Source organism: Elaeis guineensis, chromosome 6, assembly GCF_000442705.2.
Source record: "Elaeis guineensis isolate ETL-2024a chromosome 6, EG11, whole genome shotgun sequence".
In the NCBI taxonomy this organism is placed as follows: Eukaryota; Viridiplantae; Streptophyta; class Magnoliopsida; order Arecales; family Arecaceae; genus Elaeis; species Elaeis guineensis.
The window spans coordinates 34,118,738-34,190,826 of record NC_025998.2 but is presented as its reverse complement, the minus strand read 5'-3'; the positions used below and the strand labels follow the sequence as shown (position 1 = coordinate 34,190,826).

General features: G+C 41.2%; 3 protein-coding genes across 3 annotated transcripts; 2 read left to right on the top strand and 1 right to left on the bottom strand.

Moving 5' to 3' along the window:
• Nucleotides 1-4,980: 4,980 nt before the first annotated feature.
• LOC105046859 (reactive Intermediate Deaminase A, chloroplastic) lies at nt 4,981-10,038 on the top strand. Its single transcript, XM_010925598.2, has 6 exons — nt 4,981-5,239; nt 6,619-6,734; nt 6,859-6,903; nt 8,745-8,818; nt 8,901-8,950; nt 9,625-10,038. Exons 1-6 carry the CDS (start codon nt 5,047-5,049, stop codon nt 9,717-9,719), a joined length of 573 nt encoding a protein of 190 aa, XP_010923900.1. The 5' UTR covers nt 4,981-5,046; the 3' UTR covers nt 9,720-10,038.
• A 23,799-nt stretch (nt 10,039-33,837) lies between these two features.
• Nucleotides 33,838-42,842, top strand: LOC105046858 (uncharacterized). Its single transcript, XM_010925594.2, has 8 exons — nt 33,838-33,989; nt 34,115-34,202; nt 35,149-35,328; nt 35,418-35,606; nt 36,439-36,612; nt 36,700-36,854; nt 38,473-38,599; nt 42,558-42,842. Exons 1-8 carry the CDS (start codon nt 33,940-33,942, stop codon nt 42,567-42,569), a joined length of 975 nt encoding a protein of 324 aa, XP_010923896.1. The 5' UTR covers nt 33,838-33,939; the 3' UTR covers nt 42,570-42,842.
• Nucleotides 42,843-54,302: 11,460 nt separating this feature from the next.
• LOC105046857 (protein S40-6) lies at nt 54,303-55,323 on the bottom strand. The gene has a single exon (XM_010925593.4). It carries the CDS (start codon nt 55,181-55,183, stop codon nt 54,560-54,562), a length of 624 nt encoding a protein of 207 aa, XP_010923895.1. The 5' UTR covers nt 55,184-55,323; the 3' UTR covers nt 54,303-54,559.
• Nucleotides 55,324-72,089: the final 16,766 nt, after the last annotated feature.

The following is a 72,089-nucleotide window of genomic DNA, read 5'->3' as shown; positions in this document are numbered from 1 at the left end:
TTCCTGATGGGAAGACTGTCTTGCTAAACCTGTTGAATGCTGGGCTCTGATTTTTGGCATGGTTGATTGTATTCTCTCCCCTATTTGGTGCATTAATCTGTTACAGCCAATCCCCTGTTACGCCCATCGTCGGAGAAGAGCACCTGTAAAAGAAGTCCTCACTGACCAAAATTGTGTCTGACGGAGACCCTTTGATGCTTAAGTAGTGGGGAGTAGTGAATAGCAGATAAAAGTATTTGAAATGATAGTGTTAGTCTAGAATTGTCTTACCAATACTGTTCAATTACCTTCCTTTTATAGATGATTTTAATGTAACTGTTGAGCACGTGGTCCCACTTTTTATGACGCTAAATTATCGGACCATAATCATGGAGTTAATGGATTGTTTATCATCACTAATGATTGTGACACGTAGTCGATAACCGTTTATTACGGTTAGATGTATAGGTTCCGCACCTTCGGACCTTATGTGATCGTGTAAAAATAAGCTGACTATATATCGGTAATAGTAGTAGGTCGATAATCGTAGAGATCCGAATGAGCATCGGACGGTGACTCTGATATGCCGATGGTCATTAGTCAAATATTAACTGAGTCATCGTGGTTGTTCGTTGTTGGTTGATAATAGCCGACTGTCAGTCGGTTAACTAATTGATAGTCAGAGTATTGTGTTCATAAGTCGGGGGTTGGTTGAATGGTCCCAACAATATGTATGGTTTAGATCAACAAATTTTTACATGCTAGCAAAAATGCATGTAGGGAGAAAATAATCAAAATTACTTTCAATATAATTTATTAAAATTTATATTTTATTAAAAAATAGGTTCAAATAAAAAAATTTTCTTACCTTACCTAATGATCAATGCATTAATATGATATAAGAAGTATTAAAATTTTTATTATATAATTTTTATTATTTAGTATTTAATATTTTTTATATTTTTTTCAAAATTTATTAATTATAAAAATTTAATCACATAACAAAGGCTCTCAATATTTGTAGTGACGAAGCCCAAGTTGGTCTCTCCTATCGGTAAGTCTTCAGCTAACGCAAATAGCAGTCCAGATTAGAAGAAAACAAACTGTAAGGCCCACAGGAGCACATGGCCCAAAAGAAAGCAAGCGATACATACAGCACCTACATGGTCCATGCATGGCATACAGAGTCATGCACATGGCTTACAAGAGCGCACGGCGCACAGAGTCATGCATGTGGCTTACAAGAGCGCACGGCGCATAGAGTAAGGAAGCGTGGTCCATGTGCGCGGCGCACAGGTAGGGATGCGTAGTGCACACTCGTGGCTCCCAGGGACTTACGCACGGTCTACACTCACCACTCACAAGACAAGCGCGTGCTCCATGCATGCAAGCGGGTGCGAAGAAGGCAGCATGTAGGCATGGGTGCGAAGGCAGCATGCGGGCGTGGTTCGAATGCACCTGGGACCGCGACGGGCTTGAGGGTTTTAAAACAAAGCATGACCAAGACCTTGAGAAGGCAGCCAGTTTTTTTTTTTTTTTTTGTAAGACTTGGAAAGGTTTGGGGCACCAAAGTCTAAAGAGGAAAGAGAGGAGACGTGACATAAACCAAGACTTGGGTACTTAAGATTTGAGGAGATCTTGAAGGTTATAAAAAAGAGTATAGAGCGGTCCAAAAAAAGAGAGAGAGAAATATTAAAAAAAAAAAAAAAAAAAAAAAAAAAAAAAAAGAGAGAGAAGGCGTCACATGTTAGAAATTTAGGAGAGATCTTTTGGTGACACAAGGAGGTTCTATATATATATATTTTTTTTTTCTCTTCAAAATTTTCCCCAACAATCAAAGAAAATTAAATTTTTAGCGGCAAGCGAGATCCAGCCCATAAGTAATTAAACTCTTCATCCTCGAGGGAGTAGATGAACTCCTTAAGATCATATTTATATTTAATTTCTTGAATCTTATTTTGTATTTTTTTTTTATGCAATCAACTACTTGAATGTTATAAGACATCTTTCTTTTAAATCTGATTAAATATTTTGCAAACATGAATAGTTTCTGTGATTTTATTTATATGTTTAAGTAATAATATTTTTTATTTTATGATAATTATTCTCAAATAGTTTATGACCACGTAGAGACGAGTCATGATTTGAAGATACGATTCGTGCTCAGCGAGATAAACTATATTGAGAATTAAACCATGAATTTATCTTTTAATCATCACTAAAGCTTATAGTTTTTAGTGATCTTAATTGTTTTTATTAAATACTGATTTGTGATTAAGGATAGATTCAAAAATTCTGAGGTACTTTTTTCTACTTTATTTTTCTAAAATTTTATCTTTATTAACTTATTTCTTTTATTTTTTTAAACCCTAAAATTCTTATTTTTTTTATCATATTTTCTAATTTGAATACAACCCAGCTCATTGATCCTCGAGGATTTGACATCTGATCTCATACTATTCTACATAATAGTTGAATCAAATTAAATTATTATCTTTGATGCTTGCAACAATATCACCTAACAACAGCTTTAGTAGGAAGAACAATTTATCTCCATGTACTAATTACTTTGCCTAGTTGTCTTTATTTGACTCCATACATCAAAAGTTGATTTTAACATATAATACTAAAAAAAAAATGATGGTTTAGCATTACAACAATCTATCATACTAAATAAAATTATACCTCTTTAAATAAAATATTATTTAAAACTCAATATATTTTGTACCAAATTTTCTTCTAAAAGTGATTATACAGTCTAAATTACAATAATATTTTACTCAATGAAAATTGAATGAAAACATAATGCTATTATTTTCTTGTTATTGTTTGTTATTTTATGTTATAATGCAATATATCAGCCATTATAGCAATGACTATTTTGTTAGAGGTAATAATTGCGAGGGAAAAAAAGTCCACTAGGAAATTCATATGATAAACAACTTCATTAATCCTTGGAATCCTAGGTTTTAAGTAACATGTTATGCTATTATAATAGTCCCATCCAAACTTCAAATCTCATAAAGTTATTGCCTATCCAAGATGAGGGCTTTCAAAGGTCCATTTGATTTTATTTGGTGGTTAGATATTGGATTTACCGTTGCATACAATCCCTCTCACATCAACAATATAATAGCACAATCGCGTTTCTGTAAGGTACATGATCTTTTTCATCATCATCAAACCTAGATGGTACATATGCCAAAAAAAAAATATTGGATTTCTAATTCCTTTCATTTCTAAAAAATTTCCGCTGTTTCATATAAGGATGGGATTTAGTAGAATGAAATATGATTTTCTTTTCTTTCCTTATGGTCCCAAGAAGTGTTTGCGAGGGTTTTGATTGGAATTTTGGTGGACAATAGCTCAAATTGTGGTGATTGGAGTTGATAGAGACAGGATTCAGATCGGTATGCTATATTCTTTTTGTAGATCAAATTGTGGGAAATAAAAGCATATTATTTTTGCTAATAAGAGTTCCATTTGATATTAAAGTCGTATGCATATCATCATTTTCACTGAAGTTGTTTTATCTTTTCATTTCTTGTGATTTTTAAGGAGTTGATTGAGAATTCTTCCAAGTAAACTTCTAATAGGATAAAATAGTCATGCAGATAATATATTCTCATTTTTTGAAAAGAAAATGTTTTCAAGACATACTTCTATAGAGGGTTCGAAAGGATTAATAATGAATTCATGGTATATGTATCATTAACTTCGTGGTAGAAACCTTTTCTAGCATGGAGAAAGTTCCTTCAAATACTTTTGCTCATATATAACAAAGACAGCTCTCCAACTTATTTTAACTAACTTTCTGGAAGTTAAACTTAATACCAAAGAGGAATTTACTTATGTGGAAGTATGGCTGGTGAGACTCTATGATGAAATTTGGAGGCACTTAAGTGCAGGAGCAATATAATCGATTATTACTTTTTTTTTTTTTTTTAATGAAGATGATTACTTTCTAATATCTTTGGTACTCTCTGTCAGTTTCCATTAATATTAAAATGGACTAATAAGACAAATCTTTTTGCCTTTTACAAAACCTCTCTAATTCTGCCATCAAAAGCCCTCGTCAAGATGACCACTTCTCCTCTCTTCTCTTTTTCTTCCAAATTAATCCTTTTTCCCAGTCTTGTTATGTCCCACGTGCTTCTTTTCTGTTTACATAGTTTGATTTAACATAACTTATGCAAGATGTGTTAATTGTTAAGTATTAACAGGACGTTTTAGCCACATTGTGATCAGAGTGGGCAAATTAACTAGAGACTGCGACTACACCGTGCCAGCTCATTAAAATCGCCACCCCCAAGTTTGTATAAACGTTGGAGAAGGTAAAGGCAAGAACTTCTTTGTGCACCATGGACTGTATAAAAAATTCGATATGAAATACACCACTTTATTCGATTGATTCATATTGTCTCTGCTCTCCGATGTATATTTAATATTTATTGATTAATTTTTTTAAAAAAATTTATATGATGAAAATATTTTTATTTTTTATAAAAAATTATGACATCCGATCTACAAGATATCGTAATATTCACGTCGAATATCATAATTTTTTTACAGCACAAAAATATTTTCATCATTCAATTTTTTAAATAAAAAAATTGATCTACAGATATTAAATATATATTAAAAAATAATTAAATAAAAATATTCTTCTCATATTATGACGTTCAAAATGATATTACAATATACAAGATAAAATATGATCTCGAATGTTATAATTTTTATAAAAAATAAAAATATTTTTATCATAAAAAATTTTGAATGATAAAAATATTTTTATTTTTTTTAAAAAATTATGATATTCGAAATGATATTATCGTATCTGAAATCAAAATATAATATTTTAGATAAAATTATTTTTATTATATAAAATTTAAATGATAAAATATTAAATATATATTAAAAAATAATAATGATGTGAATCAATCGATGTAGTTCACGTTAGATTTTCTACACCGCCCACGGCGCACGAAGAATTACTCGCTGGAGAGAAATAGTCCGTTAAGTCCGTGGTCCAAAGTCTCTCCAGTCAGTATAGGGTTTGGAGGAGCAATGGCGTGGAGCGCTGCGAGGTCCGTGGGAGCGCCTGCCATCGACCTGCGATCGCTGCGCGCTCGGGCTCCGGTCGCAGTGGGTCTCTGCTGCGTCTCCCTCGCCGGCTCCCGCCTCTGGACGTCCCGCTCCAAGCCCTTCGCCTGCATCAACGCCGCCATCTCCACCAACCCTACCTCCGTCGCCAACGCCGGTATTAGCCCTTCTTCCTTCCCTGCCCTCTCTCTCTCTATCTCTCTCTAAAAATATTTTCTATCTGATTTCTCTTTGTTACGTTCATTTGATTTGTGGGTCACTGGTATTTTGGAATTTAAGCTTTGATTTCTTCTGCGTTCTATTCCTGGCAGTGCTTTTATTTTCATATATTTTATATTTAGAGGAGTCTGTCCTAATTTTTGTTGTTTTCAAGTGATTCTTGGCTTTGTGGTGTTCTTTTCATTAATTTCTGATGTATTGTTGACGAAATGGGTCCTCTGATCATTTGATCTTCTTTGAAAAAGGGGTTAAAGGATGCTTTGTAGAAAGGAAATGAGACATGATATATTTATGGGGTTCATGATGTAGTTGTACTTTTTTTTGGCTGGAAATTTTGCTTAAATAGAGATGTCAATTTGTGCAGAGAAATGGAACAGAAGCATCAGAGATCATCTTGTCCTGTTTTATTGGACAGTTTGATAATCTCATCTGGCATAACCGTTAACTGTTAAATGGAAAGCATAGTTTAAATAAGTATTCGTCAAATATTTGCGTTGGCATTAACCAACAATGTGGAATTAGATAAGGGTGTAATAAGATACCATCAGGGAAAACGTAAGAATGAGAAAGAAGGGAAGATGGAAAATAGATATGAATTACATGCCACCTAGAGGAGAAAGCCTGCTTATGAATAACATCTTGTGGCTAGTTTTCTCCTTTCACCAAAGTGGTCATTGTAGACCCATCTTTACCTAGTACTTCTAATCCTCAAAGTAAACCCTAAATGAACTTCACCAACTGTTTGCGATGAAGACGACCCTGCCCTCAAGGATTTATCATGAGATCCTTTCTCAACAGTAACCCTTCTTAATTCTCTTTCTCCAATGCTAAATTTGTGTTGCCATCTCCAATGGCAGGGATCGCATACAAGTGACATGAAGGGAAAAGGGATTAATATATAGTTCTGGTTTTTAAAGGTTTTGTAGACTTGCTGTCCAAGAAAAATTCAGGGCAAGTTGGACTTGAAGTTTGATGAAGAAAGAAGGGAATCCAGATGGATTTTAGGACTTGTTAACTATGGTTTATAATAACAAACTTAGCAACCTGTAATCGATAAGTCTGGACCGGTTTTGCCTGAAAAAGGCCAAAACAGGACTGGAATAAGCACATAACTGTTTTGACACTCTTGTTTTTGTTAGCCCAAAAACCAAGTTATTTCAGTTCAGATATAATTTGGAATCAAAAGTTTCTTGGACCATGAGTTAGAAAGGTATCTGATATTTCCTTTCTTAATTTTGACATGTACATACCTTTTAATAAATTTGGCAAGCTTAATTGTCAACATGTGCTAAAGGTGATTTACTCCCCTCGTTTTAGATAAAAAGGAGGTTGTGCAAACAGAAAAGGCGCCTGCAGCATTGGGGCCATATTCTCAGGCTATCAAAGCCAATAACCTTGTTTTTGTCTCTGGTGTTTTAGGTCTTGTTCCTGAGGTTTGTGATCTTATCTTCTTCCATCTAATTTCTAGATCATAGTGGACAGCTTATATGCGTGCCTGCAACATTTTTTTGTGGTACATTTCTGCATCCAACTAATTTTTTGACTATATGAATGCAGACAGGAAAATTTGTCTCTGATACCATTGAGGAACAGACAGAGCAGGTAATGAAGTTGCTAGAATCCTATCTATGAAACACTATTAATGCCACTTTTATAAATAGTGGAGAAAATTATCCTCATTATGACAATTTAATTATTCCAAGATACTTTTATGAAATACTGGACAAAAATGTCCTATGCTTCATGTTCAACTGGAGCTGGATGCATTTTGAAACTACGTTTTTGAATTTGTTAGTCATGTTTCATTCTTGCATCAAAGAATCTTATGTTGAATTACCAAGGCCCATTGTTGAGGCACTGTTTCACATGTACATGTAGCTAAATTATATTGGAATTTGTTCTCTAAACATGCAACATATTGACTTTCGATAAATTAACTTGTTTAGTTAGGACACTCCATGACACCCCTAAAAAGGAGTGTTCTGTTTCATCAGCTAGGTGTCAACACTTGATGTTTCTTCCTTGCAATGACATGTCAAAAAATATCTCATTGCTATTCATTATACTTGATTCTGGACCATATTTCCACCTAACAATATTAGTCTAAAGTATCCAGATTCTTATATTGAAGTGTCAGACCCATGTTTTCTTTTTCTTTAATGTTATTATTGCATGAATTAAGTTTGCTATATTTTTATTTTTCTAAATTGTATTATATGGAGTTGCCCACATATCAGTGCTTTTGGAGAAGAAACTGCGAACACTTGGGATCACCTAGGTTCTCGGTACCCATGCCAAATGCAGATGTAAAACTGCTCATGATCCAAGCCATGTACAATATGACATCTAGAAAAAAAAATGATCATTGTAGGATAGAAGTTAACATAGCATATGAACTTGTAATCAGTAAGACAAGTCAGATAAAACTTTGTCAAAGTTGGCTTTTCAGTGTTGTGTGTTGGATGAGGGGATAATTGGCCATATATTGATGACTAATGTCTACGCTGAACACATCTAGGTCATTGGGGAGCTATCCCTTATATGTGTTGGTATGGTGTTGTAGTTTAGTGTGTTCGAAAGTGTATATAACAGATGCAGAGATTTTGCTTTTAACATGTTCTTAACAGGATGATCAAATATCAGATTTCATCAGTTTGTCTTTAAGAAGAGCATTTTGCTCTTCCAGAAAGAGATTTCCGGCAAATTAATATGGGGTTAATCTATGTTGACATTGGCAGTTGGTATGCTAAAAACAGTGCTTCTGCTTATAGGCCTTAAAATCTTATTTTAAATTAGATTTCAGTTTCTTTTTGCATTTAATTTTGGGTTATCTTTGTTTAATGCAATCTTGGCAAGCTATCAAGAAAATTATGACTTCTACAGAAGCAGAACTCTTGAAATTATGAAACAGGAGCAGCAACAAATTTGAGTTTTCTTTTCTCTTTTTTTTTTTTTTTTTTGGGGTGATTCAGGGTCATATTGGGACATAAAGGAAATTGCATCTGTTGTTTGAGGTCCCTTAGGTTATTTAGCCAATAGCTATGACATATGAGCGTTCTAAATGACTAGTGGAGAATTTCTGGACACTGACTTAAACCTTGACTTTTCAAATTCATGCATTTGTTATGATCGAGAGTTGGAATCTGGTTGAACGACTGGATTCTTGGTTAAGTTTATTAGTCTTTTGTGGGGGGCTTTATTTTTCATTTTGCCCTCATTTTTACACTGAATTTTCTGAAGTTTTCCTTGAGATTGCTGTACAACATGGTAGATTCATATGGTTTGCTGTGAAAAAATATGGAAGGGAATAGGTTTAATATTTTGCTGTACTTATTGTCATTTTGTTTAGCAGCATTGTTTGTGCTTCACACATTTGATGTCTTTTGGCTTTGTTTGGTGACATTATTATCTCTGATTGATACTTGATATCCATAAACATGCAGGTTTTAAAGAATATGGGCGAAATATTAAAAGCGAGTGGTGCCAGCTACTCTTCAGTTGTTAAGACAACGATCATGTATCACTGGAATTGTTTTTGTCATGTCCAAATGTAAGACTGGCCTAGAATTTTTGCTGACCTTAAATTTTTCTTTTTACAGGTTAGCAGACCTGAAGGATTTTAAAACAGTCAATGAGATATACGCTAAATGTAAGTTATGGCAAAATGTTTCGCTTGTTCTGGGCCTGTCTTGTCTTTCAAGTTTAATGACTGTCAAAGGTATTATGCATGGAGATTTGGTTCTCCATGGAGGACCTGCTTATTCTGCATTTTATGGAAACTTGACTGTTTCTGCATGGTCGATGGTGAAGTTTCTGGTTTCTTCCTCGCCCATAACTGTGACCACACAATGATATTCTCTTTGGTTTCCACATTGATTCTTTAACTGCTGAAAAAGCTGATTACTTAGAAAAGCTCTTCAGTTTTGTTTGCTTTCTAATTCGCTAGTTCCATTGCCATTTTGTGTTACAAACCTGTCCTATATATTCATCATATTTTCTTTATAGGGACAGCAAAATAGTTTTGTGTCATTGGCACTTTTTAATTTTTATTCTTGCAGATAGGAATAAATATTGACTCCATTTTTTTTGGATCACTGATCTACTATCTGGTTCCCAAGGCATTGTCGGTTTTGTATTTGTGCATATTATTTTTTCCAAAAATGGATTTCACTGAAGCAAGATCCATTTGTGCGATCATGCTTGAAACTTGAAAAACACATATCCAGTTCATGTTTGAAAATGCAATGCTGTATCACCTATGTTATATTCTTTCATATAGTCAGACATTATATTTTATGATTAACTTGTGTTTTCTTCATGCAGATTTCTCATCTCCTGCCCCAGCGCGTTCCACTTACCAAGTAGCAGCGTTACCCATGAATGCTAGGATTGAGATCGAGTGCATTGCCGCTCTGTAGTGCTCCTTTCCGTGTCAAACTTGCGTAGCACCAAAGCTTCCGTGAATAATGTTGGGTTGGGATATTTTGTCCTTGTATTGGAATCCAAATTCCTGTAAACCTTTAGTTTGCTATTTTCCTTTCAGCAATTATTGGACCAAGGGAGTTACTGAGGGATGTCTTGTGGAAGAAAGTACATTTCTGCTATGAGATATTGTTGAAAGAAAAACAAGGGAAGCTAGTTAGGTCCGGATGAAACACCCTCTTTCGGTCAGTGGTCAGGACACTATTGCGAAGTTGTTTTTGATAGAATATGTCAGGGAATAAATTTTGTCTATCATCTCAATAGAACTGATTTTATTAGATAGAATGCGCTGAGGAACAAGTATCTTCAGGCTTTGAAAAAAAATCACAGTTTAAGTGGAGTGTCAAATGGATGGCAGATAAAAGTAATGCAAATGGTCCAAGGCGATGCACTGATGTATATATATTTATTTGATTGTGAATTTGTCATTTATCCGCATCCTTTTTTAAGTGTTCATTTTTAAGGATGGCAATTCAAGCGGGTATAACGTGTGCTATGCTTCTTTTCTTTCCTTTTTTTTTTTTTTTTTTTTCTTTTGAACCTCGCTAATTTCTGCAAGATTTTTGGGTTAGGGTTTCTACTTTGCTCCTTGTTGCATCCAATCCATCCTTCCTCTCTTTCAACCTTAACGAGATGAGGAGCTTCCTTGGATCGGATAATTCAATTAAAATCAAAAAGTTATTAGGCTTTGAGTGGATTTAAAACAAAACATCCAGATTAGATGATCAAGAAATTGAAAGAAAGATTCAGATCTTTGTGGAACTTCACTTGGCTAGGATTTTCTTGTCATCAAAGTTTGCAATGTTTATGACCATCCATAGCTAACAGATTTGGCATTGCCGCCCTAGTCGGTGCCCTTTTAACAACCCACATGTAAAGGTGGTAATGCACAGGTAATATTTAAGGCCTGTTCTTTTAAGGGTCCATTTGGTGCCCTTTTAAGAACCAACATGTAAAGGTGGTAATGCACAGGTAATATTTAATGCCTGTTCTTTTGAGGGTTGATTTGGTTTGAGGTAATTTGGCATGTAAAAATGAATCTTTTGTCAGATTATCATGTTTGGTATGAAAAAAGAATGAGAGATAATAAAAAAAAATGATGGACTTCATATCTATTTTTCAAAGAGAGAAGATAAAACAAAGGGAAATGGATCTTTTATGATACTTAAAAAATACCGTAAGCTATTGTACATATTTTAGAGACGTCCATCAAAAATGGACGCTGACACACGCATGTTAAAATATTAAAAAAAAAGAAATGAATAAACTCTAGGGGTATTTGAATAGTTTAGATAAACATTACACAACCACCCATCTTTTAATGGATATCTCAAAATATGCACAGTATTCTACGGTACTTTTTGAGTATCGCAGAAGATCCCGTTCCAAAATAAATACCATGGGGGGTTGGTATTTTGTGAATTTTCGAGTAGTGATAATCGATACTTGATAAAAATACTTCCAATAAAACTACATATCTAATCATTAAATTTGTTTGATATTTTTTTAAATTTATTCAATAAAAAGATTTTATAAAAAAAATTAAGATGGAGATGATATTATGTAAAGGGCTATATGATTATAATCATTATATAAAAACTAATGGAAGATGATAATATTATTCTAGTATTAAAAAATATTTTATATTGAAGGCTATATTTGTAAATTTGATTGTATTCCTATATAATTTTATCTCCAATCAAACGTAATAATTTTTTTCAGTATCATTTTTCAAAGTAATTTTTCTACCAATCAAACATAGTAAAATATATTTTTCCTCACAATCAGTTTTTCAGATAAATAATTTTTAGAAATTGTCAGATTACCCCATAATCTGACGTGCCCCAACCAACGGATCCTAAAAATAAAAAAAAATATTCAAAAATCTATATTTTTTTGGATAAATATTTTTTAAATAATATTTAGATAAAAATAATTTATCCATATTCTTTTATACATTGAAAAATGGCTCAGGAATTCATTACCTATGTTATTTTGTATTATTAATTTTCTAGATAAGTTGCTAAGATCCATCCATATTTTTTATAATATCTTTTATTATATAAATATTATTATATATAATATAATATTATATTATATTATTATACTATTATAAAATATTATATTATAACAATATAGTATATAATAATATATTATAGTATATTATATTGTTATATTATATTATAATATATTATATATTATATTATATTATAAGGTTAAAGGTATATTAGGAATGAATTAGAAATATTATTTTTTCGATTGATAGAAAATGGTTTAGACACCTCTTAGGTGGATAAGATTTTTTTCAATTTCGTTGGTAAATGTTATCCATGAAAAATAACTTACTATCTTGAAAAATGTGAGAACGTGGGTAAGTTGATCAATAAAAAAGTTGATCAATTTTTTCATGATATTTATCTATAAAAAAATAAGCCCTTAAAGAGACTTGGAGACTAGTTTGATTTGAACCATTAGATAGATTAGGTTTCGTATTTCTATATATTTTTGTTAAGTCTAACACCCCACCCCACTCCCCTACACTAGCAAAAATCCTGTACCATGCAACATGATTCAATTAATTCATAAAAAAAAAAAATCAGCTTCGAGCCTCCCACCTGATTGAGACTCCTGAATGAAAAAACAAAAGAAAATACCCAACACAAAACCCCAACCATCATCTAAGCTTCCCTTTCGGTCGCTCCAAGCCTCCCACCTGATGGAGACTCCTGAGGACGGAAAAATATAGGAATGAAAAAAATAGAAGAAAAACATAAAAAAGATCATTGAAAATAAGTGAAAGATAGAAAAATTAAAAGGCAAGATCTTTTCCCACATCATTTCTTTCTCTTTTCAGAGATCGGAGGGGAAGGCCAACGCCGTCGATGATGGGACGAAGGCGACAGTGGAGAGTGGCGCGAGGTGGTGACGAGGAGAGAGAGGAGGTCGGTGCCTTTCTTTTTTGGAGATCTGTCGAAAGGATAGCACCTAAGAGAGATTGGAGGGGGAAGGCCGATGCCAGTGATGATGGAGAGGAAGGAGACGGTGAAGATCAGTGTAAGGTAGCAGCGAGGAGAGCAAGGAGGAGGTGGACGTCCGTGAGAGTTTGAAAAGATTTGAGAGGGCTCAGGAAGGATTTGAAGGAAAAAAAAGAAAAAAAATACTGTCGAAAAGGAAAAAATTCATTATGGAGAGTTCAAAACTCAATACGTGGCGCGTTGGAAGAGCTCCGAACTTCCCTTTAATGTATAGGTAAGATGTCTATTTAAGAAATGAGTTTGGATCCAGATCTATTAAGTGGACCAGACCTACTCTCTGCTTGCATGGCAAGTGTTGCGACCTGTCTCCAATAGGGTAGTTGGCTTAGAGCCGAGTAGATGTGCCTAATTACTATGCAACAAAAAAAAGAAAAGGAGACTCATCCCCAAAGAGAAAGTACACAGAAATGGTCAAGGGTGAGAGCGAGAGCTGGAGGCATGTGCTGGCACCGATCTCCGCACGACACCAGGACAGCTGGATCTTGGTGGGATGCTAAACTATCGGGGGAGATGAGACCTGCAAGGCATGTCCTGCCGGAGGTGGCTTTAGCGAGGATCCTCCATCACTCAAGTCAAGGATGAAACTCAATGGAAGAAGAAGCAGAGTCTCAGTATGGAGTCAGTGTTGCATACCTGGAGGGGTCTTCGCTTATCTTTATTTATGGAGGGATCAAGGTTGGTAGAGAAAGGAAGAGCCCATTCTGAATTTTTTATCCGTACTGAGCGATATAGGCCGTTCCATTGGCTTTATTAGTAGGTGTGCTGCCCGTTCGACGTGCAGATGGCTGTGGCGGGGCACCATATCGCACGTGGGGTGCAATTAATAAGCTCATGGGTATAATTAATGACTTTGTGATTTTTCGTCACGATGCGTAGCTGGCAGTGCAGGATATGGCTCCTAGGTGAAGGGACTTGATGTGATCTGATGGGATAGCATGACGGCCATGCTTGATGTTTAGTTGCTTAGCTAGTGCATCAGCTCTCGGATTCGACCGTAGGCCGAATGAGTCTATTGAGTGGTGTCACCCAGTAGCTGATTAAGCCAGTCGGTAGGACACCAAGCACATATATGAATGTTTTGTTTGAATGTATGTATGTATGTATGTATGTATATGTGTGTGTGTATATATATATTATTAGTTTGTATGTTGTTTACTATTATTGTGCTTGTAACTTCATGGTGGAATTATGCACTCTCATATTAACATACGTTCTTATGTTATTATATATATAATTTTTATTTTTTCAATATTTTCTTTTGTTCCTATATATCTTATATATGGGGATAATATATCTCTATGGTCCTTGGAGTGTATGTTCTATTTTTAAATAATCACCAATCTTCAAAAATTGTATAATTAGTCCTTAAAGTATTGATAGGTATGGCTTTGGATATATTTTTTAGTTCATTTCATTATGGTGGGAAGTTCATATTAGACCTACTGTAAGATATATTGGAGGATAAGTTTTCATTTATGACAATGTGGATCCTGATATAATCTCTGGAGAGCATGTTGAGGGATATTAGTATTTCAAATTTTTCTTAATTTTATTATTTCAAACTTGAAAAAGATCTAAATATTAGATTGAAATTCATTTTGGATGATCAAGATATTTTAGATATAGTGTCAGATATTTCTCTAGATGGCATAATACATGTTTATGTAGAATATGAAAATGAAAGGGTGAGTGGTTAACAAGAAGAGGTGCTTGAACCAGTATGGTAAAAGGAATTACAACCCTGTTTAGTTACTGAGCCATTGCTCAATTTAGAGTATGTACCCATTCATATACCTAAAAAAGCTATTGGGGAAGGAACTATGGATATTTGAGTTGAAGGCAACGAGAACTAGGATTGAAGAAAGTAGAAATGAGGGTAATAGAAGTATTAATTTAAATGACATATGTGATAGTGATTATGTGAGGAGTGATGATGAGACAAAGAATGAACAGGTTGAAGAGAACAAGCAGAACCTAGGGCTGAAGAGGATGAATTTAGAGATGAAGAGGTTGAGCCCAGGGCTGAAATATGTGAACTTAGGGCTGAAAAAGGTAAAAGCCACCAGGATGTTTTCTTCAAGATGTTTTCTTAAACTATGCATAGTCTGAGGACTTGAATTCACATGCTGGTTCAGGTGAGAAGCAAGATGATAGCTTTGATACTTTTAAGAAGGAACCTGATTTGGCTAATATTTAATTTAAGTTGGGCATTAAATTTAAGAGCTTCACCCTACTAAAAGTAGCAATAAGAGAGCATGCAATAAATATGGGGCACAATGTCAACTAGGTGAAAAATGACATTATGAGGGGGAGAGTAATATACAAAGGTGATTGTCGACGAAAGTTGTATACTTCTTTAATATGGAATGAATCAACTATATAGATTAAATCTTATTATGGTGAGCATAACTATTGTAGGGAGGTTTAGAATAAGAATATAAAATCAAGTTATTTGACCAACAAGTACTTAGAAAGATTCAAGAGTCGGCATTCTTGGAAGCTACTTGAGGTAGTTGTGCAGATTATATAGGATCTGAATGCACAAATATCAAGATCTTAAGTATATGGGTTAAGAGGAAGGCTATGAAGTAATTGAGGATTTTATTGGAGAGTAATATAGCAAACTATGGATTATGCTAATGAGATTAGAAGAACAAATGAAGGTAGCATGGTGAAGATGTTTGTTGAGATAGCATGGTGAAGATGTTTGTTGAGACATAACACCCTACTGGTGAACTAGTCTTCAAAAGATTTTATATTTATTTTGCTGCAAGTAAGCAAGGTGTTCCAAATGATTGTAGATATATAATTGCCCTACATTCTTGTCACCTCAAGAGACCATGTTTGAGGCCATTAGGACTGATGGAAATGATAATATGCACCCAATTGCCTAGGCTATTGTTGAAACTGAATCCAAAGGTAATTAGTCTTGATTCTTGGAGCTTCTTTAGCTTGACATTGGATCATACAAGGAGAGGCTATACCTTCTTCAGCTTCTTGTTCGTATGTCACTGATACTTCATGATTATGGTAGTGTTTACTTCCTACATTTGATAATCTACTCCTGGAGACTGACCATAGAATACGGCAAAGGCTTCAACAAGGGCATACTTTGACTTTCACCTTAATCTGATGGAAAGGATTGATTCAGCTGCATATCAATGGTTGATGGCTGCTCCTACAAGATTACAATCTAAACATACATTTAGAATAAAACTAAGATGTGATATACTCTTAAACAATTTATTTGAGACTTTTAATGCTTACACACTACAAGTAAGAGATAAATCTATAGTATAAATACTGGAGATGATACATAAGGTTTGATGTTAAAGATAATCAAGAAGAGATGATTGATACTTAAATATAATTATCCAATTTATCCTAACATCATGAAGATGTTGGAGAAGAATAAGAATGTTTCAAGGTATTGTCTAGCAATATAGTTTTGTGGTAGCATCTATGAGGTGGAACATGATCCTAATCAATATGTTGTGGATTTGGATAAGCATGAATATAGCTATTTCAGATGATAGTTGATTGGTCTATCTTATTAATATTTGATATAGTACACACATGTCTTAAAAAAAGAAGGCGTGAGGAGTTTGTGCATATTTACCTCTATAGTGATACCTATTTTGAGAATATATTCTCATTTCCTCTGACTACTTAATGAACAAAATATATAGCCTAAGATAAACTTAATCCCTCCACTCCCTCCAATAGTAAGAAAGCCACATGATAGGCCCAAGAAGTAAAAGAGAAGAGATGCAAATGAACCACAAAATATTTTTTCAACTAGAGTAAAAAGGACAAACACATCGATAAGGTGTGGAAAATATCATAACTCAAAGACATGCAGGGACAACAGTGGGAGATAACCGAAGACAGATGTAAGGAACCATTGGTATCTTTATTTCAACATATGGAAGCCAAAGGCAAAGGAGCAATAGTCAGAGATTCATGGACTTTAAGTTTGCATCAAAGTGTTACGGCATGTAGATATGTAAATAACCATGTATTTGACATCAACAATAAAAACTTGTACTAACCAAGCCATTATGTTACTTTACAGGATTTTGTATCTATTGGGGCTCAAGCTACATAGATAGGTGGTGCTATTGCTGAGAGCAATGATGCTGGTATTGAAAGAGTTGAAATTGGGAAGGTTATGCAACATGCGAGTGCTGCGAGCAGAGGAGTTGTAGGCAGAGGTATTGCCAATATTGGGAGGGCTGCACTAAGACATGGTGCTGATGGGAGAGGTGGATCTATTTTTACTGGAAGGACTTGTCATGCCCCTAACCCAAGATCACGAGTCAGGAGTAATAACAACCATTGTACATTTATAGAAAACTCTCTTCACAAGCATGCAAGACATCTCATCAATGCTATCATAAAATAATAGCAAAAAAAATTAGTTAACAAATTAAATCTAAAATTTAACTAATTAAATTAACTTTAATCTCTCACAAAATTTTAATGATATTTAAAAGATCTTGCATCAATTTTAGTATAATTTTTAAATTAAAATAAGAGTATCGAAGTTCTACTTCTAATCACTCTTCCGTATACATTTTCGTATCATCTTAGTTCTCAAAATCTATAAAATTAATAAAATATGAGGTAATTAATGAGCTAGATAACCTAATAAACAATAATCACTTCAATTAGATATATTCAAATAATATGATAAATAATTATTTATAAAAAGTAAACATATAAAATTCATCAATTTGAAATCAATTTCTATCATGCAGTATTATCAAAATATAATTCATGATAACTTTAATTTTTTTATAATTCAATTTTTATTAAATAATTTAATTTATTTTAAACTATCAAATTTTTATTAGTCGTGAGCTATGACCATATTATCCCGGTGGCAGGGTCATAACACCACATGTCATCTTGCGATGGACCGATATCATCTTGCAACGGGCTATATGTCATCTTGCAGCAAAGTCATAATACCACATATTATCTTATGGTAAACTGCATGTCATTTTATAATATACTGTATATCATCTTGTAGCAAAATCCTTAGAAACTGCGAGTCATTTGGTGATTTGTCATGAATCTATTGGTGACATATCGTATATCTGTTTGTGATACATATCCTCAAGACTAATCAATTACCAATGTATTAGCCCCTATTGGTAGGGTCCTCCACATAGTCAAATTGAGAGTTCAAATTATCTCAAATCAAAATTATTTTTATAAATCATTTTTCATATTTCAGTTCGATAAAAATATATATAATCATATAGTAACAAAATCAATCAAGTATAATACATAACAAGATCAATACTTTTAATTATGCTTTATTATAATATTTCAAAATAATATATCTTCAATAACAAAATATCATTCATCAAATTCATATATCATGAATAGTATAATTCAAAAGTTATTGATATAACAATCTTATAATTTGCCAATAATTTATGAAGAGTGAAATATTACTTACCTTATATGCATTCCAACAAATCCAAGAATTTCAAGAATTTTTTTTCAAAATCTTCAATTAATACATTATCACAATATCCCACTATTAGACACCTTCTTGTCAAGACTTTTATATTCCTATACAGAATCAAATCCAATAATAGAAAAATATGAATAATTATAGAAAGGCAAGATTGACAGATAGCCGCATCTAACAATCCACATTGGTCTGGTCATCTAAGTTCATCCAATCAAGATCCAATTAGAACATAAATGGTTCCGTAGAAATTGAGGATGATCAAATCAATAATGTACGACAAGAGTTTGGATGAAGGTTTTGGTACATTGTCCACTAATCAAAGATTAATTTGATCAAATATTTTTATTTAATCAAGATCATTAAAGATGCAAGAATTTAATAAAGATCAATAAAGATTGGATTTTAGAATATTCGATGAAGACTTGAATGGTGCAGATATGATGTCTTACTGACAAGATAGTTCAAAGTCTATCTACTGAATCAACTCGAATTCGAAACGATAGGACTAAAAATTCTACATTGAATTCATAAATCAAGTAAAGAGAGAAGATCAAAGAAGAAAGAAATTAATGAGATGGAATATGACGGATCCAAGTCCAACAACATTGTCCGACCTTCCGATCGATCTGATCAAGATAATTTAATCAAATCATAATTATTGAATTATACACATGTAATTCAATAAAATCATAGATGATAAAATCTAATGATATCTGGTTTGGCCAAGGTGGGTGCGACATGTTGTTCAGTGATCACGGATCAAGATCCCTTTACTAGGATCATTTAAAAGCCTCATCATTCTTCTAAAAAATCTAAAAAGATCTTAGCAGAGAGAAACAATCTAGAGAGATATAATTTTAGAGAGAGAAATTCATGAAAAGAGATAAATAGTCTAAAGGGAGAAAATTTTAGAGAGAAAGTAGAAAGAGAAAGTGAAGAGAGAAACTAAGAAGAGAAAAAAAAGAGTAAGGGAAGAGAGAGAAAGTCTTTCTTTTTTTTCTTTTCTTTTATTTTCTTTTTATTTTCTTCTTTTTTTTCTTTCTTCCTCATGTTTGGGCGAATAGGAGATTCTTGAACCGCTTCTTCCCCAAGCCAAAAGTCCACTCTTTGCCAAGAGATGGTGGCCCATGGTGGCACAACCAATGGTTGCTTGTCTAATGCTCAATGGTGACAGATGGCACCATAAATCAACGGAATATGGATAACCAAAATAGGGCATTTAAGATCTGATTTATCTAGAGAAAATCAACAAGTAAATCATGAAAATCTTAGTTAAAAATTGAAGAAAAAATCGAAGAAAGGTTTTCTTAAGAGATTACCTTGCTCTTAATGGTGTATAGACCATGAATCCACTGGCATAATACCATCAAACTGAGAACAAGGAAGGAGAAAAATATGGAAGAAAAAAGTGAGAGGAAGAAGGATTCCAGCGATAGGAGGTTGTGGAAGGGAGGGGCATTTTATTTATAGACGGGGCTTAGGGTTTTTTGGCTCTGACTCGATTCTTCTTTAGGATAGAAAGAAGACTCTTATTGGAGTCTTCTTCCTCCCATTCCTCCCTTCTTTTTTTAGGTGCTTTAAAATTTATGCATGAATTTAATGGATTATTTTTCTTTGGTGGGTTGATTTGGGTATCATAGGACTACTGTAACAAGAACTGGATTTACTTATGGGAGAGCTAGTTCTACTATTGGAAGGGCTTCATTTGCTATTGAGGGAGCTGGAATTACAGGTGAGAGGGCTAGAGTTTCTATTACTGTAAGGAGATATGAAGTTTCTACTGTTGGGAGGGTTAGATTTTCTGTTGCTAGTAGGACTAGGAGGGATATATCTATTAAGAGGGTTGGACCTAGCTCATCTACTATTTTATGATTTCATTATGTTGTAAATAGTATTGCAATAGGTATAAATCATGGACATATCATCATTTAGATATAAATAGTATTGCTTTAGTACTTTATGTCTGAGGAGTATTATAATAGGTTTAAATCCTTATCTTTTACCATTTGAAATATGTTGCAATGTTGGAATGAGTATTGCCAAATGATATTATATAATAAATAGTGGTCTTGCATTATTATCAATGATATTTTTTTTTCAATTATTTCCTAATCTATTCAATATATCATATAGCAGATAGCTTTTAATTGTATAATTATATTCATGTACAGGTTAGATTTTGATAAATTATAGTTGTGAATCCATCGAGTAACTTCTACGATGTATATCTCATTAGTTTTTATAGTAAGAGTGAAAGTGGTATGGATAATATTCGTTTGGATCTATTTTTGTATCCGAATTAATCTAAATATAGACTAAAATTTGAAGATCCGACTAGTATCTATACTCGTATCCATATCTATCAAAAAAAAAAAATATGGATATGGAAAGATAACTATCCAATTCGTATCCAAATATCTAAATCTACCGATAATCTTATATAATTTTATATAACATTTATTAATCTTTAAGAAAAATATACAACCTTATAAATATGCTTTTAACTTGATTTCTCATCTATTTAATAATATGTTCGATTTTGTAGCCATAAAATTTAATTATCCAACTTATATCCATAATTATATCTATATTTTCAGTATCTGAATTATATCCATATTCATTTAAAATAAATATGGATATAAATTTTTGTATCCGAATAATATCTATATCAAAACTTGTATTCATTAGGCAAAACAAATATGGATATAGATATGCTGGTATCCGATCTATATTCGATTTGATTTTCATCCTATTTTATAGTTTATAAATTATTTCCATTTGATCCTTAATATTTTTGAAATGATTTTATTTAGTCCTACCCTATTTTTTGATATTTCCACGACATATCAAGTGTTTGTTTATAGCATTCTTTATATAAAAAAACACAGGTTAAGAAACACAAAATGATTTCATTCACATTTCTGGATGAATTCATTACAAATATCTCGTTTAACACCCATCAACCTCCATCATTACTTACATCAAAAACATACTGTACAATGCAAAATGATGCATCCCCTGCTACTATTGCTAATTCTTCAATATCAACAGATCAATAACCAATTGGGAGAGTAAAATAATTTTTATATACATTTGGTATGGCAGCATCCGACTTGATTCACCATCTTATCCATTTCCTTTTTGAATCGATTTATGGCCATCTTGCTACAGGGCAGATTTCTATTATCGTACCATTGAAAGTAATCACAGCACAAATTTTTCCTTTATATAAAAGTATTTTTTGAAATTAAAAAAAAATATCAAGTGGAGTTAGGGCTAAAAAAAACTCATACCTCAAATCGCGGGCAAGCAAAAAACCTTCGACCTAGATTTTTTCTTGTCCACTAGGTGCTTATTTGAGCTCGATGCTCACAAAAGCACTATCTTTTTCTATCATTATTTAAAATCTAGAATCAGTAGGAGCCGTTAGATCCAACTGTTGAGCTTTTATTTATGAAAATTATAACTGGAGGATGACTCGCGTAGCAGGGAAGAAGAGCCATAAATCGGGTAGAAAATAGGGGAAATAGGGTTTCAATCGGGAAGAAGGATTGTGAAAATAGGGTTTTAATCAGGATAATATGGTTACAAATAATAAAACCATTGGGGAGAAGAAATTAGAGATTTTCGATGTAGAGGGACTGCCACATCAACTGTTATTGCTATATCAATTGTATTTTCAAACATTTAACGCCATGTCGGCATTGATTTCAACCATCTGAGCAAAGTTTATTCCACATATGCATTGGTGGTTGCTATGTTCAATTTTTTATAAAAAAAAGTTACAGAAAATATGTATGTCTCCAAGAGACATAATAAGAACTATCATCAGGATCTTCAATATCTATCAAATATCCTTTCATAACAATCATACAAGCTTCAAAAAATCAAATCTCTATTTAATAGTAGATTCAATTAGGAACCTCGTTAACAAAAGCAAAGGAACTCCATATCAATTCTTAAATCCAAAATTTTTAAATTGTAAATTTACCTGGATCTCTTAATCTGAAATAAATATAAATCAGATCTTTTATCTTAATCTGAAGATATCAATTTTTCATTAACAACCTCAACAATAATATTAGAAAATCTCTTGATCAACTTAGATACGAAATTTTTAAATTAAAATTTCATATACATCATGTAGTCTCCAAAAGACATAATAAGATCTATTATCTAGATCTAAGGATGATGATTTAAAGATTCCAGTATGATGAATATTCTACAACCTCATAATTGATTTCATCAATAAGAAATAGGTTTCTTTGCAATATCCTCAAATATGCATTCATCCTAATATGTCACTTTATATATGATCCACATACCAAGTTCAATTTCGATAAATATTCAAATCAAGCATTATAAAAGATTTTTCTTAGTCCATCCTGGAATAATATTTTATTGTCAAATCTTTATCTAGTCAATAATAGTCAACTTCTCAACTAGAGTAATATCATAGTATTATTCTCACATCAAATTTGAACTTACGATTCACTTGAATAACCAATGATCAAATTAATAACCACAATTGCACAATAAAATTTTATGTCAATCCTTTTGTGATTACTTTCAATCAAGATCAACTAATCATATCATGATCTATAGATTATCCATCATATTTCAAACTCTATATGTCATAATCTCTTGTGATCCTTTCATACATAATCTCAATGTTTAATCAAAATTTATAAATATTTCTTCCACTACAATTATCAAAGATCTACACTATAATGTCCCTGGTGTCCATCCACTTACACCCATTCTATATCTGATTCTATGTTTCATATTTCATCCACTTATGCTCTGATATCATATTAATTGTCACGCCCCCGACCCGAAATTTTGAATCGAGGGTCATGGCAACCGCCGCATACTCATAGAAAATTCTTTCCATAAGCATGCAAGGCATCTTATCATACTATCCTAAAACAACAACGGAATAATTAGTCAACAATTTAAATTCAAAACATAACAATCTTAAATTTCTTCTTTAATATCTTAATAAATTCAACAATGATTCATAGGCCTTACATCAAATTCAATAAGACTTTCAACCGAAAATAAAAGTATAGAGATTCTACTTCTGATCACTCTTCCATTCATATCTTGTATCATCTTAATTCCTCAACATCTGTAAAAATAATAAAATAGGAGGTAATGAGCTAGACAGCCTAGTAAGCAATGATCACTTTTCAACAGATTTCATCAGGCATTTAAGTAAATAATCATTTATAGAAAATAAGCATATATCATTCATCAATTTGAAATCAATTTCAATTATGCAACATAATTCATGCCAAATTTATTTCTTTTTCGAAAATTTAAGTTTCTTTCGAGATTTCAATTTCTTTTATTCTTCAATTCTTTTCGTCAACCATGAGCTATGACCATATTTTTCCTGTGGTAGGGTCATAATACCGCATATCTGCTTGCGGTAGGCTGCGAATCATCTGGCAGCCATGTCCTTTGGAATCGCTGGTCTCGCTGGCGGTTTGTTGCTGGTCTCTCTGGCGACATGTCGCTGGTCTCGCTGGCGACATAAACCCTCAGGACAATCAATTGCCAACGTATATACCCCCATTGGCAGGGTCCTTTACATAGTCAGGTTGTCAATTCATAATGTTTCTTATATCATAATTCTTCATAAATCATATTCATATTCTAATTTTGATAATAAAACATATACTCATGTAGTATCGAAATCAATCAATATAATGCATCATGAAATCAATATGTTCAATCATGCTTCATCATAACATTTCAAATAAGATATTTTCATAACAAAATACCATTCATCCAATTCATGCATCGTTTCACAAATCATGTCAGAAAAATACATTATAATTTGCCGATAAATCTAGAAAAAGTGAAACATTACTTACCTCGAATGCATTCCAATAAATCCACATAATTCTATAATTTTTTTTTCAAAAATTTTATTCATAGATCATATCGCAATATCCCATGATCAAACATCCACAATCCTATACAGAATCAATTTCAATAATTAGAAAGAATACGAATACCATATTTCAACGGTTTAGATTGGGTCCGATCATCTAATTTTATCTAATCAAAATCTAATTAGGACCTAAACGATCCAAAGTTTGACTATCAGATCAAATCGGATAAGAAGTGATAGGACCGAGATTTCTTCATCGATTTCATAAAATCAAGTAGAGAGAGAAAATCAGAGGAGAGAGAATTCATGAGGTATAATTCGAATTGATCAGGTGACACAATCCAACATTACGATGGGTCCAATATCTTGACTGATGAAATCAACATGATCAAAATAAGTTATGGCTAAATTGAAATCATGGATGATCAAATCTAAAGATTCATAGTCTGATTAAGGTAGGTGCCAGTACGCTGTCTGACAACTATGGATCAGGGTTCTTCATTAGAATCAGATCAAGACTATTAAAAAAAATTCCTTCATTCACTAACCTTTTTAGAGAGTGAATCAATCAAGAGAGAGAATATTTTAGAGAGAGAAAATTCTAGAGAGAAAAAATTTTAGAGAGAGAAAACTCATCTTGAATTCTTCAGACAATATGATTCAACAAATCCTGATCAATCAGATCAAATTATGCTAAAATTATCATGTGGATAATTTAATAAAATTATAGAAATTAAAATCTAAAAATACCTGATCTGATCAAAGTGGATGTCGACGTACCGTCCGACGATCACAGATAAAAAATTCATCATTATGATTGTTGGGTATAAAATACCCACAGCTGAAGCCCTCAGCAGAATCAGCTCCAGGAGGACTCCGCCCGGACTCCTACGGGAGCCGGGCTTCGCCCTCGACTCCAACAGCTGCAAGCAGACTTCGTCCGGACTCCTACGGGAGCCGGACTCCGCCGACGACTTCAACCGCGAGTAGACTCCGCCCGGACTCCTACGGGAGCCGGGCTTCGTCCTCAACATCAACTGTCGGTAAGCCTCGTCCGAACTCCTACGGGAGTCGGACTTCGCCTTTAACTTTAATTGCAGGAAGATTCCGCCCGGACTCCTACGGGAGCTGGGCTTCGCCCTCGACTCCAACAACTGCAGACAGACTCCGTCCGGACCCCTACGGGAGTCGAACTCTGCCAACAACTTCAACCGCAAGCAGACTTCGTCCGGACTCCTACGGGAGCCGGACTCCGCCGACGACTTCAACCGCGAGTAGACTCCGCCCGGACTCCTACGGGAGCCGGGCTTCGTCCTTAACGCCAACTGCCGGTAAGCCTCGTCCGGACTCCTACGGGAGCCGGACTTCGCCTTTAACTTTAATTGCAGGAAGACTCTGCCCGGACTCCTACGGGAGCCGGGCTCCGTCCTCAACATCAGCTGTCGGTAAGCCTTGTCCGGACTCCTACGGGAGCCGGACTTCGCCTTTAACTTTTATTGCAGGAAGACTCCGCCCGGACTCCTGCGGGAGCCGGGCTTCGCCCTCAACTCCAACAGCTGCAGACAGACTCCGTCTGGACTCCTACGGGAGCCGGACTCCGCCGACAACTTTAACCGCAAGTAGACTCTGCCCGGACTCCTACGGAAGCCAGGCTCTACCCTCGACCCCAACTGCAAGGAGGACTCCGCCCGGACCCCTACGGGGGCCGGACTCCGACCGCTGCCGAACTTCAGCCGACGGATCTGCGCTCCCTGACAGGCCACAATAACGGCCACGATCCTGCTCCACTTCCTGCGGCAGATTCCGTGCAGCTCCATCACTCCCTGACAGGCCGCAGTAACGGTCGCAGCTCTGCTCCACTTCCCACGACGGATTCCGTGCAGCTCCACTACTCCCTGGCAGGCCACAATAACGGCCACGATTCTGCTCCACTTCTTACGACGGATACCGCGTGATTCTCCCATCCGCTGGCAAGTCGTGACAGCAGACGTCGCTCCACTACCCACGACAAACTCCATGTGGCACACCCCGGTGATAGCCACGGGTCCACTCCACTACTCTTCGCAGCAAACTTCGCCTGACCCTGGGCAGCCCACTGCTAGACGGTTACAGATGTCGCTGTCAGGCTACTGCCCCCCTTCGCCTATAAAAGGAGGCTCCAGATACGTTATTCCATAAGCTCTCATCTTTTATCTAAAAACTCTGCTAAATTCTCCGTTCGAGCACTCCATTCTTGTTGAGATAGAGAACTGACTTGAGCGTCGGAGAGTCTTGCCGGAGCAACCCCACCTCCGGTTTAGACTTCCTTTGCAGGTCCCGACGGCGACCGCGACTTCCCCGACTCCAGCTTCTCCGGCGCAAGCGAATTTTTGCACCAATAGGATTGGCGCTAGAGGGAGGGGCTTTGACCTTCGCAGTACCCTTGTTCTTAAAGGAGCGCTCAACGGAGCCGCCCCCAATCATCTCCTCCGACACCCACTCCTTGTTCCCCTGCGGGATCCATACTTGATGCCTCCTCGCAAGGCATCCACACGACGGTCCACGGCCTCCGTGGCCAGATCTCAGGCTCCGACCTCCCCTCCTGTTTCTCAACCTCCTCCTCCTCCTCCGGCGGCGGCGATCGGTGCGGAGCAGTTTGACCTGCTGGTGCAGCAGGTCAGAGATCTCACCGAAGCTGTGCAAGCTATGCAGCAGCAGCAGCCGCAGGCATCGGTACGCCCGAAAAGGGCATCCCCGGAACACCAGAATCCGGCGGCGGGGCGGGCCACCTGGGCCAGCCGCCCTGTCCTTCCTGGGAAAACGAACCCGAGGGTAGAGAGCCCGCAATCGGACCACGACTCCACCCCTGGAAGATCCCTGCCCCCGTTCTGCTAAAGGACCCTCGAGACTCGAAGTCGAGAGGATTTTCTGGACTGGAGGCTCCAGGAGATGAACCGGCGGATCGAAGAACTCCGCCATGCGCCTCCCGCTTATGGTGAGGATATTTGTACCGACCCTCCCTTCTCCCAAATGATCATGCAGGAACCGATCCCGCCAAACTTCAAGCTTCCCCAGTTCGAAAGCTACGACGGGACTTCGGACCCGGTTGATCATCTGGAGGCCTTCCGGATGATGATGCTGCTTCACGGTGCTCCTGATACCATCTTGTGCCAGGCCTTCCCGTCCACCTTGAAGGGAGCGGCGAGGAATTGGTACTCGGCTTTGAAATCGGGTACCATCTTTTCCTTCGATCAAATGAGCCACCAATTTGTGGCCCATTTTGTCAGTAGCCGGCACCCCCGGAAGGGTTCGGAGTCCCTCATCAACATCAGGCAGAGGGAAGGGGACTCCATTCGGGCCTACATCAACCGCTTCAACATCGCAGCGCTGGAGGTCCGGAACTTGGACCAATCAGTCACAATGGCCGCCCTGAAGGGTGGCCTTCAGAAGAATGATCTTTTGTTCTCCCTGGAGAAGAGGTATCCCAGGGATTTTGCTGATTTGCTGGCCCGGGCCGAAGGCTATGCTCGAGCGGAAGAAGCCTTCAAAATGAAGGATGAAGAGACGGCGAGGGAGCGGCAAATGAGAGACTCGAGTAAGCCCGCAGTTGAAAAAAGGCAAAAGGAAGCCCGGCTGCGTTCTCGATCCCCCCTGGGCATAAGCGCGCCCATACTCCACCTCGGGCGCGCAGGCAGAGAAGCCCGGATCGTGGGGTTCGGCGGGGTTCCCCTCCAGGGAGATTTCGCAACTACGCCCCCCTCAACGCCTCGAAGGCCCAGGTATTGATGGAGGTCAGGGAGCAGCTCCCTAGGCCGGAGAGGATGCGCACACACCCCGGGAAGTGCAACCCCAACAAGTTCTGCCTCTACCACCGCGACCACGGCCACGACACAGAGGAATGCATCCAGCTCCGGGATGAGATCGAGGAGCTCATTCGGCGAGGTCGACTCGACAGGTTCATCCGACGCAGGCCCGAGGGTAGAGGAGATCGGCCAAAAGCCCTTCCGCAGCCTGAGCCGCCAAGAAGGGAGGAGCAACCCGGGGACCGGCCTCCCATCGGGACCATCGACTCCATCACCGGAGGGCCTCAAGGAGGAGCGGACCACCCACGACCGTGAAACTCGAAAAATCTGTAAATGTATCACTTACAATTTCACCTTAAATCTAAATTTCTTTCTACTTGACGTACTTTTCCCATCTGGCGTGGGTTTATTACGACTGGATATGACCTCTCCAAATGCTTGAAACAAAGTTATGTTAGGAACGGGGGAGAACCCCGTCCAAACATACCTAAAATGAAAGTCCGACTATCTCGAAATCGGATTGGGAGAGAGGCCTTGCAATGCCCTAATGTGCCCCCACAGCCATGTCAGGAACAGGAGGAGAACCTCATCCTGACATGAGCAAAGTCAAAGGCCCGGTTCTTTTAGACCGGATGGGGGGAGAGGCCTTACAGCGTCCTGATGTGCCCCCACAGCCATGTCAGGAACAGGAGGAGAACCTCGTCCTAACATGAGCAAAGTCAAAGGCCCGGTTCTTTTAGACCGGATGGGGGGAGAGGCCTTACAGCGCCCTGATGTGCCCCCACAGCCATGTCAGGAACAGGAGGAGAACCTCGTCCTGACATGAGCAAAATCAAAGGCCCAGTTCTTTTAGACCGGATGGGGGGAGAGGCCTTACAACGCCCATATGTGCCCCCACAGCCCTGTTAGGGGCAGGAGGAGAACCTCGCCCTAACTTGAGCAAAATCGAAGGCCCAGTTCCATTTAGACCGGATGGGGGAGAGGCCTTACAGTGCCCTAATGTGCCCCCACAGCCATGTCAGGAACAGGAGGAAAACCTTGCCCTAGCTTAAGCAACTTCAACCGGTGGTAAACCCAGCCCGGACCTATACGGGAGCCAGGCTCCGTCGTCAACTTCGATAAATCCTGTCCGGACTCCCACGGGAGCCGGACTTCATACTCTGCTTTGATTGCAGGAAAACTCCACCCGGACTCCTACGGGAGCCAGGCTCCGTTCACGACGCCAAAGAAAACTCCATCCGGACTCCTACGGGAGCCGGACTCCGCCCACGACTCCAATCACAGAAGGGTTTCGTCCGGACTCCTACGGGAGCCGAGCTTCGCCTTGACTTCAGCGGAGAAAAGTTTCGAGCGAAAAGGAAAAAGGGAGGCAACGGATCATGACAGCTACGATTGGAAAACGGACAACGATCAAGGTACATAAAACTCTGTCACCGCAAGGACTGGGGATCCCATCGGGAATCCCAGCTTTTGAGGAAGTTTTCGACACAAAATGGGACAACTCACTTAGGGTGACAGAGGCTCGGATCCCCGAATTCAAACCCTGGGAGGGACCCCGGGTCCGAATGGCCCCATGCGAGCCTGCAGCCATTAACGAAAAAATGACAACTGGGTATCTCCGAACGGCGTAAAAGCTGAAAAGGAGCTCGGCGAATAACAGTCCACGAATAAAAGGGGTCGTCGATGACCTTAGGATGACGTGAAAAAGAAAGGAAGAAAAGGAGGAAGAGAGAAGAAAGAAGAATAAAGAAGTTCGACAGACTACTATTCGACGCAAGATGCAGACGAGGTAACAAAATCTCCTTTTCATTTTTAACCAGCGAGATGTACGTTACAAGACCCGGTGGGCAAAAAAAAAAAAAAAAAATACATCATTGCAAGTCTCGCGAACACGGTTTGGAAAGAATACACCGGAGGCCGCTTCAAGCTGCAAACTTCTCTTCCCATTTCCGTCCTTCCCAACCGTGTTGTCCAGTGCGTGTGACGGGCTCATCGACTTTCGCCCCGACTTGTTTCGCTCCACCTCCGAAGTCCCAACCTTAGGGGGAAAAGGACGGGATAGATTTTCGGGGGCAGTAGGGGCAATGGCAGCGGTGGCAAAGACCTGTTTCAAGAAGAACCGGAGTCACCCCGGGGGCAGCAGTGGTACCAGAGATATGCGTCATCACCGAATGCTCCGTGGCAGCCACCGTCCAAAATGCTCCGGTAAGGTCGGCATGCGCTACTTCCACCGTCCCCGCAACAAATTTTACTGCTCCACCATCGACGCCGACCGCTTCCGGTTCCTCGGCCCCGACGGCATCAAGGATCCCGCCACAGCTTGTGACTACAGCTCTGCCCTCTTGACCGGTATCACCCCGCCTTGCTACTCCAAAATTCTCGGGCAGAATACCGTTACCGACGGCCCCCGTTATTAAACCCCTGTTGTTGAAGGAATTCTTCCTTGAGCCCCCTTTGAAACGACGGGGATCCTCACCGGCCGCTGTTCTCCTCCTCGCTTTCCTCCAAGCCCTAGACATCCCTTCAAGGATGGCCTCTGGGGTAGAGGACATGGCGTGGGAACCCCTTAGAGAAGAATCGGGGGGCTGAAGACGGCAAGGACCGGTGCGGAGGAAGTAGCTGAGTAGCTAGGCTCTCAGACGAAAGAAAGGTAACTCCTCTCGGCAGAATGAAACCCCGAAGGAAGAGTAGGGGGTTTAAATAGCCAGCGGACCTTAGCGCAGTTATGGCAGCGGGTGTCCCTAGGCCAACTGATGCATGCCACGTGTCCCGCATGTCCCCCTCACCGCTATCAAGGATTGACCGTTCGCAAATTTCCGTAGCGCGACGCTTGGGATCGCATTTCGGCGGGAGTTCCGAAAAGACTCTTCAGGTCGCCTTAACCAGAAAAAGAGCTCCGACATGCACACATTTAATGCCAAAATATCTGGGAGCGGCGGTGCGCAGGATTCGTGGGGACGATTTCGGCTGTTCCCATCTCTCTATACTTCCTTCATTTGAAATTCGAACTCGGAAGTAGGGAGACTGGTGTTGGGTATAAAATACCCACAGCCGAAGCCCTCAGCAGAATCTGCTCCAGGAGGACTCCGCCCGGACTCCTACGGGAGCCGGGCTTCGCCCTCGACTCCAACAGCTGCAAGCAGACTTCGTCCGGACTCCTACGGGAGCCGGACTCCGCCGACGAATTCAACCGCGAGTAGACTCCGCCCGGACTCCTACGGGAGCCGGGCTTCGTCCTCAACATCAACTGCCGGTAAGTCTCGTCCGGACTCCTACGGGAGCCGGACTTCGCCTTTAACTTTAATTGCAGGAAGATTCCGCCCGGACTCCTACGGGAGCCGGGCTTCGCCCTCGACTCCAACAGCTGCAGACAGACTCCGTCCGGACCCCTACGGGAGCCGGACTCCGCCAACAACTTCAACCGCAAGCAGACTTCGTCCGGACTCCTACGGGAGCCGGACTCCGCCGACGACTTCAACCGCGAGTAGACTCCGCCCGGACTCCTACGGGAGTCGGGCTTCATCCTCAACACCAACTGCTGGTAAGCCTCGTCCGGACTCCTACGGGAGCCGGACTTCGCCTTTAACTTTAATTGCAGGAAGACTCTGCCCGGACTCCTACGGAAGCCGGGCTCCGTCCTCAACATCAGCTGCCGGTAAGCCTTGTCCAGACTCCTATGGGAGCCGGACTTCGCCTTTAACTTTAATTGCAGGAAGACTCCGCCCGGACTCTTGCGGGAGTCGGACTTCGCCCTCGACTCCAACAGCTGCAGACAGACTCCGTCCGGACTCCTACGGGAGCCGGACTCCGCCGACAACTTTAACCGCAAGTAGACTCTGCCCGGACTCCTACGGGAGCCGGGCTCTACCCTCGACCCCAACCGCAAAGAGGACTCCGCCCGGACCCCTACGGGGGCCGGACTCCGACCGCTGCCGAACTTCAGCCGACGGATCTGCGCTCCCTGGCAGGCCACAATAACGGCCACGATCCTGCTCCACTTCCTGCGGCAGATTCCGCGCAGCTCCATCACTCCCTGACAGGCCGCAGTAACGGTCGCAGCTCTGCTCCACTTCCCACGACGGATTCCGCATAGCTGCACTACTCCCTGGCAGGCCACAATAACGGCCACGATCCTGCTCCACTTCCTGCGACGGATACAGCGCGATTCCCCCATCCGCTGGCAAGTCGTGACAGCAGACGTCGCTCCACTACCCATGACAAACTCCACGTGGCACACCCCGGTGATAGCCACGGGTCCACTCCACTACTCTTCGCAGCAAATTCCGCCTGACCCTGGGCAGCCCACTGCCAGACGGTTACAGATGTCGCTGTCAGGCTACTGCCCCCTTCGCCTATAAAAGGGGGCTCCAGATACATTATTCCATAAGCTCTCATCTTTTATCTAAAAACTCTGCTAAATTCTCCGTTCGAGCACTCCATTCTTGTTGAGGCAGAGAACTGACTTGAGCGTCGGAGGGTCTTGCCGGAGCAACCCCACCTCCGGTTTAGACTTCCTTTGCAGGTCCCGGCAGTGACCGCGACTTCCCCGACTCCAGCTTCTCCGGCGCAAGTGGATTTTTGCACCAACAATGATCATTTAAATTCGTCATCATTCTTCTCAAAATTCTAGAAATCTTAGGAGAGAGAAATAATCTAGAGAAAAGATTTTAGAGAGAGAAAGTAGAGAGAGAAAGCACAATTCTAGAGAGAGAAAATACTAGTTCAGGCTGAAGAGAGAGAGGGAAGAGAGAGAAACTCTCTTTCTCATATTTTATTATTTATATTATTATTTATTAATTAATTTAATAATTTTTCTTTTCTTTTCTCTTCTTTTCTTTCTTTCTTTTTTTTTCTTTTTCTTCACAGAAGAGAGAGGAGACAAAATCCTATTTATTATTATTATATTATTATTATATTATTTTTTTGCTTCTTTTTCTTTTTTTTTTTCTTTTTTTTTCTTTTTCTTTTTCTTTTCCTTCTTTTTCTTTTCTTTTTTTTCTTTTTCTTTTCCTCCTTTTCTTCTTTCCGTGGGCTTGTTTTTGACCAAAACAGGGGATCTTTGATCCCCTCATTGGTTGGCCGACCGATGGTGCAGTCGGTGCGAAGATGGTCGGCGGCCGAAGGAGAGGTGATCCGGCGGCAAGAGGCGGCCAAATCGGTGGTCGGCGGTGACCACCGGCGATGGAAAAACGACAAAAAGGAAGATTCTTCCGCAACAAAATCTGGCGACTCCGGTCGCCGGCGAGCGTGCACATCGGTACGGAAAGGAAAGGGAAGGAGAGAGGAAGGGGAGGAGGCTTACCTCCGTCGCCGACGAAGCTTTTCCGGCGAGAAATTGGACGGCACAGTGACGGATCTCCGTGAGAAATTTCCGACGATTGCCGCCGTTTTGCCCCGGAATTCTTTGGTAGGAAGAAGGGAGAAAGGTCTCCCCTTTAAATAGAACCGGAGGAGAGGAGTTTGACTCTTCTCTGATGAGGTTTCCGACTCCGATTAAGAGCCGGTCGGAAGAAGAAGACTCCCGCAGGGAGTCTTCTTCATTTTTTTTTTTTTTTTTTTTTGTTTGGGCTTTGAAATCGTTGCTTGGGCCGGGCCTCACAATGTATGAGGAGCACGTTGGAATGATTTAAAAAATATAGGAACTAAACTTCAGATTTTTGTAGTGCAGAGCCCTTTTAAAAATAATACGTATTAGTTCAATTTACCAAAGGAAAACAGACTCACTGGTTCCCGCTCCGTCGCCACAAGGTGACCACGCGCGTGCGAACCACTGGACCCCGGTCCGCTTACGTTCACCCCGGTCCGAACTGGAGCTAACCCGGTTCATATCACGCCTCTCAAAGTCTCCTTCCCCGTGACCCGGTTCAGTATTGGTTAAGTATAACCCGCCTTTACCCGAGGGTTGCTCAAAGGGCGCCGACTAGAGGAGCGGCAGCGAGAGTATTAGCTATGGATGGCCAGGACGTTGCGAACCCTGGTGGCGATGAAACCCTAGTCAGGTGAAGTTCCATCGAGAGTTCTGAATCTTTCTTTCAATTTCTTGATCGTCTAATCGGAATGATTTTGTCTTAAATCCGGTCGAAACCTAATAATTTTCGGATTTTAATTGAATTAATCGATCCAGGGAAGCTCCTCAGCTTGTTAAGGTTCTTAAAGAGATGAAGGATGGATTGGATGCCGTGAGGAGCAAAGTAGAAACTCTAACCCAAAAGGTATTCCCTAAACTCATTCTCATCATCTTTATTCTTCGGTTTTTCTCAGCGTAAAGAAATTCTTGGTAAGTTTTGTGCTTTGGTGTTTTTTTTCCTTTTAATCTGGTTTATTCGAAGATTTCTTGAAACAATTTTTAAGGATTAGTGATTCAGAAATCTACATTGTTATGCTGTCTTTGTTGGGTTTTTGTTAGCAAAAGGAACTGCCGATGAATTTGGTGTTTTCATCTTTATTTACTGGGTGCGTTTGGTTACACTTTTTGATTTTTGATTTTTAAAAAAGTACTTTTTATTTTTTTTTTTATTTTTACTATTAAGTAAAAGCAAAAAAGTAAAGAGTATGTTTACGTTGCTATAAAGTTAAAAGTAGCATTTGGGTATGGCAGGTGAAGGGCTCGACGGGGGAAAAGGATTTGGAAAGAGAGGGAGAAGGGGGTGGGGAGGTGAATAGCTCGATGAGGGAGAAGAGTTCGGGCTCTTTATTTTTTGAGAAGCAAAAAAAGCAGAAAAGCAAATTTTGGAAAGCAAAATTTTTTTGCTTTGCATATAAAGCAATTATTTTGATTTTTTTTATTTTTGCTTTTTACTTTTCATGGGTTACCAAACATTGCTTGTTGATTTTTATTTTTTAAAAATTAAAAAGCAACAAAAGTATTTTTTTAATGGCTAACCAAACGCACCCTTAGGTTCTTTCCTGAGTTCTTGAAAGAACATTGTAAGGTTACTGATAGAGAAAACTATAACATTATGGTAGGATATTTAGAAAAGCATCAGATAGTATTGCTTTATCAAAACCCATGACGACATAATTTTTTTAATAATATTTTCTTATTTTCATTTAATGAATTTTTCTTGGGTTTTAGTTGATTTTTGTTTTTGAGCCTTGCTAAGTTCTGGGAGATTTTCCAATTAGCAAATAGTTTTGTCTACAATGGTTGCTCACCAGGTGAGGCAAAAGCAATTCCCAACAGCAGATGGGATGAGCTACCTAGAGGCAAAGCATCTTTTGCTTCTGAGCTACTGCCAGTCCATTGTCTACTATCTGCTTCGCAAGGCAAAAGGGTTGTCAATTGAGGGCCATCCTGTTGTTCGGAGCCTTGTGGAGATCAGATTGTTTCTTGAAAAGGTCTGCCTTTTCTCCCATTTTCTTGATTTATGCTTGCTTTGGAAGTTATTCCTGATCATCTCATATTCTTCAAAATAATTATGTAATAGATTCGTCCGATAGATAAGAAGCTGGAATACCAAGTTCAAAAGCTCACCCGGGCTGCTGGGAGTGTTGCATCTGAGAAGACAGTGAGTGTCAATGTGAATGAGAAAGATGAGAAACAGGAGGAGGAGGACCCATTGAAGTACCGCCCAAATCCTGACATGCTTGTTAGCAAGTCAACACAGGCTGCCCAGGTGAGCACAACTGTATTCATTTTGTTTTCTTCCAAATTTTGTGTTTTAATTCATTTTGTGGTGGCCTGGTTTGTTGTTTGAACTCCAATGCTCAGTTATCGTCCATCCTATTTCTTGCTGTGCCTGCTGGAGTCAATGTTTTGGCTGTCATAGCAGTTCATTGCCATGTTTACACCATCTTTTCTATCATCTGGTTAGACTAAAAATCTTGAAACATGTCTGAATGCATTACCATGCTAGATGGCACATCAGGGAATCAAGTTTTTAATTGTAAAAGTAAGCAGCACAGTTGATGTTGTTTGTTTGAAGACAGACTGGAAAGGAGGGAGATTAGAGGGATTGATAAGGTTGGAAATCTTGTAATTGCTAATGAGTCTAGATGCTTTAAATTGCCTGGCTATGATTGGATTCTCTAGTGAAACTGTTTGTTTCAATTGGTTTTACTTTTCCTTTTTTTATATATATATTTTTTCTAGTTAAAGTTTCCTCTACTTTGCCTGAATGCTGCTAACTGTGCCGTTTATTGTTATTCAAGTCAACTTTATTAATCTTTTAGATTTTTACAGATGCTTGCAGAATTATGTGTCAATATTGTGCCTTCAGCTTTTTTACCAATCAAGTATTTTCTTTTCCTTTGTTTCTTAATTATCGAACAACATAATCAAAATATGACCCACCAGACATGATAACAAAACATTTTCCAAGTCTTAAGAGTTCTTAGTTTTTCAGGTTTGGAGTTGAATCTATGTTGTATCATTGTGGTAGCTGAACCTAGATATATTTACTCTATAGAGAGTATAGATTCATGATGTTGTGTAATGCTATACTTTAGGATAATGGAGGTGTTTACCGTCCCCCAAGGTTTGCTCCTACAAGCATGGATGAGGATAAGATAACAAAACAGGAGAAGCAGGCTTTGAGACGGGAAAAAGAATTGTTGCGACAGACAAAACAAAGTTCTTATGTTAAAGAGCTCGTGGATGATTTTGAAGATAGACCTGAAGAGGTAAATTTTTGGTTTCCATTCATTTCGATAATCTGACTGAATTCTGGTCTTATTAATTATCTGATCTGTGCTGCAATTTGTCTGCAGGTGAAAGAAATCATAGGAGCTGAAAGCAGAGAGCTTACGAGGTACATAGCAAAGCGAGAGGAGCATGCCAGGCAGGAAGAAGAGCTTTTTACTCGTGCGCCAGTTACAAAACTGGACAAAAGAATAGAGAAGCACATGAGGAAGTCAAGAAATGGGTATGTAATATTGTTATCATCTCCTTGAAAGAAAATATGGGAGTTTGTTTATTTTATGAAGAAACCTCATATATTCTTGTTAGGTGCTATATTAGAAACTCTCTCTACTGTTAAAGAGGAGTCCTTTTGTGGACTTTTGCAATAGAATATATGAAGCACACATCTGGAGAGAAAGTAATGCAGCAGCTATACTTGAATGTGGGCAGTGGAAATAATAGCAGAAAGAATGTTATCATACATGTTCACAAAACGGAAATGTCTTGCATAACAGAAAAAGGAAAAAGTTAAATGAATTGAGAACTCACCAAAGGACAATGACTAGATGAACTTTTCAGTAAGTAACAAAATATATATACTACAGAATTTTAAAAAGTCAATTCCCTTTCAACCTAGCACAGGAAATCCTTAGACTATATAAAAGTGGCTCAATCTCCCAAATTTTCAATTCCAAAAGAACCTGTAATTAGATTGCGCGATTACAGATTTAAAATATTCTTATAATAACCCTAGCTAGGTTTTTGTCTTAAAAGGCATAAAATATGCTAGACTTTTATAGAAGAGATTCTGGCCTTTTTGGAGTTCGAGAATAAGGGATAGAGACAACACGTGAAAATAGGAGAGAAGAATGTTGATTTAGCAAGAAAGAAAGGATTCAAAACTTTTCGAAAAGATATCTAGGTTTTTCTAGACTCTAAGAACTTTCAAGGAAAGAAAGAATTATTTTCAGATGTTTTTAGAATCTAGACTTTAGTTAGATTATCTCAAATTTAAAATCTTGAGCATGTGCGTGCACTGTAACTAGTAGCAATAAATATGATAACAGGATAAAGAAAAGGAATAATATAATAATTATCAATATATGCATGACCCAGAAATCAGAGATGGATGAGTAGTCACAATAATAGGAGAATAAATTTATGTTACTCTTTCCAGATGCAAGATTGGAAGATGATGTGGTTTTTCATTTCTTTACCTTTTTCTGTTTGTCTATTTCTTGTTGGATGGATGACTCCTTATATAAAATGCGAAAGCCCCAAATCCAGCTCACTGGACCTTTGTGCCAATGCTAAGAGTGTTGATGGCAAGAAGATGCTTTTTAGACTATTTATGGACCAATAGGGTCCACAATTATAATACTTATCGTCTGAACAAAGCATGTGCATTGCATGTGGAGAGTCGTAATGGATTAACAATGAAAAGAGGAAGGGAAAGAATCCAAAACCTTATAATATTTTGACTGTCTCATTTCTTTTGTTGTTCTTAATTGTTGGTTCAAGAAATAATACAAAATTAGAGTGGAAGCTAGACTGGTATTGCTAATTCCACTACTTCCACAAAATGGAAACGCTTTCAAAAATAAAGTTCTTACCGCACCCTGTATCTTTCTTGTCACTGTTTTCTTATTTTTTGTTAAACTTCCTCTGCAAGGTAAGTTTTGTTTAACTACTCAGAACGTACAACCATGACATGGTCTAGACATCTACTCAATATAATGTCTAATTTTTCTCTCTTTCAGTCATCACTATGAATAGATTATGGTTCCACAATTTGACCATCTTGATTTCTGTAATGCATAACTTGAGATTTATGGAGTGTTGCATTTATGGTTCTGTGACAGATTGCTGGGCTTGACCGATGGATTCTATGATGAAATTAGAACATTACCTTTAGAAGAGAAGGAAGATGGCAGTAGTACTAGCTACATGGATGCTAGTAGGGGAAGGAAAAAAAATAATAAGCGCAAGGTATAGTTCAGGAGAAAAATTTATATGTTAAATCTCTGTTCTTTTCCCAAGCTTGCATGTTTTCTCATTTTATTATTTTGTCTCCTATGTTTCGATGTGTTGCTTTTGGTTACTGCAACAGATTGCATTATAATTTACCACAACAATTCTAAATAAGCTGATCGGTGATTCTGTTCTACCTGTCATTGTGTATATGCTCTGTTGCTTTATTCAATTCTGTGTTACAACATTTATGCTAGAAATAATTACCATCGTTTTTATTGATCATGCATTGATGAATGACCGCTACTTAATAATGATTTCTTCATTAGGTGATTGTTGAACATGTCACGTTAATTTTATACAAGTCAAGGAGGATTGAAACAAAAAATATGGTAATCTTTCAATGATATATAAACTTGGAAAAAAAGGGAAATTTCAAAATTTTAACCTGAAAAGTAACTTAGGGGATTTATATTCATAAGTTTCCTGCTTTTTTCCAAAATAAGAGAAGATCTAATAAGTTAAATGGCTGAATTGACTGCTAGCTGTTGCCTAGGCAATGTACCTGGTACAAGTGAATCAGTTTTCTATCTAACTACTTGCTTTATTTTGTCATATCTTATTAATATTTCAAAAAGTTACATTTTAATATTCCTTGAGGCATTTAAGGTGAACATGAATGATTACGAGCACTTTCAGGATTTGCTCTAACTTGCAGATTCTATATTGTCTTATGAAATATAATTTGTAGAAGCAAATAGCATAGTTACCTTAGCTCATTGCTGAGCTTCCTTACACATTTAATGCTTAAATGCAATCTAATTGTTATTTTGATACAAATCTAATTTTCCTTGGGTTGTGTGAATGACTTGTGAGGAACAAGGAATGATGGATCTCAGCTAAAAGAAGATGAACTAGCTTCTCTTTTTTTAAAACTTCTTTTAATATAGAACTCCAGAACAAGATGAAATATTGACCGTTATAATAGTTTAGGCCCCCTCATTTACATTATTTTATATAATTACAGGGAAAATGAAGACAGCTGCTATAACATGTTATTTTTCATCATAACATTCCATTATAATACAAATAATGATTATTATTTTCATTTGTATCATTTGTCCCAATCAAATACCCTTTTTCAAAATTCAAACACTTCTTTATTGATTTTCCCTCTGAAAGAGACTGTAGTGTCTGAAAAAAAAGAGTTCTTTATCTAGTGAGAAGTCGTTGGAAAGCTAATATGGTTATATTTTTTAGTTATTGCCCTTTTTTCCATCAGAATGCCATTATAAAAGGCTGTTCTAAAGATATGATTATACTACAAAAATTGAAATAGCACTTCGGAAGCGAAAAATGACTGGTTTAACCATTATATTGGATGATAACAATCTTGGTGGGACCCTGATAATAATGAAATAGCACCGCTATGGAAACCTTGCGCAAGACTTCACAATCAAACGAAGGCACTGAAAACATTGATGTCACACTTGCTCATGCCATGTTGAATTGCTAATATAACTTGACAATGAAACAAAGAGTTATTTTCTAAGAAAAGAATAAGCCAACTAGAATAAATAGTAGTTCTTTCAAGGAAGTGAAGCCACCCTGCTACTCTTGTGCCATGTTGAACTGCTGTTATTATTTAACTGTGAAACAAAAAGAGTTTATATATATATATATATATATATACATACATATATGCATACATATATATACATACATATATGCATACATATATATACATACATATATGCATACATATATATACATACATATATGCATACATATATATACATACATATATGCATACATATATATACATACATATATGCATACATATATATACATACATATATGCATATATCTACATATATATATATATATATATATACATCTATATACATACATACATATATATATATATATATATACATCTATATACATACATACATACATATATATATATATATATATATATATATATATATATATATATATATACACACATACATACATACATATATATATATATATATATATATATATACACATACATACATACATATATATATATATACATCTACACACACACACACACACACACATATATATACATATACATCTATATACATACATACATACATACATACATATATATATATATATAGAGAGAGAGAGAGAGATGCTAAAATTAGATCAACCGGATTTGGACTCAGATCTGATTAGGTCAAAAGTGTATAATAGGAGTCTTACATTAATGATCAAAGCCATTGAATATGATCTATAATCTCAAAATTGTTTGCACATAAAAAATCATATGATTTGGAGACCCTTAGCCTATGTATTAAGTAGTCAAAAATTGGACAGCTTAAATAAAATTGAATTAGATGTTTTTTTTTATCACTTGATGCATAAGTTAGGGGTCTTCAAATCATATGATTTTTTGTGTGCATGCAGTTTTGAAATAGTAGATCACATCCAACAGTTTGAATTATCGATGTAAGACCTCTATTGTTCAGTTTTAATCTGACCGGATCTGAACTCAAATCCGATCAATCTTATTCGAGTCTGCCATATATATATATATATATGTGTGTGTGCGCGCGCGCGCGCGTGAAGAGTAAGCCAGCTGCAGTAGCACTAGTTCTTACATGGAAATGAAGCGGTCTCATTTCTCTCTCTTTATCCTTTTTAATTTACTTAAAGCTTTGCCCCACCCCACACCTGTTTCTTAATCTAAGATGTTAGGCTCACTTAGCCAGCCAAGGTCTCCACCTGGTGTGCAGCCCTGTGGTATCCATCCTCTTGTTTTGAGCCTTACACTTCTCAGGAACAAGGCATTTCATCCAAGGTGTTCTAACTCACTGTTTGCGTGCATTATTGTCACAGGACTTGACATCATTTCTTCATACAAATATCCTTGTTTGTATCTCGCTTCCTTTTTAGGATAGATGCATCATATCACCAATCAATCCAAAAATAAATAGTATCAGTTGAAAATGGCCAATTATCAATTGCAACCATGTTGTAAAATATATGATAAGGCACATAAACTAGAAATCCGCTTTATAGACCTTGATCTAAACATCTCAAAACACAGGTAAATTCACTAGGTCATAATTTGTATATTTTGGTGGTTTGTAACCCATGCATCAATCAATAAAAAATGAATAGGATCAATTGCAGGAGCATTGTAAATATATGATAAGGCACATAAATTAAAAATCCACTTTATCAATTGTGATCTCATGATTTAAACATCTTAAATTATAAGTAGATTTAAATTCACTAGGTTATGATGATTAGATCATAGTAAAAATGTAGTATCGGGGTATTAAAATTATTTGTCTATTTTAATACCTATTTGATGATTATTTATTTTAGGTTATGATGAATGTTGGTTAGAGATGAAAGTCATATGGATATTATCCGTCCGGATCCATTTTCGTATTCGAATCAATCCAGATACGGATAGAAATTTGAGTATCCGACTAACATCTATATTCGTATCCATATCTGTCAAAGAAAATTGGATATGGATATGGATAAACAACTATTCGATCCGTATCCGAATATCCGAATCTATATGTAATTTTATATAATTTTATATAATATTTATTAATTTTTAAAAAATATATATTAATATATAAACATGTTATTAATTTGATTTATTATCTATTTAATAATATTTTTAATTCTATAGTTATAAAGTTTAATTATTTAAATAATATATGTAATTATATCTATATTTTCAGTATTCGAATTGTATTCGTATCCGTTTAAAACAAATATAGATATGAATTTTTACATTCGAATAATATCCATATCCGTATTTGTATTCGTCAGACGAAACAAATATGGATATGGATATTGTGATATCCGATCCGGTTTCAGCCTTAATATTGATGTGCATTGAGTTTCTATTCCTACTGACTGTTCTCGTATTGATTGTTGACATCTCTCCCTATTGCAGAGGAAACACTAAGAAGCAATCCCCAGTGGTCAAATTTTAAACAATTCCGTTACTGCATGGTGTTTGGCGTGCAAGGCCATCCATGGTGCTCAAGATTTTGCTGATTACAGTTGATTCGAAAGGCCCACAAGTATTAGCATCCATGACTTTGATATTGGTTGCTTTTGTCTGTTTGCCTTGCTTTTCTGCTTTATATTGTGGGGATTTTGATGTATTTCTCCTTTGTAACTAAGAACCTTGAGGTCTTATTAATGTATCTCCTGAAGAAGCTTCTTTTGAGGATTATTGATTTCAGGACTGATTCTATTGAAGTGTTTTGCCTTGTTATTTAGGTTATGACAGTCAAGTTTGTACAAGTGCATATGTAGATACATATATATATATAAAAGAATGACTAGATTGACTATATACAATCTGTATCACTGCATTTTGCAGCATGCTGCCTGAAGTGCAGGGTTGAAGTAGACTGGACAATATTTGTTGGATCCAAACTACAAGTTTAAGCATTGAATATTCATATTTATATTTATATTTATTAAATTAAAATGGATATGGATATAAATAGATAATAATTAGATCTATATCCAATATCTAAAAGTTCTGATTGGAGCGTACTCATAGTTTTTTCATTTTATCAGATAAATATTTGTAACCATTTAAAACAAGTATGTATGAGAATTTTTATATCTGGTTAATTGCGAAGTCCGTATTTGTGTTTGTCAAATATAACTTGTTATGTATGACTGATATCTGATTCATATTTGGTTTCTTTTTAATAGAAAAATTAACCCTAAGCTTGTGAATGGATAAGTAATTGAATTAGCTATTCGGTCATCAAAGAATTTGGAAGAAGTTTAATTTTTTTTTATTTCGCTACAGGACTGGTTATGGTTAAAAGATTAAAGAATAGATTACTGGTTCTTTGAGATGGAGATGCCTATGTGTTGTGCAAACAATTTATGGACAATTTTTTGAAATTCTTGCGGCGGCCGTCCACATGATAATTGCATGAGATAGCGGTAACGTGCATGGTCCAAAAACTTGGTGGCCTCCCACCATTTTCTTTCCAGCTAAGAATTAGAAGACGCACAGAGGCTTCATATAATGTAAAAAAAATATTATTGATCCTTTGTTAACATTTTCTCATTGCAGACTTCCAGATAAAAAATTTAACTGTTGGGAATAAAATAGGCATGAATGTAGTATCATATTCTAGACTAATACATCTACGTATTCATATTAATATCATTATAAGAGTAGAATAGTTTACCCTATGAAGAAGTAGAGTAGTTACAGTCAACGTACAACCTATATTAAATCATGCTTTCTCCTCGTCACATGTTTTGCATTGGTGAAGGACTGGGTCTAGTTTAGACTTAGCCTAAGCTATGAGCACGTCTCTGTGATAGTTACGGTTGTGAAGCAGAAACCTCCCTCCCTTCGACTAAATCCCTAGTACATCCAGCTATCGAACGGGTCATGTCTCATGACGTAACGTTACTGTACCTTGGGCCAGTAGAGCCTTGGGCACCATCTTCTTATTTGACATAATCTTAACCACAACTACCAAGATCCAATGAATCTGCTAAAAACTTCGTTGGATTCACCCAAGCAAACAACGTATATGAACAATCAACAACACAACTTTTGAAAAAAATAATTTGATCTTTTGTAATTAAAAAAAAAAAAACTCGTACATCATCACATAGCATTGGTTCTTTATAGGACAACCCCATCATGTATTATACCAGCCATAAAATTGCACCAATCCTGTCTCAACACATGAGACAGCCATTTGTGATACGTTGATCGAATCCCATAGCATTGCACACCACACAAAATGAAGGAAAACAATTCTAGGTGAAAGGTTGAGAAGACATCATAATGTAGGAACTGGAAAAAAAAATTTATTGAGTTTTTTTTTTTTTTTGGTACAAATCTTCAGTTTAGAATAGACAACGAGAATCAAAGTTTGAAGCACGTTCAAATCCCATGTTGACAAAACAACCTAGACAAGATTAAGTTTTAAGCACGTCTTTCTTCATCTACCTTGTTAGCATGAAGGGGTTTTTGCTGGACTGCAATGGCCTGTGAAGATAATGTCATCTGCCACAGCCATTTAATTTCCATCAAGCTTAACTCTTGGCAACTGATAGGAACTCAGAGACTTTTTCATGGTTGATTGCTTCAGTTGACCTATTTTTGAAGACGAAAGCTCGAGGATTGTACTTTGTCTTGTTAGTTAAGCCTTTATTTTGGTGTATATGATCTTTCATTTGATGTTAGTTTGCCCTATGGCAAGGTTCGGTCACTGTACATTTGTTCTCTTCATGACTTGTATATATGTTTATAGTTCCGCTGGGTATAATGTTTCTAAGCCTTCAAACCATTTTTGCGATGTTTGAGTCGAGAATGATTTGTGTTGATCCAAGAGTTAGCATAACAGGATGTACTTGCAACATTTCGATCAGTCATGGATTCGATAAATTTTACATATCCAATTTATAATAGAATCAGCTAGTCCTAGATTATGCATGGATTCGTTCAGCAGATAATTGGTGCAGATATCACGACTAAGGGTATCCACACATCCCAATTACATCTAGAACAGTGACAAGAATGCTGAAAAAAGAAATCTTGCACTAAGAAACAAGTATATGGCAGCATTATGGAGGTTAGATGACTTCAACCACTCCGATGATTAATGTGACGTTTTCTTAATTTCTTGCTGGCCACATCCGTCCTATTTCTTGGCTTTCAGTTGAGGTGGTGATGCTTTGAGAGGTCTATAGCTGCAACAACCCACCACTTGGGGACCTGCCTAAAAGCTACCATTGGTTCCAATCTCTCTGGAGGAAGATTGTTGGAAGCATTAGCAAACCATCCAAAATTTGTTGATAAGTTTTATCTGTTGAGACTTGATGCTTTGAGATTCAGTCCACATTGAACCCACAGCGAAGTCCAAAATGACGAACGGAGTCCAACAAACCCAAGAACAGTCCAAACGGAGTCCAGATGGAGAAGATACGCGTGAAAGAAGGATCGAAGCGGTAGCATGGTGCACGAGGTGGCGACAGCCGGCGGCAGTGCGGCTGGGTCCTGTGGAGACGCCGCGGCCTAGCGCATGGGTGGGCCCAGCGTGGGCGCACGCACGGGCATCCAGGCCTAGCGCACGCGGGCGCAAGGCCCAGCACCCCTACACGGTCCACTGTGGACCGCGAGGCACTGACGGTCCATGGGAGCCACGTGGATCGAACATGCGGTCTATGCATGGTTCAGGATATTTTTTGCGCGATCTGATGGTCCAGATCGCAGTCGATAGTGATCGGACGGTTGAGAATGAATCTGAGCTTGATCAGATGATTGGTGGCTCTGATGTGCGTGATCAAATGGCTCTGGTGCGAGCCGATCACGATCAGACGGCCACGGATGATTCTAGGTTTGATTGAAACTCTGTTTCCTAGTATAATATTATTTTAAAGTTTTTGGAGTCTATAAAATTTTGATTGATGAGCCGTCAGTTGCGTTGGAGAGTTGGTGACGTCCTGGAGGTGTAGAAAAGCTTTAAGAGAGGTTTCAGAGAGCTTTTATGAGGGTTTTAAGATTTTTTTGTTGAAAGACTCTTGTATAAGGGTTGAGTGGTGATTTTCTCTTGTATTGATTGCATTTTATTCTCTCATAGTGAAGCTTGCACACCCCATGGAGGTAGGCTTGAGGCCGATCCACGTATTTGTATTGTATTTTTTGTTTTATTTTTTCTTTCTTCTTGCTGCACCGTGTGGTACCGGATCCTGCACAACAATTGGTATCAGAGCAAGGTGGTGCCAGAGCGTAGGTTGCAGTGGTGGTGATCGAGATAGAAGATGGAGAAGACAAGCATAATCAAGATAAAGATCAACAGGTTTGATGGAAAGAGCAATTTCTCCTTGTGGCAGGTGAGGGTGAAAGACATGTTTATCCAGCAAGGGTTGATCGATGCTCTCTTGTACGAGGAGAAACTGACCACCATAGAGGTGCAAGATTGGAGACGGCTCTAGATGCAGGTGGTGAGTATGATCCGCTTGTACCTAGCGGATGAGATGGTGATTCATGTGCTTGGCAAGACTTCCTCGACGATGCTGTGGTCGAAGCTCGAGGAGTTGTACATGATGAAGTCTCTCACCAACACCCTCTTTCTCTGGAGGCAGTTCTACCAACTGCGGATGACCGAAAGATAGAGTTTGCAGGAGCATCTCAGCCACTTCCAAAAGATCCTGATCAATCTACTCAGCGTTGGCGAGAAAGTTGAAGAGAAAATCAGGATGCTGGTCTTGCTAATGTCACTTCCCCCTTCATATGAGTTCTTGGTGACTGCTCTTATAGTGGGGAAGAGCACCATCAAGATGGACGAGGTCACTATGGCAATTCTCTAAAATGAGGTTCTCAAGAGGGAGAACCCAATTTCGAGCTTTGGCAGCAGCTCAGCTTTGATGGTTTCTGAAGGAGCAGGAGGCGGCAGACGGAGCGACAGAAGATCGAGATGAGGGTGGTCCAAGTCCAGGATGATAGACTTAAGCAAGATCAAGTGTTATCGGTGTGATGAGTTGGGGCATCTAACCAGAGATTGTCTTTAACTCAGGAATCAGACGAGGGCTACTTCAGCGACGATCAGTAACGAGTCAGAGGATGATGTCCTAGAGATATCTGACGAGATATCTATTTTTTTCCAGCAGTGGATTTTAGATTCTACATGCACCTATCATGTATATTGTAGAGAGGAGCAGTTTGACTCTCTGAAGAGCAGTGAGGGCACTGTTTTTCTGTCGGATGGATCGAGCTGTGCGATCAGAGGTATCGAGATGGTCAACTAGAGGACATATGATTGTACAGTGAGGAGATTGAGGGAGGTCTGATACATATCCGATTTTAGGCAAAATCTTATCTCGCTGAGCAGACTGGATTAGAGAGGCTACTGGATGGTAGCTGGTAGAGGAATCCTGAAGGTGTTGCACAGCGATAGGATTATTTTGAAGGAGAAAAAGAGGACAAGAGAACATTAATACCTGATGGGGAGTCTAGTACGAGGTGGAGCTTTAAGAGTCAGGAGGAGCTCAGAGCGAGATGGAGCTCCAGATGGAGGTGGATCGGGCACGAGACGGGAGACTCGGAAGGACGAGAGACGATGTCGCAAAGTGATATTTCTATTACCGCAGGATAATACCCTGGGCAGATCTTTAGTCAGAGTGGATACAGCCCATGATGGAGGTGGGATCGAGCGGCCTGACTCGACTCTCACGTTTGCCCATCCATGAGACAACAGGCATGCTCCAGAGCATGGGGGTGAGACGGATCATAAGTTCTCAGAGATAGGTGGAGATCGAATATCGAGTCGAGATAGAGATTGTTGAGACTTGATGCCTCAAGATTCAGTCCATATTGAGCCCACAGTGAGGTCTAAGATGACGAACGGAGTCTAACGAGTCCAACAACAGCCCAAATGGAGTCTAGACGGAGAAGATATGCACGAAAGAAGGATCGAAGTGGCGGCACGATGCATGAGGCGGCAGCAGCCGGTGGTGGGCCGGCAAAGGCCGACGGCAGCACGGTTGGGCCCTGCGGAGACGCACGCGCGCAGGCGCGTGGCCCAGTGCATGGGTGGGCCTAGTGCGGGTGCACGCGCTGGCCGACCTAGCACTCGGGGGCACCCAGGCCTAGCACATGCGGGCGCAAGGCCCAGCGCCCCTGCACAGTCCACCGTGGATCGTGGGGCATTGGCAGTTCATGGGAGCCGTACGGATCGAACACGCGGTCCATGCATGGTTCAGGGTGTTTTTTGCGTGATCCGATGGTCCAGATTGCAGTCAGTCACGATCAGATGGCTAAGAACGAATTTGGACTTGATCAGGTGATCGATGGCCCTGATGTGCACGATCGGATGGTTCTGGTGTGAGTTGGTCACGATCGAACGGTCACGGACGATTCTAGATTTGATTGGGACTCTGTTTCCTAGTGTAACAGTATTTTGAAGTTTCTAGAGTTTATAAAACTCCGATTGACGAGCCGTCAGTTGTGTTGGAGAGCTGGTGACGTTCTGAAAGTGCAGAAAGGCTTGAAGAGAGATTTCAGAGAGCTTTTATAAGGGTTTTTGAATTTTTTTTTGAGAAACTCTTGTACAAAAATTGAGTAGTGAGTTTCTCTTATATTGATTGTATTTTATTCTCTCGTAGTGAAGCTTGCACGCCCCGTAGAGGTAGGCTTGAGGTCGATCCACGATTTGTATTGTGTTTTTTATTTTATTTTTTTTTTCTTCTACACCTGTGTGGTATCGAATCATGCACAACATTATCTGTGTCTAGCCTTTAATAATGCTAAATTGCAAAGGGAATTATATCATTACAATGTGTTGATTGCTTTATATTTAGTAGCTGACAGCATAATGAACATAGAAAAATAATTTTTTTTTTGGATAATTAAAATAATTGAAAATAAATTTAGTTATTTTAATTATAATGCTAAAAAATTTATGAATTCTAAACATTTAAATTTAAAATGATATTCCTCCAAAAAACTATGCGAAGTGAATCACCAATCAGTAAATATACTCGTAGTCAGACGTAAATCATGAATAGATAAATATTTTTTTATCCACTATTCAAATCCAATTACTCCTTAATAAGTTACAAAGATAGTTTGAGAGTCAAAAAAAAAATTACATTTTTGTTCACCATATTTTTTTTATGAGATATTTTTGAGAGATAACTGCCTTTTGTAATTACGATGAGATAAAAAATAAATTTTCACTCTTACTCAAATATTAAAAATTATTTATGATAAAATAAAAAATAATTTTTTACTCTTATTCAAATGCCAGATAGCTATTCAATTAGTGGAGAGTTTTTAATGGGCCCACTAACAATTACATAGAAATTCATATTTTCAACAAAAAAAAAAAAAAAAAAAGCCACGATGCAATGTCTTGACAGATAAATATACCAGCTGTGCATGTGCCTAGGTTATGGCTAGTGCTTTGAGATTATGATAAGAAGTTTGGCTAGATTTGTTTTTTCTTAATCTCTTTCTTTTCCGAAACATGGTGAAAAATACCACAGTTCTGGTTTGAACTTAGGATACTTCCATCAGGATGTCAATCATCTGACCTAGGTCCTTCTGGCTAGGTTTGTTGTCATGTTGTAATAATTGTTATCATGATGGAAGTAAACTTGGGAAGACAAAAGTTCAATTGTTAGATAAGATTCTTTTGGCAGGTAGCTACCGATGGTCCCAAAACTGAGGCCCTACATTTTGCAAAATCATTTAAATCAATATTCTTTTATGCTCAACGTTACTGGTTTCATTTATGGCAAACAAACAAAAGATCCAGGCGGCCTAAGGGGCATAACAAATTTCAACCTCTTGTATGTATATCTGGACCACTTGGAAAAGAAGAAATTTTCAACCACCTATGAAAAGAGCTGCAAATCAGCTAGTGGCTGCTACACGCTGGAAAATCTGAAAGGAGAGAGATTTGCCATCGTTTTTGGAGAAAAGAAACTCCATTTACTGTGTTCTACAAAAAAATCTTATCATCTTACCGTAGCTAAAAGCATTTATGTTCATTGAAGACGATGGATCCACATTATGAACTTTGGAACAACCCTGTTCCCTTGATTCCAAGCTCCGTTGATAGTTCCGATGTGCTGCAACTCGGTCTATTTTCCCGGCCTGACACAATGGAAGTAGTAGATCTACTCGTTCAGAAGGAAGGCAACAACTTGTTCATCACAGGAGGTTCACTGCTACTTCGCTTTGGAAGTGCAGTGGATGTTTTCGCTCTTCTTCTAAATAGTTTTCAATCTCCATACAAGCCGGGTGGCAGCCTTGCCTCCCTTCTCATCCAAAAAAAAAAAAAAAAAAAAATCTTAGGAGCATAAATAATGACTGAGAAAGAGGTTAGTGTGATTGCCTTCTACTGTTATTCTCAAGCTCTTCAACTTTGATGAAGGCAAAATATGATCTTAGGACATTCGTTAATAACCACCGAAAGATTGTACCAATTGGCTAACTCGCATACTCCTCTTTTACTTAGGTCCTATTTGAAATTACTGTTGGCAGTAGAACTTTTAAAATTTTTGGAAGTAGAGCTTTTAAGAAGTAGAACATTTGGAAGTAGAGATTTTACAAAAAGCTATTTACTATTTGGTAATTATATTGATAAAGTGCTTTGGAGAAAGTAAAACAGCTTTCCAACATTAGTCAGAAAGTATTTTTAAAAAAAACTTCAAAATACAGCTTTCTCCAAATAGATCTTTTCAACTTTTTGGTAAAACCAAAATAGCTTCTCGATATTTTTACCAAATGCCACTATATCACTTCAAAGTACTTTCTGAGAGTCAGAAAATACTTTCTAGCACTCTAAAAGCTTAGCCAAACAGGACCTTAATTTCCATCAAAACTATTCCAAATAGGACTGGCAAAATATGACCCGACCCGTCAATCCGATCCATGTTCGACCCGCCATAAACAGGTTTGGATTTAGACAAAACGGGTTCGGATCATAAACAGATCGATCCGTTTAACCCATTTAATAATTGGGTCGGATGTGGGTCTTAGATATCTGATCCATTTAACCCGTTTAATCCGTTTAATGTTTAGGTGGGGTTGAGTCAGATAACCCATTTAACCTGTTTAATCTATTTCTGATCCATTTAACTTGACCTGTTTAATCTGTTTAACCCATTTAAGATCCGTTTAATTTGTTTAAAATCTATTTAACCTGTTTCTGACCAATTTAACTTGACCCGGTTAATCTGTTTAACCAGTTTAATATGTTTAACGCATTTAACCTAATTTGATCTATTTAATAAATGGGTTAAATGGATCGGATCGGATTACCTGTTTAATAAATAGATCAGGCTCAGGTTTAAATTTTTGACATGTTTAATAAACAGATCAGGTTTGGATTGACCATTTTTTGATCCGATCCATTTACGACCGACCCAACCCGTTTACAAACCGATCCAACCCGTTTGCCATCCCTAATTTCAAGTTAGGAGTATAGATAATGGATTGCACTTCCTTTTGTCTTGTTTTGGTTGTGGCATAAAATATCTACACCACATTGAAGCCAAAATGGTTGGAACCAGAAATTTCTGTTATTTAAGCTTGCTTTTGTCTACTTAAAGTTAAGTATATTATATTTTACTTTTATATGTACAGAAAAATATATCATTGATAAATATGTTCTATTATGATATAGAAGGGAGGGCATCATTAATCCCACATTCATTATGAGTTAGAGAGACTCTGGCTTATATAGAAATAGACCATTCTTCCTACTTGAGATAACTTTTGAAGGGCAAAACCATAAGGTCCATAGGCTAAAGTGGACAATAACTCACATGCTGAACTATGAGCTCTTAGCTGCAATAGTGACACCCTAGATAGGAGACTATTTTTGCAACTATAGGGGTCTCCCCATCCATACACAGACTCCTAGACTGAGAAGCTATGTTGTGATGTAGAAATGAGGACATCATTAGTCCCACATTGGTTGTGAGTCAATAGAAATTTTATTTTATATAGGAAGGAACTATTCTTCCAATGTGAGGTATGTTTCGAAAGATAAAATCGTGAGACCCATAGATCAGAGCGGAGAATACTTTATATACCGAGCCAAGAGCCCTTAGCTGCAACAGGTTTCACTTGGCAGTTTTTCTTACACAAAGGGAATAATAATGCCTTAACTAAGTGACAGATCTCTTAAAGAATGGCAGTTCACTTATACTTGCTTCTGCACCTTTTTGCCGGAATGATTTGTGCTCTTCTTCTAATTCTTTTGATGATCATAGTGATTTATCTTTTTTGTTGAAGCTTTCCTATAACTTTTTCCCTCTTTCTTGCATATGGAGTTCTGGTTTTAGTTTGGCTAAATCATGAATCTTTGTCTTTTGTTATACATCACTAGGTCTCCCTTAGAAACGAGTTTGCTTAACATTACATATGGTTAATGCAATAAATGACACAAGCTGAATTTGTTAAGTAATATCTGAGTTAAACTCACTATGGTAGGTTCTTCAAGCTAATCATGCCAATATCAAGCTTAGATGACTCATTTTGCCTCTCCGGCCAGTTAAAAGTTTAGCTTGGTTAGACTTGCATATTTCAACCGGACAGTCATTTTGGACATGATCTTCCTGTGAGAAGAACTTGAAATCAACAATATGTCTTGTCATCATTCTTATTTCCGATCCCGACAAAGTTTGCCGCATCAAGTTTAGCTCATTTAGGAGAATTTTGTTTCTAGCTAATATAATTATCAAAATCTTTCTCAATATCAACAACCTCCACCTTCTTCCAACATATGTCCAGCTTCTTGTGAAATCAACAACCTCATATTATATTATTATTGCCATCTTGTGATGTCGCTTTACTAAACGCATGAGCACTTATTCTTACATATATATATATATATATAGTGATTCTATATCTCCTTTATATGCTTTGCGTCCAACTAGAATAAGTATAATAAAGCCAGCTTACTTGACTTCAAGAAAATGGTGATTGTATCCCCAACACAACCCCACAAGAATCCCAAGTTTTTCAAAAGGAAGTCATCGACCATGGGACCAAGAGAAAACAAATAAAAGAAAAAAAAAAGGAAAAGAGATCCAACTAGATACCCCGCACCATAAAGAGATCCATTGCCAGGTGCATGAATGATGACGGATGGGAGGAGGAGGAGGTAACCTCCAAGAAATATCCCACAGACCTCAAAGCCCACAGGATTTCGACCGCCAGCATCCGGCCAAAACCCCCACGACCTTCTCCCGAGAAAAAGTGGTGAGCGGAATCGCTGGTTTTATTTGATGGGCACGCGCTTACCATGCCAACCATGCCTGTCGCCTAGTGATCCAACTTTCGAACGAACCCGTGTCCCACCTCATGTAGGACCCACGCTAATTGTCATCACCTTCACTCCTCTTGCCTAAAATAATAATAGCCCCCCTGCTTGGATACTGGCCTACGGCTCTGGCCAACAACTAAGTTTCAACAATTTTTATTCGTTTTTATTTACACAAATATATTTATAAAAAAAAAAAATTATTTAGACGATTGAATTAAAATTTTATGAAATTTTTAGATTAAATTAGATCTATATATATTTTTTAATCTATAGATTTAAAATTATAGAATTACGAATTGAACTAGACCTATATGAACCAGATTAGATTTATATTTTTTTTCTATTGGCTCAAAATCTAGACATATCTCCGTAACTGTATAAATAGTGGCCAGCTTTTTTATCTTTTTTATAAGATTCGGATCGGCCCATTCCAAAATTATTTTTAGATAGTTATAATATAAATATAATTCAACTTATAATCCTATGATTTTGTTGATTGTCTTGGTTCAATCTAATAAATTTTATAAAATTTTTAATTCAATCATCTAAACAAATTCTAAGGAGAAATTATAACTTAGCTATAAGACATACATCATATGGTCAAGCATATCACCAATTATAGCCCCATAATTCTGTAGCAGCATGCCAAATTGAGCACATGATAAATGAGGCTTATTGAAATAAGCAACTAATGGTGCACATTGTGTAGGATATAATTCCTCCCATAAAAATTATTGAGAAAATTTATAATTTCTATCATATAAGCTGTTGCGGAGGTCTCTTGTCGACCATATTTGAAATATAAACCGGAATTCTGCCTTAATAATAATTAAGAAAGATTTATAATGCCGAACAGGGCTAACTCAGGTTTAAAATAAAAATTTTATTTAGTTACAAAAAAACCGGGAGCTTTCTTCTTTGTTTCTTCCAAGGAAGAACACTGGAAGAAGGAAAATATGCCACTAAGAATTTTATTTTACATTAAAGCTCAATGGCTAGAAGGTTTGCTTTCAAAGCTCACAAGGCCAAACCAAAGCTATACAAATTGAAGAAGAATTCCTTTTGGCGAGAGAGAGTTTAGGAGGAACGAAGAATTTGGATTCCCGGTTCAGAATTCTATTTAGCCGAAGAAGCCGGTCTGGCTCCAGACCGCCTCCCGGACCCGGCTCATATCCCGGCCCTTGAGTGTCCGGCCCACCCCCTCGAACACCGACGCCGCCACCATCTTCCCCTGCTCCCTCGCCAGGTACTCGTGCGGCGGGACCCACTCCCCGTCATCGCAATCGGCCCCCCCTTCTCCCGCCCCGAGCATCGACTCGCCGCCGTCCACCCGGAGGAACCGAGGCCAGTCCGGCACATTCACCGGCGCCGACGCCACCGGGGGGTGGTGGTGTTGGTGCTGGCGGCGGCGCCCATACGGTGGCGCCGCCGCTGCGTCGACGTTCCTGTACTGGTGCACCACCGTCGTCCGGGGCTCGTACCCCTCATCGAAGGCCAGCGATAGCCCCCCTACGTGGCGGCGGCCCTCCCGGGCGAGCCACCGCCGGCCGGCTCGGTCCTCGTCCGACCGGTCCAGCCCAGGCCGCCTCCCGGCCGCGTCCCCCACGTAGTCGTCGGCCACCGCCGACCAGACATCCTCCTCCCGGAGGTCCGGGAGATCGGCGGCGGCGGTCGCGTGACCCTGGCCGCCATAGCTGTACGTCCCGAGGAGCCGGTCCGCGCAGTACCTCCGCCCCCTGGCCATCTCGCCGCCGATCCTTTTCAGACCTGGATCCCCCCACGTGGCATTAAAGGGCGGCGGTCGGACGGGACACCATAATACCGGGGTCGCCAGAAATTATCTCCACGAACTTGGCCCGCTTGCGATCAGGAGAACACGGGGAGCTTGGCGACTCTATTTGTAGGCTTCACGGGTCGCTCGATCATTTCATTTGGGTTTCATTTCGCCCGCATTTCATCTACCCGCTCCGGACCGATGGTTTGGACATGTCGAGGCTCCGTTTTGACCTCCCGAACCACGACAGCTTGGGTGGGTGGGCCCAAAACTGGAGGTTACATGTTCGGGCCTCCACTGCGCTACGTTGGTTTCACGGAGCCCCTCCCCCACCCAGCCTGTGATAAGCCGGCACGTGTCATAAGGGCCCACCATTACAGACAGCATACGTGCCCGGACGACGAGTCCCATGAGTGCAAAGGTCGTGCTCCCGGTCAACAATTGTTTGAGCAGCAGCACTAATGACTTCACAAAATCCAATTAAACCTTGGAGACCGATGTAACCTGTCCCAACCCAACCTAACCCCTGGGGCCTTTCTCTTATGTGATTTAGCTTCGACTTACTGGAGCTATTCTAAGAGCGCTTCAACTACTGGTGGAATTCGATTTGGATAGAAGGACAGAGTCTAGAGCACATTGGACGGCTAAAGAGAGAAGGGCCAGGGCTCCGGAGTCCAGACCCACTTATTCTTGTCCTCTGTGAACTAAACAAAAGCCCGCAACCATGACACTCCACCCACTCTATTCCTTCACTCATATCTGTCTCCTTTCTATACTCTTGTTCCACTATCCTGAGGCACACTCTAAGCTAACAGGTATTGATAGATCTCTAATACTGTGTAATCTTTCACGCGCACTCAATAAGGTGTGGATTAGCCATATAACGTAGCTTGTAATTCTTATTACTCCATCTAGCTATGGTTCATGCAGCTATCCCTTTCCTCAAATCTTTTCAAGTCATGTTAAATGAGACCTCAGCAACTCAAAATGGCATGCATAAACCCGAAGTACAACAGCATAATTTGAATCATGTTGCTGTAGTTATATAATCGTTACATGTTTAGGTGGTTAATTATCGGATGTTATAATGTTGCGAACTATCATTGGTCTGGAAATAAGACTGAAATGACTTGGTGGTTGAGTTGTGTTAATGTGGCAGAAATATCAATCGAAATGTCTAAAAATTGTTCTATGAGGCTATCACTCCCGTGTGAGGGACAATGACATAAACTTTCACATTGAGCATGTAACTTATTTGTTTATAAAAAAAATTTATATTGCTAAAAATTTTGCTAGACTATTTCACTATTTATTAAATAAATTATCTTTTATCTCCATCTTTACAGCTGCATGGACAATCAAACATATCAAAAATAACATCATAATCACTTAACATTGAAAAAAATGTTAAGAACCACTATGATAACAGTCAAAAGCAGGCTCATAGCTTATTGTTTTCCACCAAAGTGTTCTCAATGGTGATCAACCTAGACCCTTTTTTTTCTTTTTCTTTTTTTTTTTTTTTTGGGGGGGGGGGGGGGGGGGGGGGGGGGGGTGCTTCTCCTAACAAGCAGCAACATGGTGGAGGCGTCTGTAAACTGTTGCAATGGCAGTTTTCATGGGGTCGCTGGTTGTCTCATTTAAACTACCACGCCGCACGGGGTTTATTTCACCATGTGGGCTGCGGTGCAGGAGAACACGTCCCTTCCTTGTGGCGACCGTGACCACTTAAAATAACTCTCTCTCTCTCTCTCGCCATCCCTTTCCGTCCTTTGCCATCTCGCCATTTGCCATTAAAGACGCCAGCTGGGCCCCGCTGGTCCGGTGGCCACTAGTGTAGATATAATTGGACCAAGAGGTGGGTCCCAACGCCCACAGTCTTTGGGCTGAGGGACCCGAAATGGCCCCACATCCATCCCACTTCCTTTGTAAGTGGACCTCACCCAGGGCTCTATCCGGACCCACGGCAGCGACCCAGCGCTGGGATCCATCACCGCCCAAGAATCTCAGCACGAGGTGGGACCCATGGAAGATGCAAAGGCGGCCAGATCTTGGGACTGGGTTCCCAACGGCTACTTGACCCTAGACTCATAGCTTAATCCCAAAGCCAAGCAGTTTGGAGGCATAGCTCAGGGTTGCCGTACTTGTCCCTCCAATTGGGTTTTCGTTTAGGGACATAACCTTAAGCTTGAACCTTTTTTCTTAAGAGGAGGGGAGAAGTATGGAACCAACTTGATTGGGGGATGTGTGATTTGGGTGTTGGTATATACCCTATGATGGGGTTGGTGGTGTTTTCCATGTGGGGTGTTGCACTTGTGGAATGGAGACATGGGGGGAGTGGTTATAGTTTAATGGGGGAGGGGAGTTAGGGAGTGGGTGTTTCCTGCTTTGTACTGTGCTGTGTCTCCCAGCTGGTGGGCCATGACGTCTCTATGCCTAGGGCATAGGGATTGGAGATCTGGCTGGCTTGGTGAGCTTTACTTGGATGGAGACATATTTGGCAGGAAATGGAGATGATCAGATGATCTTCGTAGCACAGAATACACCAAGTGCGGTGGATTGGAGATTGAACAAGTGTGTACTGATTTTGGCAGAGTCTGTTAGGGTTATTAATGGCTTTTGTCCGCCTGTTATATTGATGGATCTATGATCTAATTAGCAAGTGATTCATATCACATATTTTTCTTATGTTCATGGTAGCATTCCACCTATCTTATTTTATGGAAAGGGAAACATACATGCGAAATCCTCCAAAACTATTAATCTAACCTAAAAAACTCATAAGTAAAACTATATTCATTAGTCTTTACAAATCCAAAATCATGTATATAACAATGTTAAAATAATGATTTTAATCTTAAAACAGCTCCAAACTTACTTACAATAAATCTAAGATGCTTGAGAAGAAAAAAAAGAAGCAACAGTTGCAGCAACAATTTTGGAAAAAAAAAATTTGATGCAACATAGCATGAGCATCTGAGATGTCTTGCCATTGATTTAACTAGTGCATAGAAATTTCTTTTGAGCTTTGAGTATTGTTATGATACAGCATGACAAAGAAGTTGACTCCTTTCATAGTTGGAGAAAGATGACAACCAATAGGTGAAGTTTGCTATTTAGATATGTATGTAATAGTAGTATATTGGAGCTTATAGTTTCAATTTATGTAAATAAAGCCAATGAGCTCCTTTTTAACCTATCTATTCATCATTGCTTCAATGACATAATTTTTTTTCATCTATTTTGACAATAACTTTCAAAGTTAAAAATTTTTGGACATATATATGTAAACAAAAGAGCAATCTTTTCTTGTCAATCAAAACATTATCCGGCTTATCTTAATTTGAAATGAAGTCCTAGACATCTATATAGTTGTGTAGATAAAAAGCGGTCATATGCACTGCATGTCCCACGTATCTATCTACTTGTTGATGCATGGGACCCATGCTAAAGCTAAGTTATGCCTCCTCTATAGGAGGTTGTACACTACATGATGCATGCTAATGCTTTTTTTTTTTTTTGCTTAAAGCTAACATTCTTCTAAATTAAAAGTACTGTACAATCTAAAAAAAAAAGCTATCTATTGTATGATATCAATACTTCTTTATTGCTAATTTATAATATTGTTCGCATCCAAAATTTATTTTAAGTCACATTAATCAAGATTTTGGAAACAAGTTACACATGACCATGTGAAGAAATTGTGATGGGTCACTTGTCACTCATACAAGAGATCATATGCTGGTGATTTACTATTGAAATTAACTTCCTAAAGAAAAGTTTACGGGACATGGTAAAGATATTTATAAGAAAAAGCACCCAATAAAATTTATTTGTATAATTAAACTATTGATAACTATTGGGATATGCTGACGGACCCACGTATCGACTCTACCGATCGACTCTACCCCCGACGCCCGACTCTATCGATCGGACCGTTCGATGGTTCCGACAGCGGCCGCAGACAAAAATGCGGTCGAAGGTATGTCGGTCGAACCGACCTGTACCGTTCCCGACCGACCGAGCGATCGAGCCCGAATCACCGACTCACTGTCGGGGGTGGCAGCCGACCTCTGACTTCAGCACGGTGCCAGACCAGCCGACGGTGTCTTCGGGTCGTCACCCGATGCCCCGACAGCCGAGTACCGATGTACAGTCGGCCAGCCCATCCGAACGCCGTACGACACATATGGGCTGCTGTCCTGTCAAGGACATACCATGCGACCGCTTTGGGGCATTGTCCTCCCAAGGACATGGGTTAATTCTGACAACCCACGGCGATTTGACAGCCCCCGACGATTTGACAACTCCCCAGTTGTCTGCACCATTAATGGTGAGACCATACCGCATTCTACTATAAAAAGGGGTAAGGCAACAGTCTTGGTAAGCTTTTCTAAGCCTCCACGAGCCCTCTCAAGCTGGGCCCTTGATTTTTCACTGTTGCCTAGTCTCCTCTATGACTTGACTGTCGGAGGGTCCCCGCCGGAGGCATCTCCGGTCTGTGAGGACTTTCCCTGCAGGTGCATGACATTGGTGATCAGGCGATGGGGGATTGGCCGCAACAGATTTGGCGCGCCAGGTGGGGGGACATCGACAGAGGTAAGCCAGCGAGCTCCACAGAGCTTAAAAAAAAAAAACCTCTTGAAATGATGAAAATCAGAGCTCAGCGATCGAGAGCTACCGGGTCGGCGAGGCGTTCTTCCTATCGGAAAGAGGCCTCTCCTTCACCCTCTATGGCGGAGCCCAGCTCTCCGCACCCGACGGTGACCACGGAGGCACAGATCGCGACAATCGTGCGGCAAATGACCGTTCTGACGGACGCGGTCAAAAATCTCCAACAGCAACCGACTCAGGTACCGCAACCGCCGGCAGAACAACCGGCAGTGCATCCCATGCCGTCCAGAAACAGTCGCCGACACCCGCGCCCACTTCCGTCTCCTCCTCAAGAACAGTCATCTCTGCACTCCCATCGAAAAAAGGGGGGCGGCCACAGCATGATACCCGCCGGTCTCGACGTCCCTCTCCTTCCCAGCTGGAGCGAGCGAGGAAGGAGAAGCGGCCGCGGACACCTTCCACCTCGCTCTCAAATTCGTCGGGAGGATCAACCCCTGAGGTTTCTCAACGTCGACGGTTAGATGACTACAAGTGCAAGTTTGAAAAAATCGACCGACGGTTTGCTCAACTCCAGATGGATGGTCAGAAGTCTTCAAACGACGTCGACTTTCGGACCACCCAACCTCCCTCTCGATTTATCCTCGACGAACCGATTCCTAGTCGGTTCAAGATGCCTCATGTGGAGTCTTATGACGGCTCCACTGATCCGATTGACCATCTGGAGAGCTACAAGGCTCTCATGACGATCCAGGGGGCAACCGATGCCCTCCTTTGCATCGGCTTCCCCACCACACTCCGCAAAGCTGCCAGGGCCTGGTACTCTGGCCTCTGCTCGGGAAGTATCCACTCCTTTGGACAGCTCGAACATTCTTTTGTGGTCCATTTCAGCACCAGTCGGAAGCCGCCATGAACTTCGGACAGTCTCTTCTCCCTCAAACAGGGAGAAAACGAGATGCTCCAATATTTTGTGGCCGATTCAATGCGGCCACTCTTGAGGTCTGGGACCTTAATGAAGACATGGCTATCTCGACCATGAAGAGGGGGCTAAGGGGGTCTCGATTCACATATTCTTTGGACAAGACCCTCCCCCGGACGTACGCCGAATTGTTGGAGCGTGCATACAAATACATGCGCACCGACGAGGGAGCTTCCGACCGACGCCTGACTGAAGGCACGGGCCAAAGAGAGAGGCGGAAGAAAGGTCGACCCCTATCAAGCCCAGCAGGCCCCCGACCGATAAATGGGCCTTGCCCCGACGACGGAGCCCGAGATCGCCCCGACGGCAGAGTCCAAAATCGATGCATCGCAGGTATGACTCCTACACTCCTCTCTCTGCTCCTCGTATGCAGATCCTGATGGAGATCGAAGGAGCGAAATACCTACGACGGCCCCCGCCTCTGAAGGCAAAAGGCCTCGACCGGAGAAAATACTGTCGGTTCCATTGGAGCCACGATCACAACACCAAGCAATGCATCCAATTCAAAGATGAAATTGAAGACCTCATACGGCGAGGCTATCTCAGGAAGTACCGAAGGGACCCACCGGCTCGGCCCCTTAACGACCAACGACCCCGACCGGTCGGAGAGGCATCGGATAACCAGCCCACTGCTGGAGTCATCAACATGATCTCCAGACGACTGGATCGGGGGATGACTGTCGAAGAAGAGTCGACGAAGAGGCTATGTCGGGACAATGTAATCATCTTCACAGATGAGGATGCTCGGAGAATCCAAACTCTCCATGACGACACTGTTGTTGTCTCGGCAACCATAGCAAACTATGATGTAAAAAGAATTTTTGTTGATAATAAAAGCTTCACTAATATTTTGTTTTACTCGACCTTTTTTCGAATGCAACTATCGACCGACCAACTCAAGAGAGTCTCCACGCCCCTGGTGGGTTTCGCCGGGGAAGCCGTCGTGGTGGAAGGAGAAATTACTCTTTCCGTGACAGCTGGGACCGAACCACGGTAAAGCACTGTCCACATAACATTCACAGTCGTCCAAGTACCTTCGACCTACAACGCCATACTTGGAAGGCCCAGACTAAATGCCCTCAAAGCGATCGTCTCGACATACCACTTATTGGTCTGGTTCCTGACTAAAAATGGAGTCGGAAAAATGTGCGGGGATCAACAGCTCATTCGGCGATGCTTCCAGATCTCTGCTCAAAACACTGAATCAAAGGACTCTCTGACGGTCGACAAGCTGGACCAACGAGAAGGGGAGGAGCGGGGTGAACCGACCGAACAGCTGATTCCCTTCCCGATGATCGAGAACCCTGAACAGGTCGTCTGGGTCGGGTCGCAGTTGTCCGATCCGGAGCGATGGCAGCTGATGGATCTGTTGAAAGCTAATGCCGACGTATTCGCTTGGTCGGTAGTGGATATGTCTGGCATACCTCCTGAGATAATGACTCACCGACTCAACATCACCCCTGGCGCGAAGCCGGTGAGACAGAAGAAATGAGCTTTCACCCTCGAAAGATAGAAGGCCATCGACGAGGAAGTGGACAAGCTACTCGAGGCAGGCTTCATCAGAGAAACCACGTATCCCGACTGGCTCGCAAATGTCGTCATGGTGAAGAAAGCCAACGGAAAGTGAAGGATCTGCATCGACTATACCGACTTGAATCGGGCCTGCCCGAAGGACAGCTTTCCACTACTGAAGATCGACCAACTAGTGGATGCGACGTTCGGTTATCGACTGCTCAGCTTCATGGATGCCTTCGTCGGGTATAACCAGATCTGGATGGCGCCCGAGGATGAGGAGCATACGGCCTTCGTGACTGCCAAGGGCCTCTACTGCTACAAAGTGATGCCCTTCGGTCTGAAGAACACTGGGGCCACCTACCAATGCCTCGTCAACAAGATCTTCAAAGATCAAATTGGACACAACATGGAGGTGTACGTGGACGATATGCTGGTGAAAAGCGCGCAGGCTTCAGACCATGTCCAGGACCTGAAAGAAGCCTTCCGTACTCTTTGGCGACATCAGATGAAGCTAAATCTGACTAAGTACGCTTTTGGGGTAGCTTCAAAGAAGTTCCTCGGGTTCCTCATTTCCCAGCGCAGGATCAAGGCCAACCCCGAGAAGATAAAGGTGATCATCGACATGCAGCACCCGAACACCAAAAAGGAGGTGCAGCACTCAACGGGAAGATCATCGCGCTCAGTTGATTCATCTCTCAGTCGGCTGAGAGATGCCTTTCGTTCTTCAAAACCCTGAGGCAGATAAAGGACTTCTCTTGGCCGAACGAGTGCCGGCAAACCTTTGAAGATCTGAAGAAGTACCTAGCCTCTCCGCCCCTGCTCGTAAAGTCGGAGGTCGGAGAAATATTGTACCTTTATTTGGCCATCGCTCCAGAGGCTGTTAGTTCGATACTCGTCCGGGAGAACGAGAGCCGAATTCACCAGCCCATATACTATACCAGCAAAGTGCTCCACGAGCCTGAAACTCGGTACTCGAGGGCGGAGAAGATGATATTTGCCCTGCTCATATCTGCACAATGACTCCGTCTGTATTTCCAAGTACACGCCATCGTGGTCCTCACCAACCAGCCCCTGAGGGCGATCCTCCACCGCCCCGACACATCAGGACGACTGGTAAAATGGACGGTGAGGTTGAGCGAGTTCAACATCCAGTATCGGCCGTGACTTTATTGTAGAATGCCCGACAGCCGACCAAATATCGGAAGATGGAAGCTCCAAAGAAGTTACGACCTCTGAATGTGACCCCGGGTCAACCTGGGTGTTGCACATAGATGGAGCTTCCAACGCCCAGGGGAGCGGGGCCGGGTTCCTGCTCACCAACTCAGAGGGAGTGGTTACCGAGTATACCCTCCGATTCAACTTCAAAGCTTCCAATAATCAAGCAGAGTATGAAGTGCTTCTCGCCGGCTTGAGAGTGGTGAAGGAGCTCGGGATCGACAGTCTCAGAGTCTTCTCCGACTCCCAGCTGATTGTGGGGCAAGTCAAAGGCGAGTTCGAAGCACGGGACCCGACCATGACGAAATATCTTCAGAAGGTGAGAGATCTCATGGCATACCTCAAGTATCTCGAGATCTCTCACATCCCCAGGTCGGAGAATGCTCGGACCGATGCACTCTCCAGGCTTGCGACATCAGCCTACGACACTTTGGGCTGGACACTTGTGGAGAGTCTCGAGCAACCGAGCATCGACAGGGCTGAGGAGATACTGCAACTGACGATCGAGCCAAGCTGGATGGACCCGATCGTTCAGTACCTGACTGACGGAACCAGCCTAGAAGATCCCGTGGAAGCCAAACGACTTCGCTGGGTGGCCTCCCAGTACGTAATGATGGACTGGCGACTCTACAAAAGGTCATTCTCCCTTCCCTTACTACGGTGCCTCGGATCGGTGGATGCAGACTACGCACTCAGGGAGGTGTAGGAAGGGATCTGCGGGAGTCACCTGGGGGGCAAATTCTTGGCCTACAAAGTTCTTCGGCAAGGATACTACTGGCCCACCATGAAGAAAAATATGGCTGACTTGGTTCGGAGGTGCGAGCCGTGTCAGAAGCATGCCAATTTGCAACACCACCCCGCCAGCCAACTGATTGCTATTGTCGCCCCATGGCCCTTCGCCTAATGGGGGATCGATATACTCGGCCCTTTTCCTTCGGCATCTAGTCAAAGAAAGTTTATAGTTGTCACGATCGACTACTTCACCAAGTGGGTGGAGGCCGAACCTCTAGCACAAATTACTGAGCGTAAGATGGAAGACTTCGTCCAGAAGTCCATCATCTTTAGGTTCGGGCTGCCACACACCATCATCATAGACAACGGGCGACAGTTCGACAATAATGACTTTAGAGAGTTTTGTTCGAGATTTCATATCATGCACAAGCTGGCCTCGATCGGCCATCCACAGTCCAACAGGAAAGTCAAAGTGACCAACCGAACCATTTTGCACGGATTGAAGACTCGACTAAATGAAGCCAGAGGCCTCTGGGTCGAAGAGTTGCATTCGGTCCTGTGGGCATACCGAACGACACCCTGAGCTCCGACCGAGGAATCTCCTTTTAATTTGGCCTATGGGATGGAGGCGATGATCCCATTAGAGATCGGACTGCCATCGACTAGAGTTGAGCAATACTGTGAACCGAGCAACTCTGAGTGCCGGAGAGCTGACTTGGACCTCCTACCCGAGCTCCGACACGAGGCACAACTCTGCATGGCTTCTTACCGACAGAGAGTTGCCCGATACTACAACGCTAGAGTCAGGCCAAAATCTTTCAGGCCCGGAGACCTGGTTTTGAGGAAGGCGGAAGTCTCAAAGCCTCAGGAACAAGAGAAACTGTCTCCGAATTGAGAAGGACCCTACAGGATTGCAAACACCTGCAGGCTAGGTGCCTACCGACTTGAAACCCTAGAAGGGACGGCCATTCCCTGGACTTGGAACGCTGACAACCTAAAGTTGTATTACCGATGAACTCTGTATACCCTCCTTGCTCGAAATACAGTACAATTTCAAAATTCCAGAGTCTACAAAGTTTGGCCCCTCGTCGAAGGTCGGCCCATGTCAGAAGTACGACGCCGACTTGGTCCTAACGTCTCGTCGGAAATCCATGACTTTACGTCGAATCTGCGATGCCGAATCATCGAGTCTACGGCTCGATCGTCGAACCAACGGCCTTCGCCTTTAAAGGCGAAGGGCTTCAACTAATGCGGCTGGCTAACTTGCCCACTTAGCTTTGACTAAGAAGGGCAAAACACCAAGACGATCGTGACGTACCCGTCCGACCAAGGTCTGGGCCACGGGTATTCGACTTACGACAAACTGACTTGGTCACGATCGATCGAAGGATATTCGGCTTGCCACCGTTTATCATACGTCTCGATGTGCACGTCCGACTAAGGGCCGGACAATGGGTATTCGACTTGCCATCGTTATCCTATCTGAATACGTCGGACGCTACTCGACTATCAGACTCTACGGGATGATCGTGTCAACAAGCCACGTTCGGAGATTGGCTGACACCCGACCTCACGTGCACACCCGGCCAAGGTTCGGGCGACAGATGCTCAACCTACGATCTGTACGGCTCTCACCCATCGGATCCTAAGTAGCTTGCACGACAGTCGAGATGCCGACCTGTGATCGGGGCTTGTCCTACCCTTAGCAGGGCGCACGCCACTAATCATTGTGATCGGCCATGCTGGATCCTACCGAACGTCCCAATGGGATATGTCGGGACTACGACCTATGCATTCAGAGATGGTTCGGACAATCAAACACATTCAGCAACACGTGGAAAAAAGTGTGAGAAGTCTTTGATTTCACCGAGTCAAAATTGGAACGAAGTCCGATTACAAAATTGGGATGAAGTTCGATTACAAAATTGAGACGAAGCCCGATTACAGATATCAAAGACTAAACGGAAAGCAAAAAAGTACAAAGATAATGGAGCAGACACTCCGACTATTCGTCGGAGTTGGCTTCTTCCACCGGGTAGAGCTTGGGAGCAACCGACGTGCCTGCTCGGGTCGGTGAAGGACCAGGGGTTGGAGCCACCTCATCCTCAGCGACTAGTTCTATCGACAATGGGTCGGCCTCTTCCTCTGTGACCTGGTCCTCCGACCCTGGAGGGACGATCCCGCTCAGGTCATGCTCTGGGTGCAGATTCTGGATCGCTTCTCGAGCGTCCTCGTACCCCACCCTATAGGAGGTGAAGCTGCTCTCGAGGAGATCCTCCCGGTACTCCTCCAAACCACGGAAGTCCTCCATCGCCCGACCCAGTACCTCCCTGGCCGACTCCGCCTCCGCCTTCAGTATGTCGGCGTCGGCCTGGGCGGAGGACAAGTTCTCCTCAGCCTTGGCCAGGTTCTCCAGGCTAATGCGAAGCTATTCGCGCTCGGCCTCGAGTTCCCTAACGCAGCCATCCCGCTCGTGCCTCAGTCGGTGAACGGAGCGGGTCTTGCGTCGAACCTGCTCGAAGGCCGACTGAAGTTCGGCCTCCGAAGCGACTAGGCCGTCGGTGAGTCGGGAGATCTCCTCCTCGAGCCTAGCCTCACGGTCAACTGACGACTTCAGCTGGTCGACCAGCGTCGCCTTCTCAGCCTCGACGATCTCGGCCTTCTTCTTCCAGGCTGCCCGGACGTCGCCGAACCTCCGGTACCCGGCCTCCAGCTTGGATATATTGTAGATCAGCTGCAGGCAGAAGGCCAGCTGTTAGAAAATCAAATTAATAGAGAACAATAATGAAGAAGAGAAAAGAAGAGTAGGACCTCACCTGGATCATAGTCGGGTAAAAAGAAGAAAGCATGTCGGACACTGGCCGACTCTTCATGATCTCCCGATCAGCCTGGAGAATGGTTGCTTGGCAAAACCTCCTGGCCAAATCATGATTGGCCAGGGCCGACGCTCCTTTGGGAAACTGGATGCCGGATGACGTGGCTCGATCGATCGACCTTGTGTCGTCATCCGACGCCATCGAAGCCTTCCCTCGTCCGACTGCCCAGGCCCAAAAATTAGAGAGGGACGGAAAGCTTGAGCTCGACTGGGTCCCTCCCGACGCTGCGACGGCCGCCACTGCAGGTCGTTCGGGCTCACGTACTTCGGCCCGAACCTCTTCCGAGGGTGGGGGAGCTGACGCTCCCTCGACTGCCCCCTCAGCTGGCCCTTCCTTGGACGGCGCCTCAGGTGGCACCGTCGGAGCCGATAGAGCGATGACCGGCTCATAGCCCGACGCACGTTCGACGTCGGGCTGCGCTCCCGCCGCCGCAAGGTCGGTCGGTGATGCTATCTGAGGCCTCTTGGGAGGCCGTGATGGTCCGGCCCCGAGCGTCGGTCTCTTCCTCACCGCATGTTGCCGAATATCAGCGTCGGTCAGCCTCACTCTCGGTGGCATCCCTGCAATTTCAATAAAGGATCAGCACAAGTCCAAAGATGGACAGGAAAGACAAAGGATGACCGACGGATCGAGATGTACCTAGGTGAGGAATCGAACTCAGGCCGGCGTCATACAGAGCTTGCTCGGTGACGAGCTCCCTCTGCCTCGGCACCGACACATCCTTCAGTCGGTGAAAGTCCTCTCGGTCTCCATCCTCCACCCGACTGTTTTCGTTCGGTTGAGTCCGAGGGTCGCCCCAGCGGGAAGGGAACCCCCAAGGAAAAGAAGTGGAAGCAAAGAAGAATTGGTTTTTCCATCCGTGGATCGACGATGGAAGACCGGTGATGAACGAAAGACCCTTCCGGAGACTGAAGAACCACCACCCTCTGGCTTTCGGATGGGGTCGGAGGACGAAGAACGTCCGGAAGAGAGAAATACGAGGATAGGTCGGCAAAAGCTGACACAACAGTGCGAAACTGATTATCAGCTGGATTGAGTTCGGTGCCAGTTGCGCCGGACAAAGCCCGTAATAATCCAGAACGTTCCGGACGAACTCCGAAATCGGGAAGCAAAGATCTACCCGAAGGTCCTCGACATAAAAGGCCACCTAGCCCGGAGGCGGGTTGTTAACCCGACCCTCGACCCCAGGGGCGAAGAGCTCGAACTGCTCCGGGATACTGTACTGCTCGCTGAGCCGTTCGACGTTTACCGTCGAAAGTGAAGAAACCTCCACCTCCGGGGTCGATCGGAAATCGTCGGTCGGGTTCTCCGACTGACTTCCTCGAGGAGAGGTCCTAGCCATGATGCTGGCCCCAGAAAGGAGAATAAAAAGAAAATGGCAAAGGAGGAAGGGAGCAAGAAGACGAGAGCAGACAAGAAAACTTTGAGAAAAGCTTTCGAAGGGAGAGCACGGAGACAACTACCTGGGACTGGGGGACAACTCGATAAAGCCTCAGCACCAGGAGCAGATTTACAGCAAAAGTGAAATTTTGGATGTAAGTGGCCCCGTATATATAAGGCCCTTTAGCGGTCGAGATGAAAGCACGCCGGACGAAGGCTTCCCAGATGCCACGTGTGGCAGCGTCTGGGCCCTTCTTCGGCCCGATGATTCGACGCACCTGCCGCCAGATCGAGCCACGTCGCCTCCATCCACGTGAATGGGTCTGACCCAATAGCCCCCTGCCACGTGGTCGAAAAAATCGCATCTCAGGATTCATTGACCGACGGCGGTTCGTGTTCCCAAGGAGACGGCGGTTCATGTTCTCAAGGAGACAGCGGTTCCTGTTCTCAATGGGACGTCTGACACCGGACCGTTCATTGGTATGATCGTCAGAGTTGGAGCATTATGTGATGGATAGCCACTCCTTTCGCCCTAAGCCGTCGCCCATGTGGGAACGCTGGCCGACACGACATCCGACTCAGGAGTTGGGGGGGAACTGTTGGGATATGCCGATCGATCGACGTACTGACTCTACCGACCGACTCTACCCCCGACGCCCGACTCTACCGACCGGACCGACCGACGGCTCCGACAGCAGTCGCTGACAAAAATGCGGCCGAAGGTATGTCGGCCGAACCGACCTGTACCGTTCTCGACCGGCCGAGCGACCGAGCCCGAATCACCGACTCACTGTCGGGGATGGCAGTCGACCTCCGACTTCAGCACGACGCCAGACCAGCCGACGGTGTCTTCGGGTCGTCACCCGATGCCCCGGCAGTCGAGTACCGACGTACAATCGGCCAGCCCATCCGAACACCGTACGACACATATGGGCTGCTGTCCTGTCAAAGACTGCCGTGCGACCGCTCTAGGGCATTGTCCTCCCAAGGACATGGGTTAATTCTGACAACCCGCGACGATTTGACAGCTCCCGGTTATTTGACAACTCTCCAGTTGTCTGTACCATTAATGACGGGACCATACCGCATTCTACTATAAAAAGGGGTAAGGCAACAGTCCTGGTAAGCTTTTCTAAGCCTCCACGAGCCCTCTCAAGATAGGCCCTGGGTTTTCCACTGTTGCCTAGTCTCCTCTCTGATTTGACCGTCGGAGGGTCTCCGTCGGAAGCATCTCCGATCTGTGAGGACTTTCTCTGCAGGTGTGCGACACCGGCAATCAGACGGTGGGAGATTGGCCGCAATAATAACCATCATCCAAATAAAGTTATTGCTGTAAATAACTTCTCCTTTTCTTAAAAAATGGAAGGATGCTTTTTTTTTTTTTTTTTTTTTTGTTTTTTTGTTTTTTTGGATAAGAAGGGAAGGAGGCTTTATTCAGAACTCTCTTCGGCATACTTTTTGAAAAGATCTCTTCGACATTCTTGACATTATTCCGACACTACCATGGGCTATGTTATATTCTACCTTAGATTATATATATCCAATGCAGGGCCCAGTCCGACAACATCCTTCTAGGATTTTCCGATCATTAATGGATATGACTCCATTCCGATGAAAAGGTAAAGGCTCAATTTGCTAGAACGTTAGAGTCAGGTGACATCTGGTGCAAAGATTCAACCTATTGATACATGACGGTCGACGAACCTACGAAGTGGAGGTCCAATCTACTCGTACACGATAGTGGAGGGACGCACAGTGGAGGTTAATCTTATTCTTGAAGTCACTTGTGACATTGATGGTGAATGTCATTTTATCTTCGAGAAAATGCCACAAAATTGTCTACGAGCAAAAGAGTGCAGATACCTTATATTATGGTTAACTCTTTTGTTTGGCTAACATATATATATATATATATATATATATATATATATATATATATATATATATATATATATATATATATATATATATATATACATATATTGTTAAACTTAGATCTATTATTATTATTTTAAAATTTTTAGTAAAGATAAAAATTTTAAAATAATAATAATAGATCTAAGTTCAACGATGTGTGTTGCGGTCAATCGCCTCGTCGCCCGATCGCCGGGAAGCGTGCACCTGCAAAAAGAAGTCCGCACTGACCGGAGGTGGCTCCGACGGGGACCCTCCGACGGTCAAGTCAGAGAGGTGACTGGGCAACAGTGAAATGTAGACAGAGAGCTCTGAGAGAGAGAGAGAGGGAGGAGCGAGCCTGCGTATGTGGGAGAGACGGGCGGATCGATCCCTTGCACTGTTGCCTTCCCCGGTATATATAGTGGAGCACGGTATGGCGCCGTCATTAATGGCGCGGACAAGTGAGGAACTGTCAACTCACTGTGGACCGTCAGAGTCGCCGTGAAGATGTCACATCGCCGCGGGGGCTGTCAAATCATCAGGGTTGACAATGCCCCTAGCAGGACAATGCCCCAAAGTGGCCGTGCCGCATGTTGCTGTCAGAGCTGACAAGGTCTGGCGGCTGTACGGCGGTTGGAGGAGTCGGCCGACCCTAGGTCGGTGGCCCGCAGAGTGGCGTCGGGTTCCTCCGGTCGGTCGGGGGGAGATACGTCCGACATATCCTCAGTCGGCGATGGACCGTTGAATGGCCGGTAGAGGCGTCCGTCAGCCGGGCGCTCCCGGCCGTCGGTCGGTCGGTCCCTCCGGTCAGTCGGTCGTTCCGACCGTCTATCGGTCGGTATGTCCGTCGGTCAGTCGGGCGACCGGTCGGGACGCCGGTCGGTCGGTCGGTCGGTATCCCCCAACAGTTGCCCCCCTCCACTCCTAAGTCGGACGGTGAGCTGGCGACTAGGAGTGGATTTGTCGTACGTGAGAATCCGACCGTACCGCCGGTTGATGCGGTGTCAGGCGCCTCATAAATGTCGAGAAGCTCGCTGGCATCCGTCGTCTAGTCGGCGTCAGACGTCTCGTCCTATCAGCATCAGGTGTCATGTCGGCACCGGAAGTTCCACCATGTCGGATGTCCCGCTGGTATCAGCGATAAAACCGGCGCCAAGTGTCATGTCCCATCGGGAAGTGGAACCGTCGTGTCCCATCGGGAAGGGGAACCGTCATTCCCGCCGCCCCTTCGGGAACATCAAGCGTCACGTCCCGTCGGGAACATCAAGCGTCGCATCCCGTCGCGCCACGTGGCGTGTGGCCGTTGGTTCGCTTTCGGTGGAGCGGATGGAGGTGACGTGGCGCAATCTGAAGGGGGGTGCATCGAACCGTCGGACCGTTGAACGGCCCTGATGATGCCACGCGGCGAAATCTGGGGAGTCTTCGTCGGTCGTGCCTTCATCTCGACCGTTGGGGGGCACTATATATACAAAGTTACCCCCACATGGTTTTTTACCCTTCTCATTTTTACAGTCGAGACTCTGCCCGCTTGAGCCTCCATTCCAGGTACTTCTCTGCTCTGCCCCCCATTTGCGATTCTTTCCTTCCAAGGGCTAGAGTAGCTTTCCCCCTCTTTCCTTCATCCTTCCTCGCCATTTCCTTGACCTCATGGCCAGGACGTCCCCGCGAGGTA

Coding starts and splice junctions, on each gene's coding strand:
- LOC105046859 (XM_010925598.2), top strand. CDS start 5,047: ATGGCGTGGAGCGCTGCGAGGTCCGTGGGAGCGCCTGCCATCGACCTG. Junction 5,240..6,618: donor TACCTCCGTCGCCAACGCCG/GTATTAGCCCTT, acceptor CCCTCGTTTTAG/ATAAAAAGGAGGTTGTGCAA. Junction 6,735..6,858: donor TTTTAGGTCTTGTTCCTGAG/GTTTGTGATCTT, acceptor ATATGAATGCAG/ACAGGAAAATTTGTCTCTGA.
- LOC105046858 (XM_010925594.2), top strand. CDS start 33,940: ATGGATGGCCAGGACGTTGCGAACCCTGGTGGCGATGAAACCCTAGTC. Junction 34,203..35,148: donor TAGAAACTCTAACCCAAAAG/GTATTCCCTAAA, acceptor GTTGCTCACCAG/GTGAGGCAAAAGCAATTCCC. Junction 36,855..38,472: donor ATGAGGAAGTCAAGAAATGG/GTATGTAATATT, acceptor GTTCTGTGACAG/ATTGCTGGGCTTGACCGATG.
- LOC105046857 (XM_010925593.4), bottom strand. CDS start 55,183: ATGGCCAGGGGGCGGAGGTACTGCGCGGACCGGCTCCTCGGGACGTAC.